The sequence below is a fragment of the Mus musculus genome, chromosome 2, assembly GCF_000001635.26.
Source record: "Mus musculus strain C57BL/6J chromosome 2, GRCm38.p6 C57BL/6J".
NCBI lineage: Eukaryota > Metazoa > Chordata > Mammalia > Rodentia > Muridae > Mus > Mus musculus.
In genome coordinates, this window is record NC_000068.7 from 162,644,904 (window position 1) to 162,716,992 (window position 72,089).

General features: G+C 46.2%; 1 protein-coding gene and 2 long non-coding RNA genes across 21 annotated transcripts in view; 2 read left to right on the forward strand and 1 right to left on the reverse strand.

Moving 5' to 3' along the window:
• Positions 1-16,244, reverse strand: part of Ptprt (protein tyrosine phosphatase, receptor type, T) — a 1,139,160-nt gene extending 1,122,916 nt beyond the window's left edge. For 11 of the 17 annotated variants that reach the window (XM_017316595.2, XM_017316593.2, XM_017316598.2 and 8 more), the window contains exon 1: positions 15,897-16,174. In XM_017316595.2, coding sequence (XP_017172084.1) covers positions 15,897-15,996 — 100 coding nt within the window. In that variant the 5' untranslated portion in view covers positions 15,997-16,174. Of the gene's footprint in view, positions 1,644-15,896 lie in introns of those variants that run through there. The other 6 variants (NM_021464.5, NM_001291149.1, NM_001291151.1 and 3 more) reach the window with 3 other exon arrangements.
• A 15-nt stretch (positions 16,245-16,259) lies between these two features.
• 9430021M05Rik (RIKEN cDNA 9430021M05 gene) lies at positions 16,260-30,301 on the forward strand. The gene is made up of 4 exons (NR_033569.1): positions 16,260-16,523; positions 16,818-16,893; positions 21,486-21,760; positions 28,769-30,301. It is a non-coding gene; the product is annotated as an RIKEN cDNA 9430021M05 gene (long non-coding RNA).
• Positions 30,302-31,110: 809 nt separating this feature from the next.
• Gm14246 lies at positions 31,111-39,004 on the forward strand. 3 transcript variants are annotated; one of them, XR_866923.1, is made up of 4 exons: positions 31,111-32,328; positions 33,500-35,113; positions 35,509-36,382; positions 37,660-38,962. It is a non-coding gene; the product is annotated as a predicted gene 14246 (long non-coding RNA). The 3 variants fall into 3 exon arrangements; XR_375193.4 differs by having other exon boundaries at positions 31,111-35,113; positions 38,435-39,004; XR_375194.3 differs by having other exon boundaries at positions 31,111-35,113.
• The last annotated feature ends 33,085 nt before the right edge of the window (positions 39,005-72,089 follow it).

Sequence of the window (72,089 nt, forward strand, 5' to 3'; positions counted from 1 at the left end):
GGGAAGGCAAGCCTCTTAAACAGCAGGACTCTGGATAAAGTAAGAAAGGAGATTTGAAAGGTTATCTGGTAACCACTTACCATTCCCAAAAAGAACCGGGCCCGGTGCCTACCAATTTAGACACATATCTGAATGCCAATATTTAGAAGGTCCGTAGTGAAACAGGTCTTTATCTGACAGGCAGAGAAAAGTCGCACTTAGCATGAGCACCATTTCTACACTGTCCATTCACTCTTTGACGTCTTTGCTTTCGGCTCACACTCATCCAATAGGAGAAGCACAATTATTCCCATTTCTCTGATGGAGAAATGAAGGTCTCAGAAAAAAGGATAATTTTTTCCCCAAGGACAAAGAGAGAGAAAGACAGGTGTTAAGCATTCCAGTCCAGATGGGGATTAAAATGTTTCCAGTTTCTTGTGAGGTCCAGCTCTAGCAAGTCTTCCTAGCAAAGAACAGTGAAGAGTGGAATTTCAGATCCACACATGAAATTGAGGTTCATCATACAGCTTGGGCATTAATTACCAATTTTCTATAAGATAACATAACCACCATAGCTGCTGCCCAATGCCAATGATCTTATATACATCACCACAAACCTTACCAATGCCCTGCCAGCTGGTAGAATCACTGGCACGTGGTAAACCAAGGTTCCACAAGGCACAGTAACTTGCCAGAGAACACAGAGCCGAGACTTAGTTCTGCTTTCCCCTACTCCATTGTCTATTTCACGTCCAGCATCCTGGGTGACCTTAGATAAAATATATTTAAGGTCAAACTATTCCTTTACGACGCACTTGATCTTTACAATACAGAAAACTCCTTTGAATCTTGCGCAGTGTTGAAATGAAAAGGACGCTGCCCTGGAAATAGATGCAAGCTAGGCTGAAGCCCAGGCTTGGCCAGTGAACGGTCATCTATCTGGCAGAGTAGGCCACATACCCTCAGGAATGTTGAGTGCACTTTGTTAGGGACTCCCTGAAGAGTAAATGGGACAGTGGGTGACACAGGAACATTGCACCGTGGTTTCTGGTACACATCGGGGTGCCACAGGCATTCTTACTCTAAATCAACTATTATCAGAAACACTGGTAAAGATATTTCTTAGTAGCTGTAAGCTAAACCAACTTCTACTATAAAAGACAGAACATACCATCTTCAGCTGAAGTTTGAGATCATGACTCATTCACCCACAGTAAGCTCACACTGTGTATAGAACTACGGACAGCACAAGAAATCATCCCTGACTAGGACAGAAACCCAACCCTCATGGAACAGAACTTCTAGTAAAAATAATTACAAACAAACATTATCATCATCATCATCATCAACAACAAAAATACACCAAGATAAATAAGCCAAGCATTTCCAAAGTGCCAAAGACACAATGGACCTTAGTTGTCTATTAAAAAAAAAATTAGAAAATTTCTGGGTCTGTAGGGTAAGCTATATCTTGGGAAATACCACCATTCTGGGCAAATAGTGTAGTGGTTTGAACAAGCACACCCTGCCCCCAAATATGCTCATATATTTGAATGTTTAGTCCTCAGTAAGTGGAAGTATTTGGCAATAAGGAGGAGGTGTGGCCTTCCTGGAGGAGGTGTGTTATCAAAGGTGGGCTTTGTGGTTTCAAAAACCCATGCTATTCCTGGTTCGTCTTTCTTTCTTTCTTTCTTCTTTCTTTCTTTCTTTCTTTCTTTCTTTCTTTCTCCTTCCTCCTTCTTCCTTCTTCCTTCTTCCTCCTTCTTCATCCTCCTTCTTTTTCCTCCTCCTCCTCCCCCTCCTTCTTCTTCTTCCTTCTTTCCTCCTCTTCTTCTTCTTCCTTCTTTCCTCCTCTTCTTCTTCTTCTTCCTTCTTTCCTCCTCTTCTTCTTCTTCCTTCTTTCCTCCTCTTCTTCTTCTTCCTTCTTTCCTCTTCTTCTTCTTCTTCTTCTTCTTCTTCTTCTTCTTCTTCTTCTTCTTCTTCTTCTTTCTCTCTCTCTCTCTCTCTCTCTCTCTCTCTCTCTCTCTCTCTCTCTCTCTCTCCCTCCCTCCCTCCCTCCCTCTCTCTCCCTCCCTCTCTCTCTCCATTAACATTTGGTTAAGGTCTAAGCTCTCAGTGGGTGCTGCAGCTTCATGCCTGTTTGCCTACTGGCCTGCTGGCCTGCTCTCTGCCACAATGGCCATGGACTCACTAGAAAGACTGTGAGCCCCAAATTAGATGCTTTCTTTTATAAGTTGCCTTGGTCATGATGTTGTCACAGGAATAGAAAAGGAACTAAGACAAATGGAAACTGCTGGTCAGCCCAGTAAGGTTCTTCTTGTGCTTTCAGGCACTAACAGGGCAGGGCTCTGGTGAGTTCCCAGAACTCCTAATATCAACAAGAGCATTTACTGAGCACTTGCCATGAGCCTGGCCCTTTCCTGAGACTCTGCCTGTAACACCGCAGTGATCTGTCACCACCACAACTGTCAGGACATCACCATTAGCATCATCTCAACAGATGACCAGACGGAGGTCTTCAGAGGACTCCATCAAGGTCATAATGTATGCTTGAGACAAACATTTTCTGGAGCCTACAGTCAGATATCCAAGCTGAGCCCACTCCTTACGCACCTATACATTTCTTCTTAAGAAAACAGATGGATCATCTGTAAATGACCCGATTCCACAAAGAAGACTCATCCCAAAGCCAAGAAGGGTCATGCCTTAACCCTGTGTTCATGGAGCTGACACTGAGCTGGGAGGGAATCTGCCTATTCTTTATTGCCAGTCTCACACCACAAGAGTAAGAAGGTAGGAAAGAGATTAGGTATCTTTAGAAAAATTAAAGAAAAAAATTCTCCAGGCCTCTCATCTCAAAATTTAGAGACTTACAGAAAAAAAAAAATCTGCAACACTCAACACTAGATACATCTAAACTCAAAGGTAACCCCACCCAATGGTATGAGCATCAACTTCAAACTTGTTGAATTGAAAGAGGAATCTCCTCCCCAAGCTAAAGATTCTTCTAGACTACTGAATCTGCTAGAGCCACAGAGGACCAAAGACCATAGCCTAGGGTTTGGGGGCACAGCTGCCCTCAGTCACAGGACCCTCTAATAGAACCTAGTAAAACAAAATCTGACTCAGGGTATGAGGGAATCTCTCCACAAAATCTTCTCTAGTGGCTCAGTGGTTAAGACCATTGGCTGCTCTTCCAGAGCACCTGAGTTCCATTCCCAGCTACCACATAATGGCTCATAACCATCTATAATGGGATCTGAAGCCCTCATCTGATGACCATGAAAACAGAGTACTCATGTACATAAAAAATAAATAAGTAGATCTTTAACAAGAAGAAGAGACTAGAAAAGATGAGTCTCTTGTGAGAAACAGGGCTTCCTGCACAGACAACATCCTCTCTCCCATACTTCTTACTGCCATAAAAACAGCTCCTAACATTCTGTACCACGTGGTGACTAAGAACCTAGACATTAGCATGAGCCGATTTATGTCCCAACCCTTGAATCTCCATGAAATCAAATGTCTTCCATGATATATGGGAATACCATGTCTTCTAGATGGAATTATAAGATGTAAATGGCATCCTAAATCTCTTCCCAACAATGTTCCCATGGAAGTTTCTAAAGGCAGAGTTTCTATCCAGGAATTTCAAGTAGACCTAATTTCTCCCCTAAGGATGAAATTCACACAGTGGGCGTGTAAAGTAAATGAGAAAAAGGGAACATAAATTGATAGCTAAGATTAGATATTCCAGCCTTGAGTCACTTGGGCTCAAATCCTGACGAAACCACTTGCTAGCTGTGTGACCTCAGGCTCAGTCTTAATGGCTATGTTCTTAAATTTGGTTCTTAAGTGTGCCCGCATCCTAAGACTGTTAAGGAGACTGGGTGAGTGACAATTAGCATAGCTCTTGACAACTGCCTGGCTTATTTTAAGTACCTGAAGTATGCAAGGGCGTCAGTCCTCCTGTCTGGCAGTCATTTTCCTCATGCATTCATTCTGGGGATGCTCACTTTGAATCCTTCCTGCTCTGAGACACCCAGTGCACCTGTGTTTTTCACAACTTTTGAGGCTGGTCCCTATTATTATCCCTCTGTCATCCATCATTTCACCAAATGCTTTGACATCTTGTATTTTCTACTTTCCGTTCCAACAGACGCCAACTGTTCTTCTCCTCTGTATACCTCGGGTGCTTACCAGTCTTCGTTCCAAGAGAGTCAGGACCCCTCCTGTCACATCCTAATCTAGACTGTTTTGAAGGACATACAGCTAGAAATGAGCAGCCCTGGAAAAGCTGTTTCATATCCTGGTTCTGGGACTTCACAATTCATTCTTGTTGGGGGTGGGGGGAATGGATACTGTCAAATAATAAAATAGTTCAATAGAACAAAGGCAGATATTTTTAAATATATATATATATATATATATATATATATATATATATATATATATATATATATGCTTAACCTCTACCAAAGACCTTAAGTGATTTGAGTTTCATGAAAATAAGCTTTTTCTCTAAACCCTAGTCAGAGATATACAACTCCAGCCTTTAAATACATGGAAGTTGAGGGGCTGGAGAGATGGAAGAACATGGAAGAACACTGATGCTCTTCCAGAGGAACCAGCCTGGGGTCCCAGCCTTCAATGTGGAGGCTCTCAACCATTTGTAGCTCTAGTTTCAGGGGCTCCAATACCCTCTTCTGGTCTTCACAGGCACTGCACAAAAGGGGTACACACACATCCATACAAGCAAAACCATTCACACAGAGAGAAAACAAACACCGATGGGGTTTGGGTAGGGACATGAAAACCCCGGAAGCTCCCTGGTCAGCTAGTCTAGCTAAATCTGTAAAACTCAGGTTCAAGGTGAACCCCTGTCTCAGTAAATAAGCTGGAAGGCAACTTAGGAAGACGCTCAACATTGACCACCGGCTTCCACATGTGTGCTCACCCACACAGAGCCACACACCAGAACAGAAAAACAAACAAACAAGCAAACAAACATAGAAGTCAGCAGGTTATCGACAGATACAAAAGCTGCCCAGATTTATAGCACCCTCAAACACCAAGGACGTAAGTCAAAAGGCCTTATTAGGGCCCGTATGACCCAGAGCCAAAGGCTGTTCCATCTGTTGTGTCTAAGAGGTAACATCTGTTCCATGGAAGTCCCGGGAGAAAGATAGGTGCAGGAGGAGGGCAGCTGTTACACCACATCACAAGCCCCTCCGTAGACCCTCATAAGCTCCTACTCAACTATGCCCGTGTCAGCAACAGCCTCTCCCTATCTCCTGAGTGGATCCAGCCAACCTGAGTCCCCCTGAGAAATCATCATTAGCACCCTAAAATGAGGCTTTCCACATAGAGGAAAAAAATTTCAGAATTGATTTTTGAAAAGACAAGCGGGGAAAATAGTATATGCATTCTAAGTCCTTATCAACTGCACTTCATTAACAATTTTAAACTCCACAGGCATCATTTAAGATTTATTTCTATCCCTGCACAAATATGTGTGCCTGTGTGTTAATATGCGCATGTGCATGGTGATGTCCCATAAATATGTGTGCCTGTGTGTTAATATGCGCATGTGTGTGGTAATGTCCTTGGAGGTCAGAAGAGGGCATCAGATCCCTGAAACTGAAGTTACAGGAGGTTGTCAGCTGCACCGTGTGGGCTTGGGGGAACCAAACCGGAGGTTCCACTTAGCCCCTGAGCCATCTCTCCAACCAGCTGCCCCCAGTATCTCCTCCTGAGAGACTAATTTCAGTCTAGAACTATTATAGAGAAAGGTGCCATTGACACCTGTCTTCTTCCCTATCAAAAAGTATTGACTTGTCTTTAACAAATCTATTTTGAATATATTCCCCTTATCAGAAAGAAATAGAGTATTATACACAAAGCCAAGATGCCCTTAGTTAGCATTCCACTTCCATTTCTCCCATGTCTCTTCCAAGGGGTAATACCACCCACCTGCTGCTAACACCTCGATTATTTTGATACTCTTCAATGGTTGCTACTTATCTGATTATTACACCCATAAGATCAGTTCTGTTTTCTGCCCACAGGAGAGGATATGTCCTTGTAGATACTGAGTTTAGTCCATAAACTGAAGAGTCTATTGTCTATAACATTCCTTAAGTAAATGCTCGGTTCATTGACATTAAGATCATCCATGATGCCACTGTAAAAGACAATGGCATCACAATACATGGGCTGCAGGTAGGAAAGAAGCAAGACTGGCCTGGTGTTGATGTCTCACATAGCTACACATTATAACAGTGAAGTCTGAGGCCAGAGAAGGCCAGCCCAAGGTAGGCTTCAAATGTCTCCGCTTGCATGAGCACCTTACTTTTAGGAAATTATGTTTGGAGACTTAATAAATCAAGCAACACAGAGTTGGCCATACTGCTCTGAAACCATGTCACTGGCCTCTGTAATGGGATGACAACAAGAGGCTCATGGCATTGGCCAGATGTCCATGGATAACCACAATGTTAAAGCAGGCAACAATGGGTCAAGCATGTCTGAAACATGAGAAATGTCCTAGAAGAAGCTGAGCCTCATGAAATGTATCTGCTGTCCTCCACTTAACTGCTGGGACTAACATTAAAAAAAAAAAAAATGTCTGAGCCCAAGGCAATGAGCCTAAGGCAAAATCCGTAGACTCTTCTATGTGAGATAAAGTAAGAGGTAGGAGGAAGGATCCAAAAGAGCAAAAAAAGAGATGTCTGAGGTTGGAGCCCAAAACCTCTGGGTCCTAAAAGGATGCTCCTGGATCAACATAAGGAAAGGAAGCCTTGGCCGGCGGAGGTAAGTGGGACCCTAGAGTCCCTGAAGGAGCAGGTAGCCAGTGCTGCTCCTGGGATAAATGGTAGCTGTTAAGGTTATCAAAGTGCAAGAAACCAGGAACAGAACTGAGAAATGCGTCAGCAAAAGCAATATGGTGATTATACACAAAGGAATTTAATTATTGGATAATTGTTTTTCATACAGGGAAAGGTAAAGGCAATAAAGATAAGAAACTTAAATCCATCTACTTCACTTTAAAAAATGACTCAGGATATAGTTTTAACTAATGAACATCTTAAAATATATGTACAGTTTTTATAGTTAGCGGTGACCCTGACATTCTATAATTGGCTCAACTGAGTTGCTCTTGTCTACCAAAAACGGGATGGAAAAGGCCGAGCCCAGAAATACATTTTACCACTTGGAATAGGCACCTTCTGGGGAGAAAATACAAACGTCCCGTTGGCAAGTCTATCAGAAGCAAAGGGTGGTTCCATAGTTAGGTGCCGCAGTTAAGGGGTTTTGCATGGTTACGATGCACATCTCAACAGTTAAAAGCTATAAGACCCCTCACATCCTGCAGGTTCCATAGTTCCTGAGTAAACCTAGTTAAAGTGGCCTCAAGACAGTGCAATCAAAGCACTAGAGAGGTGGCCTCTGCTTCGTTCCACGCAGTTCTGTTTAGGGGACGAGAACCGCCTTGAAGCAGAGCCAGCAGGGGTGCGTGGTGGCAGCTGGCAGCACACCTGGCTTCTTGAGGGCTTTGAAGCTTTGAGAAAGTAAATAACCAATCATCCCCCCCAGCTCCAACCCACTTCTGCCCGAGACAGTTTAGAGTCCTGGCTTGATGTCTTCGCCACATTCCCATTCCCACACTCCCTATCGCAACGGGTGGACTTGAAGAGATAGCAAGTGGTCATCAACCAGAAGAAAGGCGCAAATGAATAAATTCACAACTGCTAAGACGGTCAGAGCTTGACATGTGCAGATGGGGAAAGGGCGACACTCAACACTGATGCTGCAGAGCAGAGCAGAGCAGCACCCGTGACCCAGGCATGGCAAGTACAGCGGCACAGGCTTCGTGTAGCCACATGCACCATCCCTGATCTAGACTCCACGGAAGCCATCATGCTCCTCACCTACCACATGCATACACACACACACACATATATATTGTATACATTGCATATATATTGCATACATATGTATGCATACACACACACATATATTACATATATGTGTGTATGTGTATATATATATGTATATGTATACATATATATTTACATACATATATATATATATATATATATATATATATATACACATACACACACCATGCACAGCCAGATTTAGCAGGGCTGAAGAAAACAGGAAAGCAATGAGAAACTGCTCTAAAATTGCAGCATCAAAATTGGGAAGGCCAGCCAGTCAATTCCTGAGACACATAAAGGGTACATTCAAGGTGTCTAAAGACATTCCTCTTGAGACATTTCCTGGTATCCAGCTTGAAGATGGCAAATTATGACACCTGCCAGCCTCCATAACTATGATAGTCAATTCCTATGATAAATCTCCAAATATAACATTTGTATATGTATACATAGGATACTAGTGTAATGTATAGTAATAGCATAATTGTAATATGTGAAGTATCATTTTTGTTAATATTGATACAATTTTAATACAGTATAATGGAACAACTAATTTTTAGAAATTTTATATAAAATGGCTATATAATTGATAATGTTGATAAATATAACATGATGAATATATGTAAATAAATATATAGAAAAAAATATATATATATCTTCTAGTACATTCTATTGGTTCTTTAGTTTCTTGCCTCTTCCAAAGGGAGCACGGTAAAAGCAATGGGATGTCACTTTCGAAATCAGGTTACAAAAGGCTCACTGCCCTCTTCACTCACTCTGCTGAGCTGTGGGCTGCCCCACGCTGAGAAGGGCCCATGTGTGAAGGAATGGAGGGCAGCCTGAGGTCCCAGGGAAGAGCTGAATCCCACAGCTACCTCATGGGAAAGCAAAAGAGCAGGGCCTCAGCACAATCCTGGAAGCTCTCACAAACACCTTGACTGAATCCAGTGAGAGGCTCAGACCAGAGGACTCAGCTAAGCTTCCTGCTACAAAGAAATCCTGAGACAGCAGAAGGGCACAACAGAAGGGGGGGGGGGGGGGGAGTGGTTCCTTTTTAAGGTGAGACTTAAAATTTTTCGCCCTTCTCTTTTTCCTAAAAGTTGGCACCCAGTGAACCCTGGCAGGGGTCCCCAGCACGGAGCTTGCATGCATGGAGGGACCACTTCCTAAATGCCTAAGGAGAAGAGAAACTGTAACATCAGTTTCTAGGCTGTACTAATTTAAGCGCAAAGTGTGACAATGTGACAAACATTTTAATTAGATTAATAAGTTCTCACATTCGAACCAACTTTATTAAACCCAAGAGCTAAATGATTGTGGGTCTCTGCTGTTTAGATTTCGTTTCCATCCCTAACATTACCAGATGCCTCTGTTTTATCCCGTTCTAGGTTAATGTTCAAACAAAAGCACAAATGGACACCTCATGTGTTGATGTCCCCAGGACTCTTAAAATATCACCCAGATGTATGTTTGAGTCAGAATACCTAGTGGTTAACCTAAGATCCAGCCTACTGTCAAAAATAAATAAATAAGAACTCTCAAAGATAGTGAGAAAGGATGTGGTGTGGAGGAGATTCACAGCCCAAATTGTGATCACGCGAGCAGAAACAAGTCATTAATACTTGAGGAAGTCAAGACCATCCGATAGCAGGTACTTTTAAAACATTTTTTATGCCTGCTGATATGAGTTTGCCTATGCAGTCACTCATTCTTTCATTCATCTTTACTCAATAACAAGGAGACAGCTGAACTGCCATTTTGAGATGAAAACATGACCACCTGCCGGGCAAGGGGGATGACTCACAAAAACAGATTCTGTTTTCATGACCATTTCCAGACCCAAGAGACAAAAGGGGATACAGTGGTGTCTGGGGCATTCTGAGAAGCAGGCTGAGAGGATGCCATGAAGCAGGAGCTCAGGGACAGAGGGACATGAGCTCTGAATCCTGTCTGAGCACAAGGTACAAGATGGCAAAAAAAAAAAAAGATCAAGATGGGTAACACTGGTTTAAGATCAGCATGAAAGTCAGACATGGTGGTACATGGGGAACCACAGAGCAAGAGCCTACATCCAAAGCCAGGGGCTGGGAATATAGTTCATTGGTGCAGCACTTGCCTAGCAATGTGCAAGACCTGGGTTTGATGCCTAAAACATGTATGCACATATTACATACACACACACACACACACACACACACACACACACACACTATTCCAGAGAGTTGATGGAAGCCCCTAAAAAAGATAGACAGAAAACCAATACAGAGCTTTTTTTTTTTTTTTCCTCAACTGTGCAGCTATTTATCTTGGCTGGAAACCCAGGGCCAAAAAGCACTACACCTGTGTTTATCTGGGAAGCATAAGATGCTTCTGCTAAACTGCCACATCCTTGCTATCGTGACTTATATATGCCCAGCCCAGGGAGTGGCATGATTAGAAGGTGTGGCCCTGTTGGAGTAGGTGTGGCCTTGTTAGAGTAGGTGTGTCACTGTGGGTGTGGGCTTTAAGACTCTCATCCTAGCTGCCTGGAAGTCAATATTCTGCTAGCAGTATTCAAAGAGCCTGCTTTCAACCTCAAAAATGCATAGAGCCATCTAATTACTCGAGTTCTTTGCCAAAACTTCATAGCCTTAAATTTTATTTTAACTATTGCCAAAGCAATGAGTAAGGAGGCAACTAGTTTAGAGATTTAATTCACAGATTAAAGAGACTAAAAACCTACAGGCCTTGCAAGTATCCCATGTAAGTATTTTGGAAACTGGAGCGAGATAAGACACTCTCCTTGGATGCCTGGTGGTATTCCTGCTTTACAGATGTGGAAGCAGAGAAATGCTTCATCAAGATCATACCACACACTTCATTTGGAAGCTCACATTGAAGTAAACAGTTTAAAGATTTAATTCCACAACATTCCACCCACTCTAAGTATATCCTTCTAGCATGTCCTGCCGATTCCTGGAGTTAACCAATCAGGATCGCCTCCTTCCCAGCGGTCAAGCAATTCCATCGTCTCAAAAAAGCGATCTCACACCAGCTTGCTGAGAACCCCTGCCCGTGCCCAGCCTGGGAAGCCAATGTTCTCCATAGGTTTGCCTTTTCTGAGTCCCCCATACACTATGAAAAGCATCTAGCCGCTTTAACTTAGCATCTGATTCTTGATATATGTCTTAGCAGATATCCGAAATTCACTCTCTTTTATTAGCAGCAATATCCAATCGGATGGATACGTGGGTTCCTTTCCATTTGGGGCGACTCCAAATAATACTTCTTCGAGCATTCATGCTCCCATCTTCCTCTGGACTTGTGTGTTAATTTCTGCCAGGCAGGTTCCTAAAAGCATGAGGGCGTCGTCCTATGGCAGATGCAGGTTTCCCGTTTTAAAGAAATTGACAAACTAATCACCAAAAATGCTTTTTGCTGCTTTTTAGTCCCTCCGGCACCCAATAAAAATTTTAATATGAATATTCAAAAACCACAAAGGGTCCTATGCACACTCCACTGGTGTGCAGAGGTTGGATGTATGAGTGAGACGCGTACTTCATTCAACACTCCAGTGTGGGTCTACCACCCTGCAGACTTGGTATGTTTCTTAGTGACTTACTGAATACGGATCCCACTGGGCTTCTGAGTAGCCCTCCTGGTGTGTACATAGGAAATGCCAAGTGAATCACACTGAGATCTGGGGACCATAGAGGCCCTAAGTGTCACCATTTGCCATTCACATGTTGTCCCTCCATCTCTCTGCCTCTCATTCCTGTATTGAGATTCACTTTCAACAGGCCCAGTGGGGGTCGGTGGGCGGGGGTGGGGGTGGGAGGGGGGGTAGTATCCTGGTTCATCTGAACTGATTACCACTGTCCCTTTAACTACATCTGATTTAACAATTAAACCCTGTGGCTTCCTTCCTCTCTCACTCCATTTGAATCCATTTTCTAAGATGCCATAAAACATCCTAACTGACTTTTCCTAGCCTCGTGGTGCCGGCTCCTAAACCCATCACACCTGTTGGACACAGCTTGTTCTCATAGCGTTTTAAATTTGTTCCTTGGAATACCATAGCCTGCTATACCTTGGTCTTAGTCTTTGCTTATTTATCAACTTCATAGGTGCAGCGCACACTTTATTTCTGGGGTTCATAAGAGGCAGGAGCAGAGGTGGGGACAGAGCCTGACCAGAAAGGAGGAGCGTATGCAAAAAAGAGGAAACAGTGATAAGCCCCAAAGATTTTACCCTGATGACCTTTTTAAATCTGTGCCAGTTCAAAGGTCAAAGTGCAGTTAAAACATTCTTTCCACAAATTCTGGGACAACTAAACTGACTACTGTCACTTGCTGGGACTTTTCATTTGAAATTTCTTTCTAAAAATAGTATCAGGGAATCAAGACCCACTCCCCCCCCCCAAAAAATGAATAAAGGATGGAAAACTAAAAAGCATCATGAAAGTCCAGCCGTCTCCTGCTTAGTGCTTCACTTAGCTTGGCAGGAGCACCACGGCCCCAGCTCGGATACACGCAGGAGCACAGAGCCATGCCAAGGAGAGTAACAGTTGGCTCCCACTCTGGACAGAGTACCCCCCCCCCATGCATCTTCTGCTTTAGTCCTCACAAAATTCAGTGAGGCAGCTCTAATTATCCTCACTTTGCAGATAAGAGCTTGAGGTTGGAGAAGATAAACAGCCTGTCCAATGTGGCACAGCCAGTACCAAAGGCAGAGGTGAGATTCAAACCAAGAACATTGAGCTCCAGTGCTTTTCTCCAAGCCACGCTGCCTCCCAAACACGATACTCCTTCCCCATCCTGGTTACTGTGAGGCTCCACCATCTCTTCATCACCATCGATAAATATTTATCAAGGACCACTGCCTACATAGCAATGCTCTTGTTTCCACAGCAACACGCAGTCAGAGAGTCATGGGAGTATCCCGTGCTTAAGAGAACGATGCTGTAATATCCTCTGATCATGGCTCTGTAAGGTGACAGTTATAACACTACAAGAGAAGCCATCTCTGCTGGCAGCCTGAAGCCTGTGGAAATGTGCTTAGGATAAACAAGAAGGAACTGAAACAGAAGAGAAAGGTACAGACTGTAACCCAAGACGGAGGTCTCTATTTATTTCATGTTTGTTGTTGTTGCTGGAACAGAATCAAAGCCAGGTCTCCACATTAATTGTTCTGTTATTAGGAAACAAATCAAGCAATCCAGGACAGAAAGTAAAATGCAACTGTAGTGGGAACAGCTCCCCAGAGGTATCTGGCAGCAATTATTGAGTTAAATGACTACATTGCTTACAACTGCCACCCAGAGTCGGTCCCTGTCAAGATTTGGCTTTAACTTGTAATACTGAAACCCACTGATAAATAGACTAATTATCCCGTATCTAATTACGTAGCCATAGCCTTCCCTCATTCCCAAATCATGTGTTCTGTTTACCAACTATTATCAAAGCACTTTTTTTCTTTTACTATAATCCCTCGCCAAAAAAAAAAAAAATGTAGTGGCTCATGAAACACAGGGTAGAGTAAGGTAGGGGGAAATTGCCTTTGATGACAGCTTCTGACTCCGACTTTTGGACACTGTGACCAACAGTCACAGCAAAGCCCATCAGCCCTCAATGTCCTAGATGTAAGCTCACAAATTGAAATTGCTTCCGAGACCGGGGAATCTTCAGATCAAAGGAATATGGAGAACACACTACTGAGTTTTAAAATGCATTATTTACTCAGACTTGCAGAAAGTTTAAAATAAGCTTTTTCAAAAGAGACCCAAACTATAATCATACTTATAACAAATTTGGATTCTGACAATACCACAATGAGGAATAAAATAAGAAGAGAAGTCCGTTTTAACAAGTCAACAGTTGCAGGATTAACGCGTCGACAATTACAGATGTTCATAAGGAAAGCCCCGGAAGAATCCAGTTTAAACGATCTAGTTAGCATTAAAGTAGAGCGATAATGAGCTAGGTATAGAAAAAAAAAAGATGCCCATTTCTATAAATGAGCGGAGCTTAGAACGCACCAAGTCACCAAGACAAGCTAATCCTACTCCTTTAAGGAGCCGGGAACAACGCAGCCGCTTGCTAAATATATGCTATTGTAGCTTTGCAAAAGCTATGGGCCCAGGTAGAACCAAAGGAAACATATGGCGCCTTCGCAGTCGATTTCTTCCCAAACTGTACTCCAGGATTGCTTTTCTTCCCGGTGTGTTCCGAGCAGCAAACAAAGAAAAGGTGCTTCCTCCTCACACTTCTCTAAATGTTTTAACAAAAGGCTGCTGAATAAACACATTACTCATTTAAAAATTGAACCGAAGTTCTATCCCTGAGATGAAAGCGGCTCGATTTGCATTTAACAGCTGTGAGCGAGCGCCACCTTGCGGTAACATGCGGAACCGGCGTGCGTTTCAGCCCTGGACAGCTTTCTGGAGCAGGTTCTGGGTTTACAGCTGCTACCCAAAAAAGGTCTGTGGGACGTGTTTGATCCGGTTTCTGCTGCGGGAACGTGAGTACTATTAACGTATGAATGTCCCGCCAAGCCTTAGAAGACAGTAAAGATTAGAATCATAAGTCATACCCGGGTCCCCAGGACTGCCTCAAGCACCCTCCTGCCAGCTTCCTGACACAGCACACCTAACGCAGACCCCAAAGCGAGGGAAACAAGAGCCTTGAAGCATCTTCAGAATGATGTTGCGGCCGTCTCTTTTCTCCCCCTCTTGTCCCAGCCTTTCAGCTTCAGACACCTCAAAAAGAGTGGCCTCCTTGCTCAACTTCGCTGGCACGAAAACAAGCTGTTCCTTCCCATACATCCTGTGTCCAGTTTCCATTTTAACATCAAGTCAGGGAAGAAAACCTAAGACATTTCTAACGGAATGTCACTCCGGCGGTTCTTCCTCTCAAAAGCAGCCTGTTTAGAGACTTCCATCAGGCTCACTGCCTTTCTTTCCCTTTCTTCCTCCCCTGATTTCTTATGTGAGCACAGCTGTTGCTTAGCAATCCAAAAAGAACCCTTTCCTAAGTTCCGCTGACATGCCTCAACGTGCCCCCCGCCCCCGACCCCGACCAGCGACAGCAGCTCAGTGTGGTCACTCCTAAACCAAAGGTGCTAAGAAACTTCGAGGTGATTTTGAACTTGGAGGTATCCCTCCCCACCTCTCCTTCCCTCTTTAAGGGACTCACGGAAGGAAGCCCTACCAGTGGGGTTTTAGTGATGAGAGAGACCCTCGGTAGTGGTCTCTTCAGCTCAGTCGCCACTAAGAAGACACTAGACACACTCTGGGGAACTAGCTACCTGCCCATGGGCAAGCCGAAAGACGAGTGTCCCGAAGTTTTCAGAAGCCCACTAGCTCACTGATCAAAGCCACTGCACTTAAAGGGCCTTAGCAGGGTACCCATTACTCTGGACAGAGCCACGAGGTGAGGTGAGGGTTTAGCCGAGTGGGTCATTCACAAGAACACTCCCATGGGAAGTCCCAGCTGCTAAGGGCTCGCTAAGGGGAGCGGCGTGTTTAGAACAACACTGGATGATCTTCAGTGTCTCCCAGGAGAAAGGAAAAGCCACCGCCCTGGCAGCCTGGGCCTGCTAGGGACCTGTGCTCCCCACTCCAAGAGCGCGCAGCCCAGGAAGCTGCCCGGGTGACAGTGCTCCGCGCCGGGCGAGAAGCGGCGCCTCCTCCCTCCACCCCGAAACACTCGAGTGACAGGTTCCGACAAGTGGGAGGCAGCAAGTGGAAATATTCGCAACAGCCGCGCAAAGTTACTCCCGCCCGGGGGTGGGGGGGAAGCGGCAGGAAAGTAAGGCGACGAGGGGCCAGGGGGGGACCTGGAGCGGGACTGGGCACGCCTGGACACAGCAGCTGCGTCCGGAGGTTGGGACGGGACTCCCACCGGGCCCCGGCATCCCCTGGCCACGGGACCCAACTTTCTCCTCCCAGGGCTGGGGAGAGCGAAGGGGCCCGGGGAGCCCGGCGGGCGCACTCACCTGCGGCGCTCTGCGCTCCGGCGCCGGGCAACGGCGGCCGCTGCAGCCCCAGGAGCAGGAGCCGGAGCAGGCAGAGGGCGAGCCCGCCAAGGCTCCCCATCCGGGCGGCAAGCGGCTCAGCCCCTTCCCGAGGGCGCCGGGGCCGGGACTCGGGCGGGCGCGGGGCGGCCCCGCATCGCCAGCGCGGCTGCAGGCAGTGCGCGCCGCTGGGCTCCCGGGGCTGGCTCCTCTCCGGCTGCGGGAGCCGGCGCCGCTGCGCTCCGAGCCCAGGCGCGGCGCGAACTGAGGCGCGAGGCTGGGCGGGGGCGGGACGCGGGGGCCGGGGGGCGGTGTCCCCAGAGTCCTAACGCCGCCGCCGTCGCCGCCGCCCGCCCGGGCGCTCCGCCTCGGCCACGCACACACACCCTCGCGCGCACGCCCGCCCGCGCCTGGCACACGCCCGCGGCTGCCACTCGCGGGCTCCCCCACGCACCCTCTCCCGGGCTGGCCGGCTCGGGGCCGCTCGCGCACTCAAGCGCGTACACACATCGCTCTTGCACACACAGGATCTGCGGGGTATTCGCCTCTTCGCCCCGCGCCACACCACCCAGCTGAGCATCGCTTTCAGGCTACCCTGCGGGGGCGCAGGTACGAGGCGATGGGGGGAGGAGAGAAACCTGGAACAGCCTTTGAAGTAAGGGTGGGAGAACAGGTGACTGGGGGGGGGGGGGGCAGTGCGAGCAGGCAGGGGGAGGGAGAGGCCCGATCAACTCCGGACGCTACAGGGCTGTGAATTGCGGGAGGGGGATGCTTCGCAAAGCTGGGGACAGCTGTTGAAGGGTCTCCTGCACACCCTAAAATTCTCTCGTATATTCATATTCTCCCTTTCTCTTTCTTTCTCTCTCCCTTTCCCTCCCTCTTTCCTCATCCCCTATCATCTAGTCAGCAGTCCAGCACAGCCGACCTTAATCACAACACATCTCTTTCTCTTGTCCCTAACCCCGCCCTACACACACAGGTGTGGGAATCTCTCCCCCTTCTCTAGCTGCCTCCCCTGTTCTCCCTTTCAGAGAGAAATGGAGCTTTCCCCCTTTTGCTTCCTGGTCTGAACAAAGACCTGGCTGGGGCTGAAGGCCTAAAGACATAGATCACTGGGCAGTGCCTGCCACAGCCCACAGGCCTGCCACCAGGGGAGGGATGTGAGCCTTGTATATAAAGGCCTTCGATAAGGACACCCAAAGATGCTGAAGGGATTCCTACTTTGTAAACACTTTACTGCCTGCCCAAAGCCCTCCTTCGGTTTAACAAAGTGTTTCCCCCTCCCCATTCCACTCCCTTGTTGGAGTCCCAAAGGACTGAACCGGACAGACAGACCATTAGGAGTCATATGGAAGTCAAACACAGCCAGCATCTCCAAAAGTGGGGCACCAGGGGCTCTGGGTTGGAGTTGCTTTGGCAGAGCCTCACTGGTACCCCAGCTCTGCCGAGGTGGACGTTTTTTATTGAACACCAGCCCATTTATTTCTCTCAGCCCACACTTGTAATTCCAGGCAAATGCTTCCACCTGGCTCTGAACGACCTCCCTCCACCTCCACAGCCTCCACTTTTCTCAAGATAAACACAGGGGCCAGCCCATTGCATGGCCAAGCACCTCCCACACTTCCCTGGTCAAAGCACTCTCCCAGGGGAGAGGACCCCTCCCCCCCCCAAAAAAAAGAAAACCCTGCTGCTTAGCCCTCACTCCAGGGAATAGGGTTTGTGCTCTGGGGGGTTTTGGGGGGGGGGGGAGTGGCGGGAGCCTGGGAGTTAGACCTCTTGCAAGCTACCTTGCAGGTCCTTAAATTTTTTACTAATATTGACAGTGCACTTGACTGGGCAGTCATAGCCTTGGCTGTTCTCTGGTGACACAGGATGATTGCCCCCCTGGGAACAATAGGAATAGAAGATCCCTTCAGCTCAGAGCTAAACTGCCCAACTGTTTGATCCAGCCCATGTCTATCCAGGCCTAGCCTTAAGTTAATGAGTTAGAGTGCAGCCTCTAAGAAGAAACATGACTCCAGCCCACAGCTGTGATTGTCCTGGCTGATGGGAGACTGGGGGGGGGGGGGGGGGGGGCTCTGACCCAGGAGAGGAATAGGAGGTCTCTAAGCCACTAAGTAGTTTGGTGTAACTTGTCAGGGTTCCCCTGAGTGCCTGCCAATCCGTCCCCTCTCTCAGGCATTCTAAGGATAAAATAGCGGTTCTCGGGACATCTTCTGGGCTCTCACCATCCCTCAGCTCCTGAGCCCATGCTACAGGATGTTATTTATCACTGTAGCCAAAACTCCAAAATCCGAATGGGGATCGCATGGCCCCAAGGAAAGTCATCTTGTTTCTTGGTGAGCGACTAGCAGAATGTGACCTGATCACAGCAGCAGGTCTTGCTTGCCCAGCTGCAGGGTCTCAAACCAGCACCCTCTTGGGTTTGGTCTGGAGCTGTAGTTCCCAGGCCCTGTGCTCCACCTACTGACTGGTAAGCTTTGGCATCTGGCCTCACTGTCACACTGCACCAGACCAGCTCCCTCTGCCTGGAAGGGCCATCTCACATCCCTTCCCGGGTAAACTCACTTAAGTTTCTCTTTGAGGCATTTGGTCAGCAAACCTGTTGTCCTGGTCCCCTAGGTGCATCACCTAGGAGATGCTATCTCTCCACTTGTCTGTCCTAGGAGACAGTTCCCACAATGCATCTGGACGCTTCACCCAGGGCTGAGGGCAGAGGAGCTTTAAGGAAGGAGGAGGGTGGGTCCCACAAGATCAGTAATGCCCTAAAGATCTTCTCAGAACCAGCTAAAACCACCCTCTCAGAAGGCCAGGGTTCCGAGAGCTCCAGGGTCAATTCCTTACTTCCTGCATTAGCAGCTGGAGGGGGGGGGGGGGATATCTGGTTAGAGAAGAGAAACAGCCATTTGACTCCATCCACCTGCCCAGTGGGAGGGTGCTTTCCTCTTGGCTCCTAGTGCAGGGCAGGCTTTGCATCAGTGCTGAATGAAGGTAGAGCCCAGGGGGTGTCCTGTGATAGCTAGAGGGAGTGAGTACTCCACCAAGCAACCTCCAGTGCTGCTGGACCAGCAGGCCTCTCTCTCTCTCCCCCCCCCCTCTCCCTTCCCCTCCCCCTCCCTCTCATCCTCTGGGCCAGTATTCCATTTACCCTGTGGGATGCTTGGCAAACCTTTAGAAGCCTTAGTTTTCCTATCTGCATGGTGACTTCCCTTCCAACCCTAGTAGGGGTCGAAACAGGAGAATTCAGATGTTGTCTCTTTATCTGGGCAGTTTTCAAGGAAGTGGAAAATGGGATGTACCCTCTCCACAGTGAGCGACACCTGCTGTGCTCACAGTGAGCATGAGTCCAAGAGGCTGAGACTGCAGCCTGAGCAACAGGTGTGACCTATGCCCTCTGGGAGGAAGCATGTACAAAGAGAGGACAGAAAAACACACAGAGACAGGCCTCGTCTCCAGACTCCTTCTGTCCCAGTGTTTCCCAACCTGTCAGCAACCAGGAAAAGACACTCAAGGGCAAAGTGCCTCATCTACCTGTGTAGAAAGGCCAGTGGTGTGGTCCTTGATTTACCCCCATCTTATATATAAGGAGAAGGAGACTCAGGGAAAACAAAGGCCTGTGTGAAGAGATGCTGTGTCCCCTCACTTGCTGTGGGTAGCTGCACTCTTCTTTCTGGGACCCAAGAATACACTTGCTACGTTGCTTATAATTCATCATTTCAGTCTGTATCTAGCAATACTTCAAGTGTTCAGAGGCCACAAATGGTGAGTAGCAGCCGAATGCCACAGCTATAGAAACTTCTACTAACACTGCTATGGCCACGGTTGCCACGCCTCTCCAAAGTCTGACCCATTGTCTGTATTATAAAGTTTTATTGTGCCACAGACATACATAGACCTTGACACATGGATACTTTTTCATATAAACATCTGTTAACACTTTTGTACAGCAGAGGTGACCAAACCATAGGCCATGACTCACATCCAGCCCACTGCTTGATTTTGTTAATAAAGCTTTATTAGCATACAGATTCATTTATTTGGCATGTTATCTTTGCCTGCTCCTAATCTGCATAGGCAGCCACAATATTAATGTCTTTAGTTCATGGACAAAGTGTGACCTCTTTTTAGGTAAAAGTCTCATAGGACAGTCTGACAACCAACCACTGACCTAAAACTCACTTGCAAATGGGGTATCTGGACCAGGAGAATTTCTCTCCCTTCCCCTCCCCCACCTCCTCTCCCTCTCTCCTGTGAACATATCTCAATACAAGTTTTCAGGCCCCACCCTAACCCTATGGAAACACTGGAGGTAGAACCCGGAAATCTTCGAGTTAGACAGCCTTGCCAGGTGATTCCGATAGGAGCTTGAGTTTGGAACCCACGTTATAACACATTCCTGAAGGAAGTTCCAGGAACTGGCACAGCTAGGATGCTTGTGGGCTTTCATGGGTGATGGAAGACTTTGAAACAATGTCAGAGGCAGCGAGGCCATACGCTGCTTGCTCTTTCTGTAGTGAAACCTCTGACAGCCCTAACACAGAGCCGTGCCAACCAAGAGATGCCCACGTGGATGCCCAGGCTCCACCCTCCTGAGGAGCTGTCAGCGTATTTGGAGCTGCCTCCACACATAAATTCATGGACCAGCTGTCTCTTTTAATCTGGTTGCAAGATGAAACCATTAATAGATGTCAGACACATTGGCAATGATCTCTTCATTAATAATTTCCTCCTTTCTGAGGAAAAAAAATTAGTAACAAGCAACCATCAATAATTCAGAAATACAAGTTAACCTTTCTATTAGCAGAGTCACCGTGCGCACAGTGCAAACTCAGAGCCAGGAGTTCTGACTTGAGTCGTGTTTTGATGGTAGGGATATTAATATGCATTAATGCTGTCTGTCAAGACCAAATATAAATAACCCAACTGCAACTCAGAACTCATAAGTATGCTTCAAGTGTGACCTTCTGACCCAGCCTTTTGGTTCTTTAAAGGCTTGGATCAGCCAATCACCTTGCTGTCTACGAAAAGGCCTTTATGAAGAAATCCATCTTTAGCTGGAGGCCCCTGTGACTAGAAAGATTTCTCCTATGCCCATCTAACCCTGCTGCTGCAGTGTGACCTTCTCCTACCTAGATTTCTTCTCCTTGAGAACAGGCAACCTTAACTAAAACCATTGAGACTTCTTCCCCAGGTTGGATGGGCTCCAGGTGAGCTATTCCCAAGTCTATACACCCCCTCCCTTTGTCCCCAGCCCCAGGCCTGCCCACCTGGCTCCTTGGTGCATTTCAGTGACCCCCCCTCAACCAGGAGGTCTCAGCATCTGCCCTTCCTCACACCTCCATTCACTATCCAAGCCACCACAAGGCAGGCCCTTTCCCTCTCCAAATCTGTTTCCCCATCTGTGAAATTGGAGTGGTTATCCTCGCCTCACTGAGCTGATGTGAGAATTAAGTAAGTAATGGATGTAAACACACCTAGCATAGGGTCTGGCCCACTCAAGAGCTCATTCCCCGGCCTTTCTTCCTTTTCCAAGTCTAAGATTCACTATCCTACCCCAAACTTGACTCCTAGGCCAGATCTCCTAGACACCTGGATGGCAGCTTAGCATAAAGAGCCAGCTGCCTTCTCGTAGAGCCAAAACATCAGTGTGTGGTCCAGACCGTTGGCAAGTAGACCTGGGCATCCTGAATCTACAGCTCGGACCGCATCTCTGCATCTTGCCCAAGGGGAGTCTATGAAGCAGTTGCCTTTCTTAATTAAAAGGGAAACGAAGAGATGAGCCTGGAGGCTCGCCACTCACATTCGCCTGGACACTGCTGGACAATGGAGCATGTCCCCACCCACAGGTGACCCCATCCTCAGCTCGGGCTGAGAGACCATACAACACACTGGGGGCAGGGTAGTGTTCATGCCTGGGTCTTGCTTCCAACCAAGTGGCTTTCCTGATAGAATTGGGGTGGGGGGAGGGGAGCGAAGCACAGTTCACACGGCAGCCTGTTTATTGATTGACTATTGGTTGATTGGTTTTTTTCAAGACAGTCTCTGGGAAGCCCTGGATATCCTGGAACTCACTCTGTAGACCAGGCTGGCCTTGAACTCAAAAGGTCTGCCTGCCTCTGCCTCCCGAGTTCTGGAATTAGAGGTGTGTTCCACCACTACCTGGTTAAGTACTTTTTAGAGCCCTAAAGTCTCTCAGGATTCTCAGCCCTTCTACAAAACCCTTACTACAAATGTGGATCCCAGAAGATTTCAGGTACTGATAGAGCTCATTGCAATAAAAACCTGAACCTGTTACTCCTGTCTGTCCACTAAACTCCAACTGTAGCTCCTGGTTGCTTCTGTTTGTATCCTGCCCAACCCTTCTCACAACCATGATGGAAGTGTAGAAGATGCTCCACAAGTGGTCACTCACCAGCTGAGAACCCACACTACTGCCCTGCTGCCTACAGCATGAAGTCCACAACCCTAACTACAGCCAACTGGACCCTCCAGTGGCTGGGCAGCCTGCCTGAGCCCTCCCCTCTCTAATAGCCTCCCCCCCAGGGAAGTCTTTGTCAAGTAGAGAAGGGAGAACATTCAGGGTACTGGAATAGCCTAGGCAAATGCTCAGAGACCTGAAAGAGTATGTGTTCAATGTTCCAGGATGTACTGAAGGCTTTTTCTGATGCTTGCCTATGCCTCGGTTTTATTTGCTCTATCCCTTGCTCAAACATGTCCTTTAGTCCAAGCTGCTCCAGACAAATTCCCATCACCTCCCTCTGGGCTTTTGCCTGTGCAGCCCACTCTTTCTGGCATGCCAGAGTCAAATTCCTTATCTGGGCATACAACCCCTTCAAGGATTAATTTGGGGCATTGTCCATGGGCTAAGCTGTCTGAATTTCCCTTCATTTCATTTGTAGGTCTCTCATTTCTACAGTATTGAGAATGCTAGAGTGTGTCTCTCACACCCTCGAGTCTCCAAAGCCAAGCCCCAACTAACACTCGATAAATGTTGCTATGACCACAGCCAAGTTTACCAGCCAAGTTCATATACATTTAGGATGTTATTCCCAAACAAGAGTATCCATGACCGTTTATAGATCAGCAAGGAAGCCAACTCACCATAAAAGACCCATAGTCAGGGTCTCGAGTGTGCACACTGAGAAGGTCCAGGGCAACACCGTCCAGATGTCCCAAATCTTACCTCATGGTCACAAACCCAGGACTTCAGGGAAAAGTCTAGATGTTTGTCCTATGTGTCAGGCTAGGCCCAGGAAACTCTCATTAAAGGACATGGGAGGATGGCTCTGCTCTTCAGGTTGACAGAGACCAAGCAAAGATTTTACTGCAGTCATACTGCCAGAAGCACCTCTCAGAGAGCAGCCATGATGAAGGGCTCAGAGCCTTTGGTAGCCTGCCTTCCCTGGATGCGGAGTCTTCTCCCAGTGTGGCGTTTTCCTCTCCCTTCTCCCCACCCTCCCTTTTATTTCTCACCTTTCCTCTCTGTGTCTTAGCTCTCCTTCTCTGTGTGAGTAGTTAGAGAACCTGGACAATGGCCTTTGTGAATACAGTCTTTACCGATTGGTACCCTCATCACTAAATGAGACCTCCCAGAGATGGAAAGATGACTCCGGTGGTGGGAACCTGAGTTCCATGTGCAGAATCCACACTTAGAAAAACAAAGCCAGGTGTTGGGGCTGGCACAAAGGCTCAGAGGCTAAAGGCACTTTGCCTTGCAAGCCCAGAGACCCGAATCTGAAGAACCCATAGAAAGGTGGAAAGAACTGACTGTACACAAATTTGTCCTCATGTGTCATGATATGTGTTCAAATGTGTTCAAGGACACACACATGTGCATTTACGCAATACACACTAACAAAATAATAATAATAATAATAATAATAATAATAATAACTAAAAATGAAATGAAAAGGCAGAAGCGATGGCACACTCTTGTAATCCCAACACTAAAGGCAAAAGCATGGATCACTAAAGTTTATTGACCAGCCAGCCTAGCCTCCTTGATGAGTTCTCAGGACAATGAGAGACTCTAACAATAACAACGAAATGGTAGCATCAGAAGATCAACACATAAACACACACACACACACACACACACACACACACAGTGAAACTTCCTGTACTATTATCTCAAACTCTATCCAATAAACAGACCCAATGAAGACACTAATTGGCTGATTCGGTTCACTCTCTACTTCCCAAACAGATGAATTTGCCAAAAGAGGGAGAAGGGCACACGATAGCAAGCCAACCTAAGTAATTACCCACCTCTGGATACCGTAGACAGCCTCTATAATGACTAAGTCCACAAGACTGACCGCAGCAGGGAGGATATTTTTCTCCAAGACAATCCGGTACTGTCGATTTATCTCACTTACAAGTCGTAAGCCCCTGTAGTATGTGGTCAAAACATGTAGTCAGCTAGCCAAGGTCTGCACCCTCTTTCTCCTCTTCTCCATTTAACATTCACCCCAAACTCCATGCCCGCAAAGACCATAGGATTTTTCCACAGCCTCCTTTTCCTCTCTACCTAAACCATGGATGCTCTCTTTTTAAAAATGTTTTCAACCAGCCAGTGATTCCACAGCGAACTCAAAAGAATAAATACGATTCTTACGTTCCAGGAAACAATTTTTTTCCTTAAGAACTATTTTATTGTGCTATGTAGAAATACATTTCACCCAGAGAGCTGGCAGTGAATCTATCACCTGACCACGTAGCCCAGCTCGGAGAAAGGTGGAGAACTCTCAAGCACATAGAAAAGGCTAACTAGTGTCACAGGTCAGGCTCCACACATTCAGACAAGCCATTCTCCTGTCACATAAGCTGGTGACAAATCATTATTCAAAAAGCTTTTTAAAAATGGTAATAACTAAAGGCAACTGGTTAAAACGGATGTGAAAAACTGAGGTTGTAAACTTGGCATATAAAACTGCCACCTGGAAACACAGAGATGAGATGCCTTATCTGCAAGCCTGTCCCCAGAGTGGCATACTCAGTGTCCAGCTTGAAGACAAGGGACTCTGTGCTCTGAGTGAACTTTTCAAGGATGCGTAATATTCCTTTACTGAAAACACTATGATCACTCTCTGCCGCTGAAGCCTGAAGATGGATCATCTCCTGGCTCTTCATGTTGGTTCTGCTTCCCCTCCTGAGCTGTTGGTAGTTAGGAGTTCCTGTGTCCTTCTGAGCTATGTGCTCTTCCCATAATTCACCTGCTGGGGAACTGAGGCACAAGGCATTCAATGGCTAGGGGCTGATGCCAGTTTTAGTTCAGCAGATTCTGTCCCTTTAAGTCACTGGGATTGCATATCCCAATCATGGGCCAGGCATGTCTTATCAGAAGGGATCTCAGAGCTCATCCATCTCAACCTCTTTTTCATTTTACAGACATTTCTAGAGAACCCAGAAATATGTAAAAAAACAAATAGTATCCAACTTAGACAGCAACCAGAACCTCTGCACTAAGTGGTGGGCGCGCTTTTTCCCAGAGCAGGAGAATGTGCCGCCATAGCTTGGACTGATTTTATTTTTCCTAAGTCCTTGCTTTCTGGATGTCTCTGCCCTCAGTGATGCACAGTACTGTCCTCTGACCCAGTTAACCATCATCTTTATAAGAACAGCAGTGTCTGCTTGCAGAGATTCCCCAGCCCTGGGCTTGTGGACTGCTGACATTCTCACTGAAGGAGGAGAGGGCAGAGTGACTGGACTCTCACCGGAGCTTCCGGCCCCTTCCAACCATTTGTGTGCAGTTGAGCCTTAAGTACATGAGACCTCAGAGCAGAGACCAGGGCAAGGGGCTCTATCTGCAGCCTTGGGGATCTATATCTATTCTTGGTTTAAACTTCCTGATCTATCTGCTCTGGGATCACCCACATTCCTGTGCATAACCCCTTCTCTACAGAAGCCCAATAAGTTTGTTTGCCGTGGGGCGAAATTTGGTGGAACCATGCCCTGGGTTATTGTCGAGACTTTAGGAGAAGAAGGTGGCTGCAGTTTGCCTTTCCCCTGGGGAAAGAATTTTAGCAATACTCACCTGCCCCACAGACAACCGAGATGTACTCATGATCACAGAAAGCACCCAGTACCAAAAGAAGGTCCCCAAATGGACAAGGGTCAATGCCACCCCAGGGCCTGGTGAGGTCAGTCTCTCCTTCTGCAGCCTGGATTGTCCATCTGTCTAATTCTCATTTTCTGTGAGAAAGCCAGCAGTGCCCTAACCCATGTCTTAAAATGAAATGCATGAAACTGTGTAACCTCTTCACAGTCTGTCCTGATAGGATTCCAAACACAATCAGCAATCGAGAAATGTTAAATATTTCCTCACAGCTAATCATGCGCCCCGCCCCACCCCCTTCCCTTCCCTCCTCTAACTCTTTGCAACGGAATTTATTTCCTATTTGAAAGCCAATCTCACTGGTTATTAGATATTCTCCCTGCTGTCACTATCAGTAAATTATTAAACAGCTGACCAAGCTTTGTTTTAAAATGATTCTCTTATGAAGCTCAGTGATATATTTGCCATGAATACTGAATGGTGCCTGGGTCTCTAAGGACATGGGAATTATCCCTATTTACCACCTTTAGCAAAATGTGGTGCAATTAGCAGTGAGGGCTAGACTTGGACCACAGTCAGAGAGATGCCTGTAGCTCATCTCCATGGCTTGCTTCCTTCGTGACAAGTCTGACTAGGAGATCCATACTCGCCATGGAGGCCATGTCGCAGGGCTGTCATGTTGCAGGGCTGTGTGTACACAGCCTTTCTCAGTCCTCATCTCTTCTCTCCACTTGCCACCCCTGAGCCACACCTGTGAGAATCCTTGCCTGAGTCAATTTCTACTTCAAGAAAAGAAACCTGAGCTGTAGAGATGGCTCAGTGGTTAAGAGCTCTTGCTGTTCTCCCAGAGGACCCAAGTTTGGTTCTCAGCACTCTCAGCACCCAACCTTATATCCTCCTGTAACTCCAGCTCCAGGGAAATTGATGCCCTCTTCTGAGGCTCCTGGGCACAAATGAACTCAGTACACATACACACACACACACACACAAATACACTCAATCACAGACACATATACACTGATACACACATACACACGTACACAGACACACTCAATTACAGACACATATACACTCATACATACACACACAAACACACATACATACATATACACACATACACACATGTACACACATGCACACAAACAGACACACTCAATCACAGACACATATTCACTCTGATACACATATACACATACACACATGTATACACATACACAGACACATATACACTGATACACACACATACACACATATACACACATTCACAGACACGTACACAGACACAGTCACAGACACATATAAACTCAGATACACACACACACATGTATGCACATGTACACAGACACACATACTCAGACACACTCAGTAACAGACACATATACACTCATACACTTACACACACACTTTTTTCAAAGAAAAGCCTGACTCTGAGCAAGAAAAGGCCATGTCTGTCTGTCTGTTTGTCCCCCTGTGGAATGGAAGTCATCAAGGACTCTGTAATGAGGGAAACAGAGCCTGACATCAAGTCAGTGCTCAGGACTAGGGGCTTCAGGTTTCCACTGACCACTGCATTCACGCCGATTCACTGTGCTGTGAGCGACAGAGGTTTAAGCCAAGGAGGAAATAGGCTGGCTTCTCTCGCCAAACAGCGGTTAACAAGTGAAGTCATAACCATGGAAAATAGACGTGCTTCAGATCCTTACAACAGAGGCCATTCAGTGCAGGAAAGTAAGTACACGGATAAATGAGGGGGGTGAGATATGGGCGGGTAACACAGACATGCCAGGGGAAAGCAGTTAAGAAGGAAGGTCTGAGAAACCAGGAAGGTATTAAGGCATGGAAACCACACCTGGCCAGGTGTGGCCGAGAGGAACTGGAATCAGCGGGGCTACCCCTGTGCCGCAGGAGAAACCACCCAGGGCAGAAACAACAAGAGGTCATATTCTTCTCCCCTCCCTTGCCCCTCTGCATCCAGCAAGGCTCTTCCATTGGCCAAAGCACCATAAGCAGGTTGAAAAAGCAGTCTGGGAAAAGCCAGCAACCTGGGCCAGCCTCTCTGCATATGGAGCCAATCAGGAAGAGAGAGAGAGAGAGAGGAGAGAGAGAGAGAGAGAGAGAGAGAGAGAGAGAGAGAGAGAGAGAGAGAGAGAGAGAGAGAGAGAAAGCATGGAATTGAAGACAGATAGGCCTGGGACCAAGCCAAACCCAAAGGGCAGTGGGAAAGCCAGCCTTGGAAACCAGATGACCTTAATGGGGCTCTACCTCTGCTCCATTCACTAGTTGTGTCTTCCAGCTCTGCTTAACTGTCAAGGCACAGAGTGCATGGCTGAGGGCACCCATCCATCCTCCCAACTCCGTATTCCGAGAAAAACCACGCTTTCCTCCTCCACCACTACCAGGAAGAATCCCAGCTGCTCATATGGCCATCCCTTGAACCCAGACTGAGTGATGGACCACCAGGATTTTCCTACCTCGATCATGTGCTCATCTGAGTGGCCACAGAGCTTACATTTGTTCTGAGAATCAGGGGGAAATTGCAGGGAGAAGGGGGCATGAGTACTCCTCCCGAAACAGAGTGAGCCTATTCTCCCTGAGAAATACACTAGGAAATTAAGAGAGTGTGGTAGCCATTATTCCTGCACAGTGAATGGTTTCAGTTCCTCTTCCAGGGACACTTGCCTATCCCCTTGACATGACTGACCCAGGAGCTTTTTTTGACCAGCAGACCCTTCCAGATGGAAGCTTTGTGAGCAGCAAGAGGTCATTCCTGACTTTGCTTTTGCCATGTTTCACACAGGAGATGTCCCATCAGCCTCGGCTCCGGAATAAGAAAGACGTTGTGGGCTTCCTGCCAATCCCAAGTAGCCATGTCGTGAGATCCGATACGTAAACCTTTGTGTGTTAAGCCACAGCAATTTGGGAGTCCTTTGTTACTGCAGCGTAACCTGGATTATCCTGACTGGTTCTATGAGAAAGATACTCAAAACAGTGACTCTAGTGAGCTGTATACCAAGGCATCTGCCAATCAAAGCAGCCCTACACACTCATGCCAAACAGCCATATATTAGTGGAAGCCAGAGGAAGAAATTACATATTGCTTGTTATTCCCGGTGTCATCGATGGCTAAGTCACCATCCCCTATCTTCCTCACAACAGTGTTTCTTCCCAGCTTGATAATGATAGCTGTAGTTAAAAACTACCATTCATTGATCATTTGTCATATGTCGCACACCATATAAAGTATTTACAAGTCTACGTGAGAGTCATTCTTAGCCTCAGATTTCAGACGTGAAAACCAAAACCCAAAGCACCAATCTTAACATTGCCTAAAGCCACATAGCATCCTATTCCAGAGCAAATGTTCGTAACTACTCTCCTTCAGACCATCCCACAAACATCTTCCCCAAAAGACAATCTGCCTCCACTGGGTCACACTGGCTCCATTCTTTTCTCAGATACCATGGTCAGCCCTGCCCTTGGTCACAATGGATTTAAGAGGCCTTGGTTGAAGGATACTGTGACAGCTATTAGATCAATCTGATCAATGGCCCCATGAAAGAGCTGAATATCTAAACACTGTTTTCTGGGCCCTTTTTGGTCTTACTCTTAGCTAGTTTCTCAGCCTATAAATAGGACCCTGTCTCACTTTAGTGCAATGGCTCTCAACCTTCTTAATGCTGCAACTCCTTAGTATAGTTTCTCATGCTGTGGTGACCCCCAACCATAAATTAATGTCACTGCTACTTCACAATTATAACTTTGCTACTGTTCTGAACCGTAATGTAAATATTTTTGGAGATAGAGGTTTGCCAGAGGGGTCATGACCCTAGGTTGAGAACCTCTACTCTAGTGCCTGAGTTCCTGCTTCAGTGCTAGCTAATGCTGGGCTTCATCCTGTAGTAGACTTCTGGGTCTGACTTACCACCTCCACTCCAGCTGTTGCTACTTCAGCCCCTACCACAGCCAACCAGATTTACCTCTGATGGATTTCCTGTGAACCTGGTAGTGTTTCATCAACTTGCTACAAGCTAGAGTCATTTCAGAAGAGGGAAGCTCAACTGAGTAAATGCCACCAGCCGATTGGACTGTGAACTGGAGCCTTTAATTGGTTTATGATTGAAGTAGGAGAGCCAGATCACTGTGGGTGGTACCGCCCCTGGGCTGGTGGTCCTGGGTTACATAAGAAAACAGTCTGAGCAAGCCATAGGGAGCAAGAGCCTAAGCAGCCTTTCTCCATGGCTTCTGCTTCAGTGCCTGCCTCCAGACTTTTGCTCTGACTTTCTTCATTGTTGAACTATGATGTAAGCGAAAATAAACCCTTTCCTCCCCCATGTTATTTTTGATCATGGTGCTTTATTATAGCAATAGAGACCTAACTAAGACTCCAATGACAATTTTTGTTTATTTATTTATTTACTAACTTTGGTGGGTCTTGCTGTATAGCCCAAGCTTAGCTGAAATTGAGAATACTCCTGCCTGTTTCCCAAGTGTTGAAATTATAGGCTATCATACTAGTTCCCCATACCACTTAACACACACCATGCTCTTTTCCTTGTCGGTATCAAAGGATAGGAACAGACTGTAAGGAGTATGCCATATAGCTCTTGAACTCTGTAAGAAACTGATATTCTATGTGCACACACATGTGTGTGAGCATGAGTGCATGCTAGTGCCCAAAAAGGCTGATGTTGTAGGTGTTTGTGAGCTGCCAGACGTGGGTGCTAGAACTCAGGTCCCTTGGAGAAATAGCATGTGCTCTTAACTCCAGAATTTGACATCCTCGGCATGAAGATGCTGATCATCTTCAAATGAGCACAGAGGACAGGCAATGAGAAGACAGAATACAGCGAGTCTTAGACACTATTCTAGTGCTGCTAAGCGACACCACAGCCAAGGCAATTCTTATAAAAGAAAGCATTTCATCGGTGCTGGCTTACAGTTTCAGAGGCTTAGTCCGTTATCATCATGGCAGAGAACATGGCTCCACAGGAGTAGCTGAGAGCTACATCCTGAACCACTGGCCAAGAGAGAGAGACTGGGCCTGGCATGGGCCTTTGAAACCTCAAAGCCCACCCCTAGTTGGATACACTTCCTCCAACAAGGCCACTCCTCCTAATCATTTTCAAAGAGTGTCACTCCCTGATGACTAGGCATTCAAATATATGAGCCTATGGGGGCCATTCTTATTTAAACCACCATACATAGTATTATAGAACTTTCTCAGTTGCCCTGTTCCTACACTCACGCTCCAAGAACTCTGCTTTCCTGGCCTTACTCTGTCCTGAGCATTTACTATTTGATAGTAGAGATGGGCTGTACTCCCACATTGTGCCAGTCAATGTATGTTGCTACCTAACAGTACCCAAGCACAAGAGTAAGGTTCTTTCTTCATCATACCTTGTTCTTCATTTAGGGATAAGTAAAGGATGCTGGCACAAAGACAATGGAGTCCCAGCCATACTTAAAAGGTAGGATAAATAGGGTATGCAAATGGAAGAGGACCACTTGAGAGCACAGTAGTCACGACAACTGCATGGTTAATACAGATAGACATCTGGGCATGGTAGTGCCTGCTTTTGATCCCAACACTTGGGAGGCAGAGACAGGGAGATCTCTGTGAGTTCAAGCCTAGCCTGGTCTACAGAGGGAGTTTCAGGACAGCCAGGAGGATGTAGTGAGACTTTCTCTCAAAAGGAAAAGATGAGGAAGCCCAGATCAAGTGGAGAGCCACACAGCTGAGATCACTAGCTAGCCAATGTATTTGCTGTTCCATCTGTATAAAGTCTATTTAGAAGTAAACCGGCCCTTATTTGATTGACAGTGGTTTGGATTGTCTTTAACAAACTCACAACTACAAGCTATTAATTCACATGATCAAGTCCCACCATAGAATTTGATTGCTTAGTACCTGGCAGAGGACGGAGAGAAGTCCTTCTGAAAGAAGGCCTGTGAACACCCACACACATACTTCAAGTTACATGGGTAGCTTCCTTACTTTCCTAGCTTTGCAACTCTGTGTTAGAATGTTACACACACACACACACACACACACACACACACACACACACACACACAAAAGCTAGGACATAGGAAATCTGAGTGACATTGTCATGCTGGAACTAGACCCACCCCCACCCCACCGCCATGATCCTTCTGTTGCATGTTGCTTCCTGGGACTATCCACCAGGATTCCACAAAACCATGTGACTCCCACATGAAGTCACAGCTAGGGTTCCTGGAGCCAGAAGAAACAAGTGGCACTTGGAAAATGCAAACACTGTCATTGCCTCTGCTCCTCAGGGTACATCTGTGATCCCAGGACTTGGGAAGCTGACGCAGCAAGATTGTGAGTTGGAGGTAAATCTAGACAACATAGTGAGAGCATGCCTTACCCAAACTAAGAAAGCCGGGTGACCAATGGGGGAGATGGCCCCCAAAAGGCCAAAGAGCGCACTCCAGTTCCAAGAAATCAATCCGATATTCTAATGACTGAGAAACCATGGCTCTGGAAGCCAGGAATAAAACCCAATATATCCACCCATTAGAAAAGAGAAGATTTGATAAAGATTTGGGGCTATTCAACTTCAAAGGTCCTGGCTGCATAACAATCACTCCATCCTCAACTTCTGCGCCAGGAGAGCCTCGAGTGGAAATATTTTCTATCATCGGGAAAGGATTCTGTTCGGTGGAATCAGTTTCTCGATAAGGCGGTAATTACTGGAGCAATTTTAGTAGGTACAAAAGCATTTTTAACAGTTTTAATTATTCAAAAGCCTGACTAATTATCTAGTCCATGGATCAGAGGCCAAAGGGGGATAAACCGTATGAAAATGGTTACCATGGCAGGGAGAAGGGAGAACTCAGCCAGCTTCAAATGGAAAGCTACCCTGTGACTTTGTAGTGAGAACTGTGCCCTGATGCGTTTGCTGAGGGTGGACACTGGCCTGGGTCTTAGGAGACATGGATTCTGATGCATCATTGACCTTCATCCTATATGGACGGACTTTCCCTCATCAGTATTAAAGGATAGGAATGGACTGTAGTGGGGGGAAACATACGGCTCTAAAACTCTGTCAGGAGCTGACGATCTATAGTTCTGTAGTACTCTGTGTGTGTGTGTGTGTGTGTGTGTGTGCGTGCATGTGTGTGAGTGTATCTATGTACACACATATATGCATGCCAAAGAGACTGAAGTTACAGGTGTGTGTGAGCTGCCAGACCTGGGTGCTAGAACTCAGGTGCTTTGGATAAATAAAATAAGCTTTCTCCAGCCCAAGGACTATCTTAAACTACAAATTTCATTGCTTTTACCCTCCTGGGGCAATGAAAACCAGACGTTGTTCCTGATGTTACAAGAGCCTTGCTCATATCTGAAGTACAAAAAGGAGTTGGACAGGCATGTTGGGTGGGCTAACATGAGGGGTGACTGGCAGAGTGTGACAGGGCTCCTCTGATAATGAGTGTGTTCCTTTACAAATGTCAACTTCGGGGTGAAGAAAAGCCATTCTCATTCCTTGGGCATTTACAGACCACCTGCTGTAACTGAGTGACTTTCTCATACTGGAACTAACCTCTGCCCTCCCAACTCACACCCAAAGACCCACAGCCCTTCAGTTGCATTTTGCTTCCCAGGACGGAAGAGAGTTATCTTGTGTGTTTCGGAGCCACCACGGGATTTGAGGAAGAATGATTGAATCTGACATGGGCGTAATTAGCCATAATACAGGGCAGACTGTGGCCCACCATGGAGGAACACAAAGCATTCAGGAAGTTATACAAAAACGATTGTTTTAGACTTGAGAGAACAAGAAAAATCTGGAGGCAGGAGAAACTTGAAAGGAGGAAGTCTGTTTCAAGTGAAGAGGAACTCGGAAGCTGAAGCCGCCGGGATTTGCTTAACGATGCTGTCTCTGTACTGTGTCCTGTGCCAGACACTAAGGACAAAGCCATGACTCCATCTTCCCCTGACCAGACTGTCCTCAGTGAGTACAAAGGCAGGGCTAAGTGAAGAGAAGAGATGGTGTTGATTCCTGTTTATTCACAAAGACCCCGCGCCTGTTTGTTACAACAACTTAGCATAACCAGGCTGACCTCCAGCACTGAATGGCTTGTCTAAACAATAAGCAGGTATTTGTCACATCAGCCACAAGGTGACATTTCCTCTGATGGAAGCTATCAATACATCTGATTCACATTGATGGAATTATCTTCCACGAAACCACTCAGGCTCCTAGCTACCAGATGGTACCAAGGTCTCAATGAGTTTCCATTGTCTCAAAGAAAAGAATTAGAAAATCCAGCCTAGAATAAGTTATTGCAAAGAACAGTGGTCTTACCTCAATGCTGGTCCTGCTTTTTAAGGCGTTCTCCTTCTGTGCCAGGGAATGTTCTGAGTGTAGCGGAGTAACAAGCTCACTCAATCTTAGCTGCCCAGAGATGCCCTCTGTGTGGCCCTTCCCCCAGTCAGCCACTGCTTTGCCTTGCCGATGGGTTTTCTCTGCCTTCCAGCATCCACCTTGGATGGCAACTCCTAAGTACCAGGCACTGAAACACCCCCTCTCTGCATAGCCCTGCTCTGTTGCATAGGCACAGATGTGCACTCACACATCAATTTCTAATGAAGGAAGCAGTCTTCGGCTAAGGATGGATGGGGTCTCATGAGCAAACAACCCACTCCAGTGTTGCGTGTCATTGAGAGGCAACACAGAATCTCACAATGTCCTTAGCAAGAGTATGTACTAGTCGCTCAAGGCATTACCTTGCTGACTGCTGCACCATTTAATGACTGTTCTCTTTCTGGTCTCCTTTGATGAGCCCACTGTTCTGTCTTCATCTCCAAGATGACCATTTGCCTTTAAACCCATGCTTCAAGGTCTTTGCCCCAAGGGAATCCAGAGCCAGATACTGCCCTGTGAGGGAGAAAGATTTTTATTGACTCCCTTAGTTTAGACCAAAAAAGAAATGGAACCAGAGAAAGGTTGGCTAACTTGTGGAAGATGAAATGGCTGGAAAGAGACAAACCTTGGCATCAAACTCAGGCTCAAAGTCTGTGTGGCAAACCCACCACTCCTGGGAGAACCACACAATCACAGAGCGCTCTAGCTGCATTGCCCTGGCTCTTGGAAACAGACGACAGGGCTAGGTGAGTGAATACACGCTTTCCCTGATTCATCTCCAGCCCTGTCTTAGAGATTCCAGCGCATAATTCCAAAGAGTGCTTGAGCAGACATTTGATGTGATTTTCAATGCAGTGGCAGCCACAAGGTGATCCATCAGCCAGGGCTTTGACAGAGAATTGATCTCCAGGGTCAGGAAGTAAACCTCCTGTTTATGTAGGATGCACTTGGCATGCACCCTCTGAGTAGCACACAGAAGACAAAGTGCAGTCAATGGCAGTCTCTGTCAATGAGTTTGTTGTGGCAAGAGGGGCATGTGAGGTGTCCTACTAGCACTGAGGATATTTGCCCTGTCTTTTCTGTTCTTTCTTTCTTTTATTCCATATTATAAACACTTTGCCTTTTCTTTCACATCTCCCAGGCCTCTTCTAATCCAAGCATCTCGACCAACATCACAGAAGCAGAACGAATATTACATGGTTCTCTGACCGTCCACCATGTTTTATTTCCAACTGATCTCTCTCTGAATTTCCTACTCCATCATGTCTGTCTGAGTAATTTCAGAACCAGAGATTGGTGAAGACTGAATTTCTCTGGGCTTTCTTTCCTCTGCACTAAGAGAAAAGTCTATTGTAGGAAACCGTCTGTGAGATTCGTTGACTGTTGGCACTAATGAAAAGAAAAAGAAAAGAAAAAAAAGAAAACTTTCTTCCCTTAAAGCTATTTCAAAGATCTTAGATAATGATAGTAGAAAATAACCCCCAAAATAAGAAGAGCAAGATGCAAAAGTTTAATATCAGGCCTATTTTGTCATCCTGAAATCTAACCCACTTTGCTTTGGTAGTGAAATTTGAGCTGTTATGATGGGAAACGACGGGAAGTGTCTGTGTTTACCTAAAGAGTACAGTGTTTTCTCAACCCACTTTTTCACCATGGCAAAGTTTGCCGTTCTTTGTTCATACCTCAAACAAGTCAAAATCATGCTTCTGTTTTCTTCCTGCCTTTCATGTTGACAAACAGACACAACTGGGTTTTTAAAAGCTAGAATGGAAGAAAGAAAAAGGGAGGAAGGGAGAGAGATGGAGGAGAAGAAGGAAAGAATAAAAGAGGAACAAGTGCCCACAGAGGAGGGTCTCTGGGATCCCCAACTGGAACTGTATCATTGACCACCGGTGATTAAAATATGCTACAGTCATCCAATGCCTCAAAGGCATCTGAGTCCATCACTCCTGTAAGGATGTATCCTAAGCCACGCCCCTCTTCCTCTTCCCAGCATTCCAGCCAGCAGAGCACTGGTGAGTGTACTTCATCCATCAATATATCCTAGAGTTCTGATGCATGAAACCTAGATTCTCAGAGACACAGAGGTGAGTCCTGTACTATAATCTCCAAAAGTGACTGACTGGTCTGTGCTGTATAACAACAGCAGAAATGCATGCCCTGCTCATGCCACTTGTCTGGTATAAAAATACTAAAACCTCTGCTTCAAGGTGTCCTCACTCAGGGACTGTAGCTACCAGAAGCTCTATCTCTGCTCTCCCATGACCACTAAAACAGGAATTGGGGGCTCTGAAGAGTCTCACATTGGCCATTAAAGATTTCCCCTGGAAGTGACACAGGTCACTTAAGTCTCATTAGCCAAACAAGCCCCAGCGTTAACTTAGTTCAAAGAGGGAGGGAATCACTTGTGGTTCAGAAGAGGGGACCATCAAAATGTTGAGTGGTCAGAGGTGCCAGCCATCATATTCCTTGACAGGGAGGAGCATGCCACCTTTCAAAGATGCCAACGGCAAATGAATAAGAACTTAGTAGTCCCCTTGCAGAAGAAGAAATTAAATGGCACAGACTTGAAGAAGTAAAACACCTCACCCAGGGAGCTAAACCTTTTAGAATGAGCACAGTTTGTCAGATGAGAACATTGAGGAGAGCAGAGACTCAAACACTGAATAAGGCCCGCCCTAGCATTTGGTGTATACACTTGAAAAATGGCAATTAAGGTCAAGAAGACGTGAGTTAGGTTGAGGAGATGGCTCACATAAGCCTGCTAGCCTGTACTCAGCATCCCAGAACTCAGGCACCAGTAGTCCTAGCACCCCTATAGGAGACTGGAACAGAGGCCGGAGACTCCTAAAGCTCATAGACCAGGTAGCCTGGCTTACACAGAGGCAAAGTGACTCTCAAACAAGGTAGAAAAGTGAGAACTGGCATCTAATTGTTGCCCTATGACCTCCACATGTGTGCACTGACATGTGCATCACACACACACACACACACACACACACATACATGCACACACACACACACACACACACACCAACATTTGAGAAAAGGAGGAGTTCTCAAGGAGAAAGAGAGAAGGAGGTGATGGTGGTAGCGGCAGCAAAGAAAACAAAAGACAACACAAGTCAAGCATAGAGGCTTACAGCTTTGATCCAGCACTCAGAAGTAGAGGCAGGTGGATCTCTGTAAGTTCAAGGCCAGGCTAGCCTAGTCTACATAGTAAGATCCAGGCCAGTGTGAGCAACATAGTGAGACCCTGTTTCTGTTGTTGTCTTTCTCTTTTTTTTTTCAGAGAGAGAGAGAAGAGAGAGAAAGAGAGAGAGAGAGAGAGATCAAATCAATGAGTAGTGATCCCTCCATAGCCTTCCATGTATTTCTAGGATTCCCAAAGACAGCACACATACAAGTGCTCAAGTCCTGTGTATAAAATGGTACAGAGCTTGCCCAGAACCCAGAACATACTCCCACGTGATTCAAATGATGGGAACCTTTGAGATTAGCCTGGTTGAGCAGTCAAGGCAAGGCCACCACCCTGTCCTGAAGTCCACCTCTGCAGGGTTTCAGTGCGGGTTGTCCAGTTGTCAGGTGTATAGTGAGCCCTCTAGTGGATGCAGTTGGAACTCATCCTGAGCCTCTCAGCCCGTTAGTTACCATTGTGGGTGCTCACAGCTGCTTTCTAAAGATGGAACGTGTCCCCCGACCTTGGCCTCCAGCAGCTCACGCCTTAGACTGTCTCTGCCAGGTGGCTTTGGGCTTTGGAGCTACTCTGCTCCCACAGAGATGTGAAAATCACAGGATCTATGTGTCCCTAGAGCAGCTTTCCACCAGAGCCATGGACAGTGCACCCAGGGTCAGTGCACCCAGGGTCTAAAGACGCTGCTTGCCTGCTGAAGGGCACCCTGCAGAGATGCACTTGAGCACCCCCTGTGGGACTTTGTCCTGAAGTCACACCCGGCCCCCTCCCATTCTACAGCCATCCCCACCTCTGTCTGTCCCCCCACCCCCACCCCCACCTGGGTGTACTTTCCACTTACAGACGTATGCCCATTCCATGTTGTGTTTCTCAGGAAGACCTCAGACAGCTGCGTGTAAGCCTGGACCTGTAAAGGACTCTGGGGATTCAAGCAGGGAGTAAGATACAGCCTGTTTTCCAAGGACTTTATGGTGTTGTGGACAGAAAGAAAAATGCATACATGAACTATTCCAGGTTGTATGTGATCGTGCTGGAGTGGAAATGAAAATAACAGCAATCTGAGGTGGGGAGGGAGGATGTGCCAGCTAGTCTTTATGTCAACTTGACACAGGCCAGAGTGCTCTTAGAGGAAGAAACCCCAATTGAGAAAATGTCTCCATAAGATCAGGCTATAGGCAAGCCTATAGGACATTTTGTTAGTGATTGATGTGGGAGGGTCCAGCCACATTGTGGATGAGAATTCTCCTAGCTTGATGGTCCTGGGCTCTCTATGAAAGCAGGCTAAAGAAGCCATGAGGAGCAAGCCAGAAAGTAGCATCCCTCTGTGGTGTCTGCAACAACTCCTGCCTCCAGATTTCTGCCTTGTCTGAGTGCCTGTCCTGACTTCTTTCAATGATGAACAACGATGTGGAAGTGTAAGCCAAATAAACTCTTTGATCCCCCAGTTGTGTTTGGTCATGGTGTTTCATCACAGCAACAGTAACCCTGACTAAGACAGAGAAGGCTTCATACAAGAGCTTAACCTTGGACTGGCTCCTTAAGGATTAACAGGATTTAGCTGATGGAAAGGCAAGGAAGAGTACTGTAAGCAGGGGAACAGAGCACAGAGTCAAAAGGCACAAAGGGAATGGGAAATGGGCATGGAGAGACAGCTGGTGTATAATGGTGGAAGAGACCATAGTAAGTAATCCATAGGTGACTGTAAGACATCAAACGGTAGCCAAGAAGGAGGAGAGAAGAGGGCTCCCGAGGAAATGGTCCTACAACTGCTTATCAAGAGAAGACAAACACCATCAACTTGTGCTCCCAGCCCACCATGATCTCCCAAGGGCAGCTTTTGCAACCCTCAAGACCAGCAGCATCTGAAAGCTGTAGTTACTCTCACTCCTGAATCTCTAACACACACACACACACACACACACACACACACACACACACACACACACACAAGTGGCTTCCAGGAACGGATCAGGGATCAGAAGACCATGGACAGTAAGGTCTAGGAAATAGTTTAGTTTGATTCTCCCCAAAGCAGAATCTATTACAAGGATTTAGGCACCTGAAATTTCCTGAAGATCAACAACAACAGCAGCAAAATATATGAGCTGAGAGGTAGGTACATGAGAAAGAAGAAAGATAACCTAGATTTGGGGTGTCCCTGCGCATGTTGCCATTGCAGGCAACAGGAATGTAAAACTAAGAGCTGTGAAGAACAATGTCTCGCATATACACTTCCAAGCTGCACCAGAAGGCAAGAGTGGCCCAAATGCTTCTCTCAGCCTCATCAGCTGCTGGCTGAAGGAGGCTCCCAGGGGGTGTTGATTCTCTGGGAGGTGAAAAGGGCCAACAGGTACAGAGAGAAAGTACCAGGTCCGAAGGCTACTGTACCCCAAAACAGGATAAGCACATTCAAATGAAGCACCCATGAGCATACCCCTGACATCCTGATTCTCCCTCTCTCCTCCATGGAAAGGTTAGAAGAAGCGTCAGAAAAAAATATCACCCGTCAAAGTGGAGTTGACACCCATCCCCAAACCACTCAAGCATCCTTCTCCCTAACTGCTTTGAGGCCAGTGTACCTGCCAGTTGGCATGGGTTCATTTCCTTATGCCATAGGGCAAATGCGCTAAAGATCGAGCTCACAATAGCCCTTGGAGAAAGTCGAAGTATAATCTCACTTTCAGTTTGTAAAGAATCACCAACTCTGTCCACCTGAGCACAACGGTGGAATGTAGCATTTACTCTTCCATAAGACTCTCTGAGCTCCATCTAATGTTTGGGTGTGAGTCTCTGCTTCTCTTTCTATTGGCTCCTAGGTGGAGCTTCTCAGAGGACAGTTATGCTAGGTTCCTATCTAGAAGCATAGTGAAGTATCATTAATAGTGTCGAGAATTGGTTCTTGTCTGTGGGGTGGATCTACATTTGGGGCAGTCATTGGTTAGCGGTACCCTATGTCTCTGTCTTTGCCCCTACATATCTGGTAGGCAGGACTCATTTGGGTCAAAGGTTTTGTGGGTGGGTTTGCTGCCCTTGTCCCTCCATTGGGAAGTAGCCATTTCTGGTTCCATATCCCCCATTTCTTGGAGTCTCAGATAGAGTCACCCCCATAGACTCTCTGGGACCTCCCTCCATCCCAGAGCTCAGGCACATCCTAGAGATTGCCCCCCCCCACCAATCTCTCTTCTCTACCCCCTGCTCTCCCTATATATGATCTCCCCCACCACTCTGCCCTGCTTTCTTCCCCATCCCCTCTTCTACCTATCAACCTCCAATATCTATTTTATTTTCCCTTCTGAGAACTATTCAACCATTCTCCTTTGGGTCCTCCTTGTTATTTGGCTTCTTTGGGTCTGTTGATTACAGCATAATTATCCGGTACTTTATGGCTAATATCCACTTATAAGTGAGTACATTCCATGCATGCCTAGATTACCTCACTCAAGATATTTTCTAGTTCCATCCATTTGCCTGCAAAAAATCGTGATGTCCTTGTTTATGGTGGCTAAGTAGTATTGTATAAATTATCCACATTTTCTTTATCCATTCTTCAGTTGAGGAACATCTAAGTTGTTTCCAGTTTCTGGCTATTATGAATAAAGCTGCTATAAACATCATTGAACAAGTGTCCTTGTAGGATGGTGGAACATCTTTTGGGTATATACCCAGGAGTGGTATAACTGGATCTTAAGGTAGAACTATTCCCAATCTTCTGAGAAACTGCCAAATTGATTTCCAGAGTGGTTGTACAAGTTTCCACTCCGACCAGCAGTAGAGGAGTGTTTCCCTTGCTCTATAACCTCACCAACATGTGCTGTCCTTTAAGTTTTTTTATCTTAGCCATTCTGATGGGTGTAAGATGGAATCTCAGAGTCATTTTGGTTTGTATTTCCCTGATGACTAAGGATTTTGGAAATTTCTTTTAAATATTATATTTAGCCCTCTGTCAGATGTAGAGTTGATAAAGATCCTTTCCCAATCTGTAGGTTGCCATTTTGTCCTAATGACCATGTCTTTTGACTTACAGAAGCTTTCCAGTTTTATGAGGATCCATTTATTAATTCTTGGCCTTAGTGCCTTAACCAATGGTGTTCTGTTCAGGAAGTTGTCTCCTGTACTGACAACTTCAAGGCTATTCCTTACTTTCTGTTCTATTAGATTTAGTGTATCTGGTTTTATGTTGAGATCTTTGATCCACTTGGACTTGAGTTTTGTGCAGGGTAATAGATAATGATCTATTTGCATTCTTCTACATGCAAACATCTAGTTAGTCCAGCACTATTTGTTGAAGATTCTTTCTTTTTTCCATTATATGGTTTTGGCGTCTTTGTTAAAAAAAAAAATCAAGTGTTCATAGGTGTGTGGGTTTATTTCTGGGTCATTGATTCAATTCTATTGACCAACTTGTCTGTTTCTATATCAATACAATGCAGTTTTAATTACTATTGCCATTTAGTACAGCTTGAAGCCAGGAATAATGATACCTCCAGAAGTTCTTTGGTTGTTCAGGACTGTTTTGACTATCCTGGGTTTTTTCGTTTTTCCATATTACATTGAGAATTGTTCTTTCAAGATCTGTGAAGAATTGTGTTGGAATTTTGATGGGGATTGCATTGAATCTGTAGATTGCTTTTGGTGAGATGGCCATTTTCTCTAGGTTAATCCTACTGCTCTGTGAGCATAGGAGATCTTTCCATCTTCTGATATCTTCCTCAATTTCTTTCTTCAGAGACTTGAAGTTCTTGTTGTACAGGTCTTTCACTTGCTTGCTAGATTTACATGGAGATATTTTATATTATTTGTGGCTATTGTGAAGAGTTCAGAGAAGGACTGAGAGACCCAAAGAGGATAGGGACTCCACAGGTAGACTAATAGAGACAACTAACTTGAACTCTTGTGGGTCCTCAGAGCCTAAATTACCAACCAAAGAGTGAGCTCAGGCTGGACCTAAGCTCCCTGCACATATGTTGCACATGGGCAGCTTGGTCTTCATGTGGGCCCCACAACAACTGGAGCAGGAGCTGACAGTGATCATGTTGCCTGCCTTTCATGTGAGTCCTGTGCCTTGTCTGGCCCCTCAGTGGGAGAGGGAGTGCCTAGTCTTGAAACTACTTGATGGGGGGCAGGGGGGGTCTGAAAGGGTTGACATGCAGAGGGGGCTCCGAAGGGGAGGGTGGAATGTACTTATGAGAGCAGGTACCGGGAGGAAAGGAGGGCTGATACCAGGTTGTAAAGTGAATAAATAAATTAATTTTAAAAAGTAAACCCAAAGAGAAAGAAAAATGGAATTTAGTGTGCTGCATTCAAAAGCAGAGTCATGAGAAACTTCAGGATGCTGTGACCATAAGGGAACATGGAGATCTTTTTTTTCCTAGTCCATTGGTTTGCAAACTGCCTTGGGGCCTGGGAGTTCTGCAGAGGTGAGGTGAGGTGAGGAATGGGGGAGGAGAAAGCTTTCTGCTCAGAGTGGCTCTCTTCATTTGGGTCCCCAGAGGAGAAGAGATAATCTGGTAACAAAGACCCAACTGCAGTGCAAGTCATATTTGGAGAATGAGCCCAGGAACCAGTAGGGAAGTAAGAAAGGAGAGAGAAGAAACCATTTGATATGTTATGGAGATGATGAAATGGCTCAGCATGCATAGGCACTTGCCATATAAATCCTGAGTTTGAGGCTAGAAACTCACAGAAAGGTGGAAGGGGAGAACCAGCTGTCAACCATCTCCTATGGGTTCTAGAAATTGAGTTCATATCCTCTGGGAGGATAGGAAATGCTCCCAACCCCTGAGCATCCCTCCAGCCCCTAAAAAGATAAATAAATCATTTTAAAGGTGTGTTGTCAGCATATCAAGCACTGTGGGCAACTAGAGCTGGAACCTTCCTGTGAACCTGTTCAACTAGTGGAGTCCCCTCCTCTGGGACATGCCACCAGACAGCCTGAAGTTCCTGGGCACTGCTGTGTAAATGCCTCCAGCAACTATCTGTTATTGGTTGAAGGCAGCTGTAGGGGCTGTGTTTAACCCTCTGCCAAGATGGCAAGATGGACTCAGGCTTTTGATGGAATCAGTTGAAATTTTGCAGAGCTGGCAAACACAGAGGTTTGCATGAGAATTGAGGCTCAAATCTTATCTGTTTTACATATCTGGGGGTTTGGTCTGAGGATTCTCTATGATAGAGATACACTAATAACAAACCTGGACCACTGTAGAACCACTAGGGTGATCAGATGCACGTATTTTAGAAAGTCATGGAACTCAGGAAATGTGGCTCCCTGTAGCAGCGTGGGGATCAAGGCTAATACCTCCTGAGCCTCGGACAGGGCTGTTCTCAAATGACACTAATTTCAGCCACAGCTCATTTTCTCTATTTCACTTTTTCCCAGTTCCATTTCTCCATATTATCCTTACTCTCCACATATGCCCTGACGACCTTAGTGGACTATCTCCAGCACCAACCACCCTAAGAGCTTCACGAGTTATAGATATTACCATCCATTCCCCCATCTTCATCCAGCTCCTTCGACAAAACCTTTTATACATTGGCAAACAGTGACCAAGCGCATGAAAGCTGAGGGAGGGGTGATATTGGCCCAGGCACTGGGGAATGAAATGTAAATACGACACTCCACATGGGCAACCTGCTGGGCTGATAAAACAACTTCTGCAAACTCAATACCAAGGGGTCTGTTTCTAAGGCAGCTGCCTATTGTCATTGGTGTTTGAAGATTATTCAAAAGGCACCAGGCTGCCTTAGACGCTAATGCGTGGATGTCTTAATTTATAAAAGCCACTGTGCATCCTGCTAAGCTCTGTGTCCTCAGAATCTGGCACTCTTTCCAGTACATAATAAGTGTTCAATAAATGGTTACTTAATGAATGAAAGGAGGGAAATCAAGAGCTCTTTACCCCACATCTTATCTTCCAACTCAAACAGAAAGGCTGGCTTGCAAGAGCCCCACATACCAAAATGCAACGACATTCTAAAAACTGATTATGACTCTTGCCAATGATTTTTTTCCTCTTGAATTGTGCTGACAAGGAATATGAAGATCATTTTCTCATTAAGTAGGTATTTATTCAGTGCTAACTCTATGTTGGGTGCTGAGATGCGATGTGAGAAGAGGGAGAAGAAAAAAAAGAGACTCTTCCTTTTTGAAGACTACAGTCAAAGCCCGTAGGAATCCATCATCGCATGAGGTAGAGGTCAAGATGCAGCAGGAAGAAGGAATGCTAGGGTTTTAAAGGGACAGAGCCAACATCCATGATGCTCTTTCCTTCAAGAAAACCCAGTTCCCCTTCCTGTGAGCCTGAGTTGGGCAGCGCACTTCCTGTGAGTGCAGGCGGGAAGGTGCACTTCCTGTGAGTGCTGGCTGAGCAGTGCACTTCCTGTGAGTACGGGTTGATCAGTACGAGCATCTAAGGATGCATGACAACAGAATGACGTGGCCAAGGTTTAGTCTATGAACAACAACAAAAAAACCTTGAGTCTGTTTGCCTGTGTCCTCTCTTCTCCCTCTGCCTCCCGAATCACCTGCTTCAGTGAGTTCTTGTTGAGAGGATACTCCGTCAGGTGGGAAGGAAGGGAGACAAGCTGGAGGAGGAACTAAAACCTTCCCAGACCTGTGCACAAGACCTGAGAAGCACTTCCAAGCTTGTTTTATGCTGCCAAGTTGGGGGGCATTTGTTCTGCAACACCAAGTAACCAGCTGGAAGAAGTGCAAGTGCGTCTGCCTTTGATGTGGTGTCAGGTGCACCATTCTGATCTAAAAAGTGAGAAACCACTTCTCTGAGGATGAAGTCCAGTCACAGAGGATCAAGAAGGCTAGAAAGGGCAGTGCAGGAACAGGAAGTGGCTTGTGCAAAGGCCCTGAGCGAAGAAGTCACATTCTCAGATATACTCAGCACTTACCAAGGTGGCTACCTAAGGGATCTCAAATGAGGTTAGTTTATAGTGAAGCCGACGTGAGAGCAGACCCAGGGGGAGGGGTCTTTGGGTCATGGGAAATTAATGAGATGTCTTTGAAGGGTTCTAAACAGGAAAATTACTTGATCACACTTAATGTTTCTTTGTGTCTTGCCAGCTACTGTTTTTAATCATGACATTCAGTTGACAGCTTCTTCTCACTGGTCTGGTTTTGATTTCTACACAGGCTCAAATAACAGTGGAAATTAAATGGACAAAGACCTCATAATTTGCAGGGCTAACTTCTTGCTAGCATTCATCCCATTCCAAGGGTTGCCTGTCTCTGGCTACAAGCTCTGAGAGTGTTAGACAGACAAGGTTTGGGGAACCTCAAAATGAATTCCAAAAACTACTTTCTAATGCAGCTGTATAGCTGTGTCTCGTTCCCTTGGGGAAAAGGCCTAGAATTTTAACACATTCCCAAGAGATTCTTGGGACCTTAGACACCTGAGCCTGAGGCATAGATTCAGAGGCATGTGAATTCTTGAGGAAGGAAACATCAAAGGAGAGGGTAGAGAATGGGGACAAGGATGTAGCTAAATTGGGAGAGTCCTTGCCTAACATACACAAAGCCTTGTGTGCCATCCTCAGCACCAAACAAAAACACACATGGTCACACACACCTGAGCCCCTGCGCTCATTCGGGAGGTAGAGGCAAAAGTTCAAGACCATGCATAGCTATACATAGCAGGTTTCAAACCAAAGTGGGTTATGTAAGACCCTATCTCAAAAGAGGAGGAGGAGGAAAAGAAGGAGGAAGGGTTCTGTAGGGCCCCAGCTTGTACCAATGGGAGATACTGGAGTGTGAACCATGGAGCTATTCTCCTCCTGTGGCAAGAGCCAACTCTCCTGCTTCCCATCTGTCAGTCAGTGACTATGAATTGCTGCCATCAGTCAGACAGTTCTCAGGAGAAGTGGGGTTTCCAGACAGATTAAACGTTTTTTATCTGCTAAGTACAGCAATGTAAGAGAGAGAGAGAGAGAGAGAGAGAGAGAGAGAGAGAGAGAGAGAGAGCTAGCTACTGGCAGCCGATGCCCACAGCAGCTGAGAAGGTAGAGGGAATATCAAGGATGGGGAAGCCCCAAACGCTGTCTGTCATCTGTAATCCATAAAAAGTTCAAAACCATCTTTAGCAGGGAAATACAGATTACCAGTGACACCCCGTGCACGCAGGATAGACTCCTTCCACGTGGACGCCACTGTAGATCCTCACCATCTTGACTAAAATCCCCCTGCCACCCACCCAAAGCCAAAGCTCTCCAGTCAACACAATTCAGTATGGAGCCACAAGAGTAAATCACCATGAATATTATTAACTCAAGTTATTCAAAAATATCCCTAGTGGGGCCCCTGAAAGTCCAAATAGATGATCAGAAGCCCTTTGGAATCTGAGTGTGGGGTAGCATGGGAAGTGAGTGTGGAGTAGCATGGGAAGTGAGTGTGAGGTAGCATGGGAAGTGAGTGTGAGGTAGCATGGGAAGTGAGTGTGGGGTAGCATGGGAAGTGAGTGTGGGGTAGCATGGGAAGTGAGTGTGGGGTAGCATGGGAAGCGATTAACATCAAGCTCTCAGACCCTGACTAATTTTAAATCCCAATATGCCTACCAACTGTAACTTTGGGCAAGCTGCATCCTATGTCCCAGACTCAGTTTCCCACCTGAAAATGGGAGTAATTATGCTGGTCCTTGCTCGAAGGGTTCATACCAGCGTGAGCTCCACTGCATTAATCCACCTATTCTGTGCCTGCCTCAGAGTAAGTATCCAGATATATTAATAATTAAAACAGTTATCTTGAAACTTGGGAGGAAAAAAAATGCTTATCTCAAAAGCGTGAGGATCAGAGGTCAGATCCCTAGCACGAGTGTAAAAAGCTGGGCAGGTGCGGCAAATCTATCTATAATTTCAGAATTACAGAGACCGAGAATGGGATCCCCAAGGCTATCCAGCTGGCTAGCCTAGCTGAATCAGTGAATTCTGGGACCAGTGAGAGATCCTTCCTTAATGTACAAGGTACACAGAGAGAGGAAGATAACTAATGCCAATTTACACATGCACTCCCCTGCGCGCGCGCACGCGCGCGCACACACACACACACACACACACACACACACACACACACACACACACAAAGAAAAGCTATATGTTATTGAACTATCAACAAGAGAAGGCAGGGCCTTTTGACCTGAAGCTCCCAAATCAGCCTCCCCCACGCCCTAGTCCTGTATGCATCCTCCATTCCGTCCATATTCCGCTGTGCAGCATCCTCTGGCCGTGAGCTTCCTGAGCTCCAGATGTGTGCCTGTTTTCATCTTTGCCCAGTGCTGTGAGCACATCATTGGTCTGATAAATAATTGATCCGTGGTTTCTACCACTGCCAGAAACTTCTCAGGGAAGCTGGCTGGGAAAGCAAAGGTCCAGGGGAGACCCTCTTCACTCCACCTGTCAGAACGTTTTGACAAGTCTGTTTCCAAGCTTTGGGTCTTCAGGCTGTTTATTGGCTCCTTTCTCAGACCCAGATACCAGGGTTTCCATAGGCAGTGCCTTGTTTAATCACTTAGGTGACCCTGTTGTTCTTTCAGAGGTTGCCCCGAATGGGGGACTGAGGCTCTGCCCCCATCCTCAGAAGCATGCAGTAGAGAATTCTCTTGCTCTCAGGCATTAGCCACATCCAGCAGGAAGGCCACTCTCTTACCATTTCTGCCTGGGTTCCTGAGATTTCAGGAATCACTGGGAGGCAAGTTGAGAACCCAGAGGTCAGGAGGGAAATCCCCTTGACTAGGCTTCCTCTACCGTACACTCTCCAAAGCAGGAAGACTGCATGTTACATACCTGTCACCAGCATGAAGAACCCAGGAGGAAGAGCTGACACTACAAAAATACAGTCATAAATACTGTTTGCTGAGCACTTACCATATGCCGTGCCCGATGCTAAGCCCCATCTCAGTTGGGATTCTACAAACCAGATCTTGGAACAAAGTTGTGACAGCAGGGAGTTTGTGTGTGATGTGATCCTAGGATGTACACTGGGAGATGAGACAGGAGAGGAAAGAAAGCACCAACAAAGGGGCCAGTAGTCATCCCAGTGGAAAACTGGGGACCCTTTGAAGCTCTATGCTCACGCTGAGAATTATCCTGCAGATTGTGGGGGAGCTGGAAGTGTACTCACCAGCTCCCAATTCTATTGGCTGGGAATCACACAGATGACGTGGAACTTGTAAATGCCCCCAAGTCAGAAGAATGCTTGGGCAGAGAGAATTACAGTTGCTCCAGGGGAAGGGCCAGGGCATTCATGGATGTCCTGGAAAGCCTGCAAATGACAGGTGAACAAGGGATCTCAAAAGAGCTAGAACAAAGCCAGGACGGCCCCTCCCTTGACAGTTTCATCAGCTACATGGGGTAGTGACCACCACTGTGTCTATGTTATGGTTGAGTAAATGAAGACAAATACGATCAAGGTCACCAAGCTGGGAAGGCAGTGTGGGATCTAGGCAGCCAAACCCAGAGCCAGGAGCTGAGGCAGTGCCCTGCCTGGCCTCCTCCCTGGGGCTCTTTTCAGCCCACCGAGCAGGACACAACCACACAGAATCTGTGGCGTTCCAGCCTACTTTATTCGTTTTCTTGCTGGGTTTAAGGTATGCACCACAATGTTTGTGGCTACACAGAGTGAAGTGGCTGGCTGATAAAGGTAACAACCTAACCATCACTTCCTATGGCTGTCCTTTTCTTATAGGGGACGAGAACATCTAAAATTGACTGTTTTAGCCAACATCTCAAATCAATCCAGCATTTTCGAGCATTGTCCTCTTCCAGTTACACATCACTTGCAAACTTGTCTATCCTGCATAGCTACACCTTTGGGGAGCTCTATCCCCCAATTCCCTCCTCCTCGTGCCCTGATGGCTGTCAGTTTATTCTCTAACTCAGTGCATTTGGCTCCCTTAACTCAAATCCTCGTGTATTTCCCACATCCTCTCAGTCTACAGACTAATCTTAGGTTAACATCTGGGGCTCCCTGAAATGGAGATAAACAAACAGGGGTTGGCAGTTCTGTCCTGACCAACAGATGCCAGCTCTGCCTTTCTTTGAAAAGGCTACCTGGTGAGACTGGGAGGAAGCCTCCTCCACGACTCAAATATGACCCTCATGTGTCATCTTAGGCAGCAGACAGTGGTATTTCTAGCTCCTCTCCGTCAGGGTCAAGGTCACCCTTTCCCCTAAGACACCATCCCAGCTCTCTGATGGTTATAGTCAGCCTTGAGGCCTCCACATGAGGGAAAAATTGTCGCCCACATTGAATAGATGTTTGTCATGCATTCTTATTTCGTATCATGTTTGCTATATCCAAGGAGTCTAGGAAGTAGGCAGGAAAGGAATCCTCTCTGCCTTTTCAGGCAAAGAAATTGGGGCTCACCCTTTTTCATAACTACAGGGCTAGCAAACAAAGAATTAACTGACTTACATATAGTAAGCCACTGGGTTCAGATCCAGTGCTGTGACCACACAGTCACTGAGCTGGAACGTCAGGAAGACACAACAAAGCCAAACATGGCATTAGGCACCTTGAAGCCAGGTTGGAACCCCCATTTCTATTCTAGTAGAACTGATGAAGAAGTCAAGCTTAACCTTCATGCTTTGTCGAATCTCAGTGTTGGCCAGCAAAGTTAACACTCCTGCCTCGAGCATCTTTCTCCTCCCCTCTACATTTCTCTGTTTTCTTTCCCTAGAACCCTCTGCCAATAGGCCTTCATTTCCTTGATTGGTATATTGTAATAGACCAACTCTTATCGAATGCCGTCCTTGAGCTAGATACTTATCAACCTTGCTAAGCACAACCACCTTAGAGAGCTGCAGCAGAAGAAAAGTTGAAAGGATTAAAGCATCCATAGAACTAAGGGGTCCTCCAGGGCCATCAAAGGCCAGCCCCCAGCTGACAGCCCATGAGGACAGCGACCTCAGTGCTCCCCTTGCAAGGGCTGAATTCTGAGGACAAGCTGCAGGGACTTAGAAGCAGATTCACCCTGACCCCTACCATCACCGCTCCAGAGCCCCCTAGAAGGGATCACGGTCCCCTATTGACTGACACCTTGACTTCAGCCTCAAGAAGTTCTCTGTGGAGCTTCAGCAGAGCCATGTTGTCTGCAGACATCAGATCCTGAGAACTATGAGGTGCTGTGTGTGTGTGTGCATGTGTCATTTTTAAGCTGCTACATGTGTGGGATTTTGTTATGACAGCAATAAATTGATGCAGACAGTCGTTCCAAATGCTGGCACACACTGGCTGTATAATGAATGTTTGGGTGGACAGGATAGTTCTCAGGGGTGGAACTAAGATTCTTTCTATGTGCTTTGGGGTTATGCTCCTTGCATTCGTCAGCCTTGGGTGCATAACAAATATGCATAAGAGCATACAACAGTTAAGCATCGTCTTCTTGTCCACTCGACTGCAGTATCCCCTGGGACCAGATGATTTGGATTCTACCAGGCTTGGCTCCCAGTTTGAGTTGGATCCAGGTCCACTTTAAGTGTCTCTCATCCTCCTTAGACCTGCAGCTGCTAATGTATGTCTATTTTTCTTATATTGAGGGGTGGGAACCCAGGAAGGCAAGCTGCATTGAACTCACACCTCAGGTCTTAGCTCATCCATCGCACCGATCAAGGCAAATTATATCCGTATACCTAGGTCGGGGGAGGGGCGGAAAGAAATGCCTGCCTCCCACGCAGGCAGGTAAACAGTGGGAATGTGCTTGGTACTGGTCACACTCTTTAGCGGACTGTACACTCGTTGTTAGGATGTTGAGGGAAGTGGTGAGAGCCAAGGAATGGCACTATGGCAATGAGTTCCTCCAGGAATCTTTGTTATAACCAACGAATCACTGAGAGGCACAATCACCGCAGGAAACGACAACAGTTTGAATCCCTTCTCCCGTACATAGATGGTCTGTGATAGCGGCCAAATGACCTTGCCTCTCTGAGCTTCAGAAGTTCTCTCATTTGTCAAATGGGGATAGCGATGGTCCTTACCTCAAGGGCCTGTTGTAGGTACACAGTGATTTCGTGCAGGGGGAGTTGTCGACCTCGTGCCTGGAACACAGCCTAACTTCTGAGAATAGGCATGCCTCACCTCTCACAGCGATCCTTGCTGCTGCAAGAATGGGGGAGCCTTGAAACCATATGGAGACAGGCCCAAGTAGACAATGGTTACCTGTTTAGCGTGACTGTGGGGTGGGGTGGAGGGTTGGAGTGGAGGTGGGATGGTGGTTGTATTGCACTACACACGCAAGCAAGCCCACCCCCACTGGCTCTCAACAATGATTACAGGTGATTTCGAAGCATTCACTGAAACATGCCATAAGCCTTGATTACAAAGAAAAAGTGCTTTTCCTAAAGTGGACCCTCCATCCGCTGGAGGTAGCCAGACCCCATTGACATGGAAAGTAAGCAAGGCTGCAGAGAAACCCCTAGAACGCTGCAGGCTTCAAATCTGCAGCCCAAGGCCTGATGTTTACCCAGCATGCCCTATTGTCAGATGGGGCCCCACAAAACCCGAGAAAACCCATCTAGCTGTTCCCACCTTGCCTGGGCTTGGCTCTCACTGCTGCAGCCCACGGAGGAGCCTTGGAAATGGGCGATAAACAGTGTGCCTTTTTATTTATGAGCACTTTCCACTCGGAGCATAATACTCCCATTCTTTCCCCAGTTTGTATATAAACATCTCGAATAGGATTATTTTTAAAGGACCTTGGGACACAATGCTTCTGTCGGAGTGCACACTGGCGTGTGCCGCCTCTTACTCGTCCGCTTTTCAAGAGACTATGTTGTCGGCAGTAATTCAGAGCAAAGGAAAAAAAAACGTACGCTGAGAGCTCTAGAAGTCCACAGCATGGTGACAATCCAACAGATGGCCCAAGGGTTAGGCCACATTGTGATTAAGCAGTTTGGAGCACCTGGAACCACTTGGCACCATGATCGTCATTCACAGTTGAAGAAGGCACCCACTCCAAGTCATCCAATTGAAGCTCAGTTAAGCTTCCCCTGGTCTGAGCTGTTTGTGTTAATTCCTCAGGTGAGAAAACGTCCCCCAACCCCACCCCCTGGCACTAAATGCCTGAATCTCCTTGCCAGTAGAAGCAGCAGGGCTATGCTGGAGTCAGGTCCTCAGATGTCAAACCCAGAACTACTTCTCAGTCATTTCCCAGGAGGGACGTGCCATTCAGAGGACAGTTATGGTCCATGTCCTGTTTCTGCTACTGCCTGGGAAGTTCCTCCCCATCTCTGGGCCTCTGTTTCTTTGAGTGTTTTCTTACTGTGAGCTTCCCAAGGAAACAGACCTTGAGCCAAGTGCAAATGGTGGAGATGGCAAATGAAGATGCCAGGGAGAAAGCGGGGAAGACAAATGGAACTGGAACAATCTGTTGCTGTGGGATAAAGATCCCCCAAAAGTCACCGACTTAAAAATAACACACACATTTTTATCTCACAGTTCCTGCGGATCAGAAGTCTGGGCAGAGAATAGCTGGGTGCCCGTGGCTTACAAGGTGGCAGCCAAGCGGGCATCCCCGGCTGCAGTGTCACAGGCTCAGCTGGGAGGAGAAACACTTCCAAGCTCACTTAAAAGTTGTCACTAGATTCCATGCCTCTCTGGCTATCGGCCAGAGGGCCCCCTCACGTCCGTATCCCTCTGTGGGGTAGCTGACAGCCACTTCTCTCAGAATGACTGGCTGAGGAAACAAAAGAGAACATGTCCAAGATGAGAGCCACTGTCTTCTTACAGTGGAGACTTGCAAGTAAAATCGCATTCTTCCCGGAATGTTTTATTCATCAAAAATGATTCAGTAGCCCCACCCCCTCCCCCTCGGTTAAGGGAAGGATATCACACAGGAGTGTCGGAGGCCATTGGGATACATCCTGATGAAGAATTAATGCCAATTCTCCAGCGCTTTGCCTTCCTGGGGAATAAGGCTTTGGAGGAAGCCCCCAGGAAAAGAGATGCCTTGCTGGAGTGCCTGATTGGGCTAACAGAATCATTATGGCTCAGCTCTCTCCTTCGCAGAGAACTGTAAATTGGCCAAAACTCCTGGCTAGTTTCCCTTCCCATGATCCTCTCCTCTCCCGGGGTTTAAGTCTCACTTCCCTTTTTGGTGATAGGCTGCCTGCCATGTGGCTATAAGCACTGTTGTAGAACAGCTGTAGAACACGGAGGTAGTTACACGCCCGTTCCCACCATGCACTGCTTCTGTCAGGAAGATTTTTCAGCCACAACAAACTTAACTATTCTCTAAGTTCTAGTCATTGCCTCTTCTCCCTCCTCGGGCCTGGGGGTGAGGGCAGAGAACTGCCCAGCTGCTGCCCACAGGTTCCACACTGACCCTTGTTGGGTGTCCCAAAACAACCCCATTCTTGTGATCAGTTTTTTTCCCTTCCCCAGCCACATGTGTCTCATGGGAGGTGACAAGCCCTCTGTTCTCTAGCACACCTCCAGAGTCCCTGTGTTCATAAGCAACGCTTCTTCAAAGATTCATTTCTTGCTGCTTCTGCCCTTTCTCTTTACATCAGAAGCTCCGGTTCCTAACTCCATTTTCTGCATTGCCTTCATTACACTCCTCACGTTCTCAGCCGGGAAATCCAATCTAGGTATATGTGGTTTGAAAGGTTTAATTCATGATTTTTTCAGAGAGGAATACTATGATGTCCTTATCACTTCAGACAATTCCCAGGTAACACAGGAACTAAATTAAATACCTACCCAACACCTGAATAAACCATGCAAACAACAGGGAAAGGTTACATAATGGCTACTGGTGTAGGTCAAAGTTCAAACACTAGTGGTTGCTTGGCAACCTATGCTGTGTGGAGGGTACCTGACAAGGCAAATAGATTTTACCTATGGTGTGTTTAAGGCTTCAACTACTTATCTCCCACTGCATGGAGATAATCTCATTATGGCAGAGTTGCCACCATGGTCCCAAACAGAAGTTATATTTTCAAGTATTAAATAGCTAATATGGTCTAGACAGGAACAATCAGAACAGACTCCAGGAGGCTGACTGCACAGGGAACACGGGCTGAATATCAACCTTGGGTCTGGATCTCGTGTGTGTCCTGTTGTTCCCTAAAGCTTCCCAGGAACTTTCCCGCTGCCGGCCAATTTCTCCTCACCACAGGAAAGCAATCTGGTGGCATCCTTGTGAAACACTTTGTGAACTATGGGGAATTGTTTTCTTGCCACAGAGGGGTAGCCTTCTGCTCCCATCCTAGTTACCAGCAAGTCTGTGTTATTTAACCCAACATGATTTATTCTGTAGCTATAATGTCAAGGGGTTAAGGTTAATAATTCATTGGCAAATCCATCTGAAATCACTGTCCTTGGATTTGCTACAATTCTAAAGCAGCTGTAGAGCCTTCCCTTTCTCCTCCAGCACCACTGCGCCAGCATCACCCCCACCAGCTCTTGCTCACTCTGCTGTATTTTTCTTATGAATCTGACTTTTGATCTCTAGGCCCAGGGCCAAAGGCACGGGCTGAGTCCCAGGGGTTGACCCGGCCTTTGCAGAGCTGAAAATGAGTGTGCCATTTCCCAGTCTCAGAGCAGAAAGCAAAAAAGTGCTTTTTTTTGTTCTCATAATCTATTTTGAAAGGCCAGTATGATTTGTATTCTATTTCACAACCCTCTATATGGTACTGAATGTGTGCCAGGCTTCGTCTCCCGTGCATTCCAAATCTAAACTCATTTAATCTTCATAATCCCAGATGAGGCCGTCCCTATTATTGTCCCCACTTTGAGGTAGGAAAATAAAACACAGACTGCTTGAGTAACAGCCCCAGAGTCACACAGTGAGTGCTGAAAAGCACAGAAAGGCCGAGAAGGTAGCTCAATACGTAGGGTGCCCATCCACAAGCATGAGGACCCAAGTTCAATACCCAGAACCCACGTGAGAAAGCCATGACTGCTGTGTTCTTGAAATCCCAACCCTGGGGAGGCAGTAACAGGCCTGAGAACTAGCTAGCTAGCCAACTAGCTTCCCTAATTGGAAAGCCCAAAGCCAGCTGACCTATCTCAAAGAAAACATACAAGGTATGAGTGTTTGAGGAAGAGCAATACTTGGATTGCACATTGGCCTTCATACACAAAATTAAGTGGATAAAATGTCAACCTGACTATACACATAAAAGGTTTTTAAAATTATTATTCAAGTAATTTTGTATGGCCAATCACAAGGGAACAAGTACCTAACTTATGGAAATAAGAAACACCAAATTAAATGAGTACCCACAATGCACCTTCTCACAGAGTTTCCACTAGGCCATTGTGCTGTCTCCCAATCATTTTGAGAGGCAGACCTTGCAGACTCCAGCTTACAACTGGACAGACAGAGATAAAAAGCATAGAAGAATAGAAATCTTAGTACCGCCGATGGAGGTCACCCAAGAAATATTCATCCAGTTAATTAATACATTAATTACTTTTCTGTTGCTGTGATAAAACTCCATAACCATGACAACTTCCAGAAGAGTCTATTTGGATTTGCAGTTCCAGGGGGATGGGAGTCCACTGCCAGCAGAGTGGGGATGCTGGCAGCAGGTAGCCATGGAGACAGGAACAGGAAGTTGGGAGCTCACATCTTAAGCCACAATTAAGAAACAGAGAGTGAACTGGGAATGGCTGGAAGTTTTGAAACCCCAAAGCCCTCCCCCAGTGACATACTTCCTCCAGCAAGACCATGCCTCCTACATCACCCAAACAGAACCACTAACTGGCTACCAAATATTCAAATATCCAAGACAGTGAGGGAATATCTCATCTAAACCTCCACAGTTAATTATGTCTAAAGAGACACAAGCTAATTTCAGTGGTGCCAAAATTTGAGCCTATACCTCCCTGACCATCACCTTGCAAACTGATAAGGATATCCTCAAGGAAGACCAGCTAGGAGAATACAGACAATGGCTCATTCATGAAAATATAATTAACAGAAATATAAACGTGTTAAGCTTTAAATGTAAACATTGGTTAAAACGGTAGCATAGACATTGACTTGTAATTACTGAGATTAATAAAAGATTCATTTCCAAACACTGCACGTTTCAACCTTGATACCTCGTGTTTGGTTTTGAAGAGTGTACATAACATTCTTTCTGTCATTCGTGCTTAGGGAGATTTAATCCCAGGCAATTGACTTTGGTATGTGGTAAAAATTATGCCTTTAAAAGTATAATAAAATCACATTTCTCCAAACGGTTAACTAACTGTCCCTCTCTCATTGACTGAATAACGCAGTATTTCCTCAACCACAGTCTTCATATGTGTATGTATAAATGTGTGCTTGTATGTGCAGGTGTATGTATATATGCAGGTGTGTGTGTGTGTGTGTGCAGGTATGCATGCATGCGTGTGACTGCCTGTGTGAAAGCCAGAGGGCAATTTCAGGTTTCATTTCTCAGTTGCCATCTAGCTTGCTTTTTGAAGACAAGGCCTCTCCTGGGCCCAGAACTTGCCAAGAAGGCCAGGCTGACTGGCCAACAAGTTCCTAGATCCCACCAGACTTCACCTCCCAGCACTGGAATTACAAGCGCAGACTGTAATGTCTGGCTTCTAGAGAAATGAGTTCTGAAGGCTCAAACTCAGGTCCACATGGCTGCAAAGCGAGCACCGTACTGACGGGACCGTCTTCCTATGCCGATTTCCCACATTGCCCTCCCCTTAAAGCAAAGTACTTTTCAGCTTTTAATTTGAAAGAATGTTTTGGTGTCCAGAAAACCAGCAAAGAAATAGAGAAAAAGAGAATTACTATATACTTTTTACTTCTTTAAATCATATAATTAATAAAAATACAAAATTGACATTGATACAATACTATTTGAAACTATGGGCTTGTTTGATTTTTGCCAACTTTCTCAATGACATCCTTTCTCTGGTCCAGGATCCCATCCAAGATCTTGCACTGTGTTGGCTTGCCATGGCTAATCCTACCTGTCCAGACCATGACACCGGAGAGGATACCGGCCAACTGTTCTGTAGAACATGTGTCACTTTGGTTTTGCTTAGTGTTTTCTCTGGATTTGCGTTTTGCATTTGAGACAAGAAAATCATACAAGTGATATTCTACCTTCCTGGTGCACTGTGTGTGTGTGTGTGTGTGTGTGTGTGTGTGTGTGTGTGTGTGGTGCTTTTTAAGTACCTCATTCCTTCCTGGTGCTGGGTGTGTGTGTGTGTGTGTGTGTGTGTATGTGTGTGTGTGGTGCCTAAGCAACTCATTCATGCGGTATTAACCTTGACCACTGGGTAAAGGTGTTGGCTGCTAAGTTCCATCATTGTACCCTTATCCTTCTTCTACTAGCAATCAGTGAACATCTTGTTGGGAAATTTGAGGGTACCATGCAAATACCCTGCTACCCAATGCACTCCCCATTGTTAATCTTGATTTCTATTTGTAGACAATAAAAATCATTATTAGCATGGTGATATTTGCCAGATGTGAGGTCCTGTTTCCACATTCCTCCACACTCACTGGCTGGCATTCCTCTGCAAAGAAATGCTATCCTTACCCTCCCAATAAACATAATTATTTATTTATAACTATAGGTTTGTGAATATTTCTTTTACTCCAGGGATTATAATCCAATTCTTATGGTAAATTCTGATACGCCATTTTCTCTCTTTCTAAATTTACTCTTCTATTTCATTGATATTTTTGTATACTCCTGTCCTGGCAATAACACTGTCTTAATCATTACAGCTTCATAATACATATCAGAGTCTAGACGTTGAAGTTTTCTCGCTATTATTCTTGCAGAAAGTCCTTGGTGTGTTTCTCCCATTTGTCTTTCCAGATGAGTTTTTGAATAATTTTTGTCAATTTACAGGATAAATTCCTAAGGGCATTTGGTTGAAATTGCATTCAATTTATGAACTAACTTAGGGAAAATTGTTTTCTTTAAAATATTAAATCTCTCCATCTGAAAACATGATATGCCTTTCCATTCATGTGTGAGCCTCCGCGTGCCTCTGTGAAGGCTTGCTGTTGATATTGTGTAGGCACTGTACCCTGTGGATGGAAAAATCCTCAGAATCTTTTGCCCCACGATTGTTTTAGTAATCAGATATCTTAGAAAAGCTGTCCTGCTAGCTTTACAGTCTTAATGTATTTGTTTATTTAGTAGTTATTCACTGAGTGACTACCATGAGCTGAACACCACTGTTTTAAAAGATGGGGAGTTTTGTCCTGTATCCCCCCCCCCCCACACACACACCATGGAACTTCATTTTGTGTAGGAAAAGAAGATGGAGATGGGGCAAGTAAGAGAGGATGAACCTGTGGATGCTATTGCCCCAGAACACAATGGCTTCCCAGGTCTCTGCACCAACACTGTGGGAAGATTAACTGAGCTAACACCTAGAGACTCTTAGGTCAGAACTGAAACATTAGACTTCCCCCCATGAGAACTGTCACCCCTTTGCCAGATATGAGAGTCAAACAAATATTTATAAACAGGGATAATTCTCATAAGGTAAACTATATACTCTGTTCAGTATCAAAGTGGAATAAGGAAGTATGAAAGGAACCATGAGAGAGTAATTTAGCTGTGTCATCTGGGTTTGGGTGATATTTGATCCAAGAGCAAAGAGAAAGAAAGAAAGAAAGAAAGAAAGAAAGAGAGAGAGAGAGAGAGAGAGAGAGAGAGAGAGAGAGAGAGAGAGAGGGAGAGAGGGAGGAAGGGAGGGAGGGAGGGAGGGAGGGAGGGAGGGAGGGAGGGAGGGAAACAAAGTAGAGAGAGAAAAAGAAAGTGTAAGGAAGAAAGGAAGGAAGGAAAAGGAAAGCAAAGAGAAAAGAAGGAAAAATGAACCAAGAAACCATGCAGGCAAAACAGGAAGTATCCACACAGGAAGAACAGCCTATGAAAGACCCTTTGCAGGAATGTTTGGCAGGCTCCGGTAAAGATGCTGTAGCTATCTGTCAGTGAGAAAAAATGGTGGCTTGGACAGAGGTAGAAAGAACTGTGTGAGATGGTCAGAAGCAACCAGATTAGGGGTCTGTTTCTTTAAGTCCAGGGTCAGGATAGCTGACACTGAAAGCAAAGGAAGACAAGAATGATGGAATGAACTCCATCACACAGGTAGAAGTCCTCAAGGCCCCAAACCCAGCCAACCTGTTTCCACCAACTCTTAGATTGATCTGCACATAATCAACTCACAGACTGCTATCGAGCATCAGAGAAAGACAGGGAGTGTCTTCTGAGCGGCTGGCTGGCAGAGCTCCCTCTGAAGACTACAGCCGTCTCACCTCCAGTTAGCCAAGAGTTAACAGGTACATAGGATTCCTTGATGTTAAACTCTATTATTCTTGTCAACTGAAACTCTCCTGAACACATTATATTTTATGGATGACTCAAGTACCCTTCAGGCTCGAGAAGGAGCCTGAAGGTCAGGATTATAATCTCTAATTAGCTCTGCTCTCGAGCTGGGAGGAAGAGCTAGCTACCCAGCGTCTCCGGGATGCGAGTTTTGGATAAGGAATTGCTGCCTCGGTGGATGAAGAACAGATCCTGCTCATTTGCAGAAGCGCCTGTTAATTGTGAATAATTACCAGAGGGTGTACTTTAGCCATCACTGACACATATAAATAACCGTTGGTACCTTGACTCCAGGCTATTAATACACTCCCAGGGCTGCTCTGATAATGCCAGCAGAAGTGTGGATCTCAAATCTTCCATGCAGATTTCTGTTTGGCCTGACATCAGAGGATGCCGGCAAAGAAAAAGAAAAAAAGAAGAAGAAGAAAAAAAGAAAAAAAACTCCTCTGGGGTCTAAGTGAGCGTGAATTAGTTAAGATTTGAGCACCTCACATCCATAATGAAAACTGCTTAAGGATAAAGTATTTTTGGAAGCCCCTCTCGCAAAGGATTATGAAAGACTCAAACTCTGATGTCACAGAGTCAAAGCAGAGCCCCCTGCTGTCTTCAAAGAATTCTGTCTCATCAGTAAGGAAAGAAACACACTGGTGTTTACTGACTATCCTGGACCAGCCTAGGCCTGCTTTTTGGCAAAGGCTCTGCTCAAAGGGATAAGAGGAAGAAAGTGGCACAGAGAAAGGGCACACAAGCAGGGGACAGCCATTCAGACCAAGCCATCCCTTCAGAGAGCATCTTACACATGTCTCCCAACAGTTACCTCAGCCCCACCCTCTCCAACCTTGGATCTTTCTCCTCATCTCCCGCCCCTGTGGCCACTCCCTGAACCTCTCTATCTATGGCCTGCTGGCTCTGCCTGAATTGCCCTGTTCTGTCCCTAGGAGTTCTTGCCCTCATGCTGCTGAACAGCTATGTATCATGTTGCCTTTCAATATGAGGCCCTGAAAAAGTTGCCAAAGTTCTGGCCCCATATCCTCCCTGCCACTGTGAGCTCATCTGGGAATAGTCTTTGAAGATGTAGTGAGTGAAGGTGACGTCACACTTGGGACCAGGGTTTGATATGACTGATGGCCTTATGAGAAAGAGAAATTAATACACATGAGGAAGACCACCATGGAACAACAGAGGCAGGTACTATATTAACACATCTACAACTCAGTGAACAACAAGAACTTCAGGCCACCCCAAAAGAAGGACTCTTCTTCGTCTACTTTCCTTCTGTTTCTGTGAAAAAAACACCAAGAGCAAAATCAACTTAGGGAGAAAAGAGTTAAAAGAGTTTACTCCATCTTATGTCTTATAGCCAACCGTGAAGGGAAGTTAGGGCAGTAACTCAAGGCAGGAACCTAGAGGCAGGAACTGAAGCAGAGGCAGTGAGGGACTGTTGCCTACAGAACTTTCTTCTCTTAGCTTGCTCAGCCTACTTTCTTATACTTCCCAGGACTACCTGTCTACAGTTGTTGGCTCCATCCTCCAACATCAGTCATCAATCAAGAAATTTCCCCCCCACCGAGTTGCCTAAAGAGCATTCTGATGGGGGCATTTTCTCAATTAAAATTCTTTCCCATATGACTCTAGTTTGTGTCAAGAGGACAAAAACCCAGCAGGTTTCCCTTCAAGATAAAGTGGTCCTATAAACAGGTTGGTTCATTGTTCTTGCCATAAGAACTGTGACAGAATGATGCAGCTTTTTAAAATATCTGTGTATGTGCTTTCATGCATGCACATGTGTGTTTGTGTGCCTGTGCACATGTGTGTACAGGTATATGTGTGCCACATTGCATGTGCAGAGGCCAGAATACAAATTTGGGTATTGGTCCTTACCTTCTATCTTCTTTGAGACATGTCTCCTGGTGTTTCCTATCCACACCCCAGGCTATGCAGGCCCCAAAGTTTTGAGAGTCTTGTCTCTGTCTTCCATCTCATGGTGGGTGTACTGTAATGACCCACCTTTACATGGGTTCTAGGGATTGAACTCAAATCCTCATACAGAAAGCACCTTACATGCCGAGCCATCTCCCCACTACCTCAAAATGATGCTTTAAGCCATCCTGGTTCATGGCATTGATGCATCGGAGCTTGGAAATTAACACAGCAGTATAACACGGGTGTGCTCAGCCTTTCCTGCTCAGCCATCATTCAAATAATAGTTTGCAAGGAGCCTGGAGAAGATCTGAGAATGACTGTAACATGGACAGAGGAGGATGGGCAAGAAGCTAGGTCGTCTCGCTTCCCTCTTCCAACCCTGAAGCTCAGGGCAAGAGTATAAATATGCCTGACAGCCCACTGGTTTCATAAAGCATAGCTCAGCCCAAGAAATTCACCGAATGACGACAGCAAGACATTTCTTCCCTAAAGTTCAAATGCATCTCTTCACTGCTAGCTGGAAAATCTGATCCATAACTTTGCCTGTTGGATTCTGTCACCTATATCTATTGAGGCCACTTTTGGTGGAAATGAGACTCTTTTTGCAGAGCACCTATGTCATGGCCCCGAATCCCCCCACTGTCCAGATTCCCACATTGAAGTTCTAACCCTTCAGGATTTTACTGTTTGAAGGTGAGATCCTTAAGGAGGTAATTAAATGAAATGTGGTTATTGGGGCAGGACACTAATCCAAGAAAGTGTCCTCAGAAGAAAAGGAGATTGAGACACAGACACACCTAGAAGTGAGCCACAGGAGAACAGAGCCAAAAGGCGCCCATCTGCAAGCCAAAATCAACGGGCCTCTAGAGCTGGGAAATGGTAACATTGTTACCGAAACCTCTGAACCTGCAGCGGCTACTGCAGACTTCCCAAATACCTCCCATTTCCGTTCTGGCTGTCATCAAGAAAAGAAATAATAACAAAGCTAGAGAGGATGTGGGGAAAGAGGACCATCTCTCTGTGGTGGAGATGGAAACTGGTACAGCCACCACAGAAATCCGTGTAGAACCCTAAAAAGAGAACTACTGTATTACCCAGATACACTATTCCCAAGTGTGTACCAAAGCACTCTAAATCCCCCAGAGATACCCACAACTCCTTATTTGTGACTACACTGTGCATGATAGCCAGGAAATGGAACCAGCCTACATGTCCACCAACAGATGAGTAAGAGAAGTGTCACATATGCACAAGGGAATTTTATGGAGTCCTGAAGGAAAATAAAGGCACTCATTTTATAGAAAAGTTGATTCAAGTCTGGAAATTGCTATGTAAGTAAGGTAACACAGATACCAAATATAAATAGCTCATGTTCTCTCTCCTATGTGCACCGTGTGTGTGTGTGTGTATGTGTGTGTGTGTGTGTGTGTGTGTGTGTGTGTGTGTGTGTGTGTGTGTGTGTGTGATATATAACAAAACCAGGAAGGGAACCACAGGAGAGGGAGGGGAAACAAGATTATAAGGAAGAGATGAGAAAAGATGCAACATGACAATAAGACAATAGGCCACTGCAGGTAGAACAAGCACAAGCCAGGGGGATGGGAGGGTGGAGAATCTCCAAAACTAAGGTATTAAATGAGACACACAACTTTGCACACTAATTTAAAAAACAAATTAATTAATAAACAAGCAAGAAAATAATAAACAAATAATAAATCCCTTTTCCATTTTCACATCTCAGGCTCATCTATCACATTTTTTTATTTTTCTCCAAAATGTGGGTCTGTCCGTCAGCCAGGTCAGGTAGGCACCATAGCCTGGTACCTTCACTTTATGCCCGCAAGCTTGCTGAAGGTTCCTACCGCACAAAGGCAACGCCCGTGCGGCAACCAGCAAACGACAGGCTGGCTGAGGAGAGAAACTGTGTCCTAGGTGTCTGCAAAACTTCCACGCTGACACCTGCTAAACTGGAAAGATCTCAGCATTGAAATTTGCAGAATGAGAAGTTGGCAGAAGTGTGTGTATGTGTGTGTGCGTGTGTGTGTGTGTGTGTGTGTGTGTGTGTGTGTGTGCATGGAGGGTGGGGGAGGTGTGCTAGGGAGTGAAAATTAAGAACACCTGCAAAGACGCTGGCACTGCGATTGTTCTTGGTGGCAGAAGGGCTAAGCCTGTGGAGGGAAGCATGGACATTGATGGCCAAGTCAAAGCCGAGACAGAGAACTTGAACTCTGAACCAGGAAGAAGTTTAAAAATCTTTCCGGCAATTTGTTTGTTCCTTGGAACGTATACAAATGTGTAATATGCGATGGAGTCTACATCCCCATGAATTTAAAGGGCTCTTCTAACAAGCATAAAATAAAAATCCCAAGTGATAAAAAGCCAGGGCTAGCATCCACAGGCGCATTTCTTGCTTCCTAGTGCTACATCAACTGAAAGTGCTTCTTCCTTAGTGGCCAGTCACTTTGTCATGGAGGAAGCATGGAATGGGTTTCATTACAATACAGCCGTGGGCAAGAAGCAAGAGTGTCCCATTTCAGAGGTGAGAAACTGAGGCTATGTGGGGCTTGGTGGCTTTTACAGTCACACAGGCTCAGCTTTGTACCTTGGGACTGACACAACCTGGCTGTGGTTCCACTCCTGTCAAGATCACCTCTACTGCTCCTGCCTACACCTGAATTCCAGTCCTGGATCTAGCCTCCAGTGGGGACTTCCTGCCAAGGAGTTAAATTAGTTGGGTTTTCATGCATATATAATGAACCCAAAGCAATAAATAAGGCTTTATGGGTGGCAGATTTATCCATTTTTATGGTGCAAAAGTAAAATTCGCTGAGTGTTTACGTCAGACAGGAGCTGCCCCTCACCCCCACAGGTATAAATCACAGTGGCCTGGGATGGTGGCATGGAGGATCAGGGGCCTGGCTTATAAGACTGTCAATAATTACAGCCTTGGAAAGCTCACATGACTCACAGGCAGAATCTACTAGGAGCATAGGTGGAAAAACAATTTACTAGGCACACCTCAGCTACTGCTAAACCCATAAAGATGTTGTTTCAAAGGATTAGTGTGCTCACCAGGACCCAGGCATGCAGTGTCTAGACATGCATGGAGGATGGCCAATCTAAAGAGGAACTCTGGGTCCTTCCAGCCCAGTGCTTTGTACCAGAACCATCTGGAAGGCTGGTCAAAATACAGACTGTGGCTATAGAGATAGCTCAGGTACTAAAATGATTGTTAGGCAAGCATGGGACTCTGAGTTCCATCCCCACTGAGGCATGACTACAAGCCAATGCTGGGGAGGCAGAGACGGGACTCTTGGGGCTCAATGGCCACTAAGCAAAGCTATAGGTCCCAATGAGAAATCTTGTCTCAAAAAATAAGGCAAGTCTATCAAGGAAGAAAGATCCCCAAGTTTTACCTCCACCCTACACACACACACACACACACACACACACACACACACACACACACACACACCTCAGACATTCTGACTCAGGAGATCCAGGCAATGGCTGCAGAGTTTGCATTTATCCCAGGAAATGTTCAAACCGTCCATCTGTGGATAATTTTTTGAATGCTGCTGTCTAGGTTATTTTTTTAAGCAACAGCACAAATATCTCTCATATTACTCAGTGTCCTGAAGTGACCCAAAGCCCTACTAGGAGTGTAAATGATGTGCTGGACCCACATGTAAGGGCTGGCCTTAACATCTTGCCATTAAAAGCAAGTACACTAGAGGTCGGCATCCCTGGGATACTGGAGCCAAGTGGCTTCATCTCCCTGGGCCTCATTTTTGCCCTCTGATGAATGGGATCATAATGGTGGTCACAGGATGAGGCCATGGTGCCTTTATAATAACTAAATGAGACTGTATGTAAGTATGTGTATATGTCTGCACTTGTTTAGTACCAAGGATCAAACCCAGGGCCCCACACACGCTAGATAAGCCATACTCCCAACCTTTATTTGAACTGTTACAGAGCAAAGTTACTTAGTAACTGTGAAATTTCCTAGTACATTTATGAGGGCTGATTATACTGTCATTTTATAGACTGCATACATTTTTCCATAATAAAAGGTTTCCTTGCAGGTATTAAATATGTGCAATTCAGAGAGTGCTGGGTTCTATTGCTTGGCCCCCTCCGGCCACCCAGTGCCTACCAAGATAGTAGTGTGGAGAGCACTTCTCCAGACAGTGTGCAGGAGGAGACTTGGGGATGGGAATGGGCAGCTGGAGTGACTGCTGTTTCTATTTGTGTGTTACTCTCTGTGCTTAAAAATAAGCAGGAGAGGGAGGTGCGGGTCGACAATGGGCAGATCCTGTCCTGCGGAGCCCTCTCTGCCTCCTCATCTCTTGATCTGTGCCTGTTTGTCCTGGCACCACCCTCCCCCTTCTCTATCCCTCCCCCACCCCCCTTTCCTTTCCTTCTCCCGGCTCTCCCTCCACACACCTCTCTTACCACATATATGACTGTGGAAAGGAACAAGCAATCTCAGGAAAGCTGTTTCAGCTTCTACCTCAAGGGCTAGAACGTTCCTCAGAATCTTCTCAAGCTTCCTTACTCTTCCTGTGGACCGGGCCCCTGAGGTGGTGAGCGGGATCCAGATCTGAATCAGACACCCCTGTGTTTGGATCCTGGCTCAGCCTCTGGCTCAGATATCCCTATGGCTCTGGGTCAGTAGCTCCCAAGTACCTACCTATCTCCTTACCTACAGAAGATATAGCTAGGGGTCTGCCTGTTGAGCAGTAACTATAACCTAAACCTTCTCTGTCTACACCGACCTCCTGGCTATTAAGACAGATGAGATGGTGGCTGACACATCTTCAGAGAAGGGGTGACTTACAGGAACTTCAGACCCTGGAAGAGAGTCCTCACAGTGATACTAGGGAGTCCACACCAAGTAACACAACCACGAATATCTGTGTGTTCACCACACTTCTACTTCCCAGCTGCTACCGCCATACCTACCCCTCAATTCTACCTTCCCACCCCCATCTGCTGACTTGAGGCAGGATTCATAAAGGAGTGCGTATCATTGCTGAGTCTCTAAGGGTGGGGAGGAGTCACCTCCTGGAGATGAAAAGACTCTGTAGGTAGACAAAACTGACAGGACAAAGGCATGCCCAGAGCAGCAGTGTGGGCTAAGGATTTGCTAAGCTTGGTGGGTACACTGGCTGGCTTGAACCTTTTCTCAGAGAAGTACCATGAGTATTTCATTTCCTAAGTGAGGTTGAGAGATGCAGAGACCTGTGTGTGCTGACCAAGTGAGATGTCAGAAAGTAGTGAGGATAGGAATTCAGGCAATCTTGCTCCGGAGCCTGTACATCAACCCCCCTTCTCCCCACCCCGCCCCGCCCCGTTACCTTGCCCATGATTGTAATGTTGGAATAATACTTTATGGGTTATTACAAAATCTTTCTGGCTGTTTTCGCCCTGTTGAGAGCAGTTGTACCCATTTTATTGATGATACAACATTGCTGAGGGTTTTATGACCCATCAGGATCACACAGGGAAGAAGTGGAAGAACCAAAACTCGAACCCCATCTCCTGCCATGGATGAAGGATGCTGCACCAAGAGTCAGCAAGGGACCGTCTTCCCTTGCCCCACCCCAGGCTCTGCCCTGGTGGGGAGGCTTCTATATTTCGATGCTCACAGGGAGCTACTTTGAGAATGTCCTCAGGCTAGGGATTCAGCCTCACACACAGATTCGCTGCAGATCCAGGGAAGCCAGGAATAAATGGGTTGGAGAAGGTTCTTGATTCCAAACAGAAACCGAGCTGATCAAACACAGCCACGCACAGACAGAGGCTGCCAGAGGGAAGCCAGATTTATCTCAAACCCTGTGTACTCAGGAGCCTTTCCCAGAATCCATGTCCCACTGGCAGGACATTGTCATTTCGAGTGTTTGTTTGGTTGGTTGGTTTTCCTGTGCACTGTGCCAGGCTCCGTGCCCTTGCCTCTCTGTCCAGTTCCACAGACTGTTCGGCTGGAAACAACCTCAAGTCCGCTCAGACCGTGTCAGAGGCTGAGCAGTATCAGGCAGACTGTTGAGCATCCCCAGGCAAAGAACAACAGGATTTGTTCCTCAGCTGTTTTCGCCTCAAGAATCTGAGACCCCACCCCCCCCCCCGCCCCAGCAGTAGCAAGACTCCCCCATCTCTGAGCAGCTCAGCACAGAGATTACATGCCCTAACTACTCTTGAGGCTAAGTGAGGTCATGGGACCAGTTCTCCCCCATAAGATGGGAGCAGACCTGTAGACATCACAGTGAAGAAACAAATGTACTTTTTTTTTTCATATTCCTTTTTTTCTACTTGGATGTATATATACCAGAGAGAAATGGTAGAGCCATGAGCTGGGAGGAACCTGGTACTTATATGGAGAAAATACCCACACTGGGTTATTAACATTATGTGGATTATTTATTATAGCAGCATACACAACTCTAGCCAATATGGCCCCCTTCCCTTCCCTTCAGCTCCCTCTAGGGGCAAGAGCTGGAAATCTACTTGTATTTTGAGGAGAGCTCTGATTTTTGGCATTGCAGCTGTTATATCCCTGTAGTATTCCTGCCACGCCCTCACATCTGGATTCTTCTATCAGTTTTCTCTTATAGATGAACAGATTCCCTTCAAGACAGGACTGACTCTGATCTCACTCCATCCTAGTCTGCCTGCCCAGGCTCTGTCATCACTAAGAGACCTAAAAGAGACTGTTACGGTGGCATCCCAATATCACTTTGGGTCATGTGGTCATTCTCCAATATATCAGTTACATTTCTATTGCTGTGATAAAGCACCATGACTAAGGCAACATATAAAATAAAGCGTTCAGTTGAGCTTAGGATTCTAGAAGGTTAGAGTCCACAATGGCAGAGAAGAGGGGTGCTGGCAAAGACAGCTGAGAGCTTGCACCCTACATGGCAAGCAGGAGGCAGAAAGCTCATTGGGCATAGCATGTATCTTTTAAACCCTCAGAGTCTGACCCCAGTGACATGCCCCTTCAAATACCACCTAACCTCTTCGAGACAACTCCATCAACTGGGGACCAAGTATTCAAATATATGAGCCTTGGGGGGGGGGGCATTCTCATTCAAACCACCATACCTACTACTGTATTTTTGTCCCTGGAACAGGTACTGTGTATCAGCACTGAGTGGGTTTAAAGACATACTCTCTACCGTTACTGAGAGCTTGAGAGCAATCCCTTGAGGGAAGTTCTAAGGCAGAAGACCATGCTGTGAAATCAGGAGACCCTCAAATCAAACTTACACTGTTCAGAATGGAAGGTGTCCATCCCACGGTCCCCTCCCACCTCTTGGTCTCTCGACCTACTCACTTTCCATCTCTTCCTCCCATTAGCATGCACACTGTGCATCCTGTATATAAGTGTATCCTGCATCCAGAATGCCCTCTGGGCTTAAAATAGGAATTCAGAGCCCATCAGAAGCTCACCCGCTGGTTTTGCCTGCTCAGTATTCCTTTTCTTTTCTGGAAACAGAAGGATCTCCTTTGGGGAGAAGCTTATTTATGGGGCTTAACCAGGGCCCACACCACCATCTTTTATACCAGAGAGGTGGTCATAAGCATACGGGACCTGGTCTAGCAAACCCAACATGTGGGCATCTCTCTCTTCTTCCACACGCTGAATGGGAAGCTCAGGTTTAAGCTTTCAGTACTCATCTTGCTCCACTCTGAGAGTAGAAGAGCGCTCAGGAGCGAGGCAAGCGATGAAGTCCTGAGTCACTGCTTGCATTACTTAATGGAGATAATGTCAGTGCTCCACCCAGATCCCAGCTATGAGGCCAGCACAGCCACCCGTAAGTGTCTCCTGGAACTGTTGACTTCAAACCCTCTCTTTAGAGACTTGCCTTGGCCAGAGAAACACTTGGGTCTAATAATCCCCAAGAGGTCGCATCTCTACTTGAAAGGAAGTCCACAGCCAGTGCCTGACTAATTTGGGGCATAAGAGTCCATTCCTTTTGCTTCATGGTGGATTACTCCAGAGTAGGCCACCGAAGCAGACCAAAACCAAATTCTAGCCGCAATGACTTTCTTCATCTGATTCTCTTCCTGGTACTTCTTAGCCACAGAACCATACTCTTGAAGCTTCTTTCAAGAACGCTCCCTGAATATAAAGGCTTGCATCAAAGCCACTATGGAAAATTCCACTTAGAGTGTCCAGTCTGAGGGACCCCTTGAACAGCACATGCCTGCAACAAGAACCATGGGCTTTCCATCCCTAAGAACCCACGTTTTTCTCTTTCAGTGAAGTTCCTTGAGACTGTGTATCTAGCTGTTCTATTTGACCTTGAATACCTTGTGTTTAGAGAAAATAAAGCTTCATACACCGCTGATTTTTCTTAACCTCATCTTCGTCATCATCACGGAGCGATGTGAGCCAACAGGCTGCTGGCTCCCTGGGGAACCATGTGCCTGGCCCATGCAAGCAAGCACATTGCCATACCCAGCACCACCTCGCTGCAAACAGAAACTGTCACACCTCCCCACACTTTGAAATTCAGAGTGTGATTCTAAAAAAGGTTGCCAGGTCGGAGCAGATTTCAGCTGCAATAAAGAGGACCAACTGCTTAGTCTCTCCTCTTTCTGTGCTGAATACAAATAATACTTGAATTTGTAATAAAATGTTTAGAGAAAATCAGCTTCGAGTCCTTGGCTCGGAGAATCGCGTGCTTTTCAAGGAGTCTCGCATCTGACTGTTATAATGCAGAGATTACTGGCTATTAAGATCTGCCCTGAAATCCTCCAAGATGCCCACACTGTATGGTATTAGGAAATTATGGTGTTTTGCTGTGTCGCCAGAAAAAAAAAAAGATTAAACAGAAAGCAGGCATGAATAAAGCTGAAAGTTGCTGAGCAGAGCAGCAGAGATGACTCTTCATCCTTGTGGCCAGTACCTTGAGATGCTCAGAATGAGTTATTCCCATCCCACACTCCAGACCCACTCCTCCCCATAGTTCAGTACTCGTCTGTCTACAATGAACTGTTATGAGTGATGGGATTGTTGTGGTCTAGGGGTTTAGATGTGTATGTACAGGTTCTCATGTGTGTGTGTGCATGCAAGTGCTTGTGACAGTGCAAAGTAATTGCTAGGAGTCTTCCCCAATTACTCCTGTCTTTTATTTATTGAAGCAAGGTCTCTCGGTGGACCCAGAGCTTGAAGAGTCTGGCTAGTGTCGCTAGCCAGCTTGTCCAAGGAAATCACTTAGCTTTGCCTCCAGAAATTTTATCTGGAATCTAGGGTCCAAAATCTAGACTTTACTGCCCCATCCATTGTCCCAGTCCCTGAATATGCTTCTAACATGTACAGTGGGTTTCAGATGACGTTGTTTCAGATGATGTTTCAGATGTTGGGATGTATGACATTTCTGGCAGATGCTATGGGCCAGAAATTTGAGGGTAAAACTTTGGTCATTGGAAGCAGGTCTCAGGAGACCTGGGTCTTTCTTGTTCAGTCTTTTGTGTATGTTCATGAATATGGTGTGTGTGTGTGTGTGTGTGTGTGTGTGTGTATGTGTATGTGCATGTGTGCATGCTCTTGTGAAAGTGCAAATGTATGCACCATGTGTGAAGGTCAAAAGCCAACCTCGGGTGTTGATCCTAGTCCTCCAGTTTTTAAGATAGGGTCTTTTGTTGCATAAGCGTTTCCAGGGATTCTCCTGCCCCTATGGCCCATCTGGAATTAGAAGCACCTGCATTGTTGTAGTTTGAATACGGTTGGCCAATGAGAAGTGGCACTATTAGGAGGTGTGGCCTTATTGGAAGAAATGTAACCTTGTTAAAGAAATGTGACACTGTGGAGGTGGGGCTTTAAGGTCTCACTATATGCTTAAGTCTGCCAGTGTGATCCAGGTCTTCTCCTGGCTGTCTTTGGGTTAAGATGCAGAACTCACAGCTCCTTCTCCAGCATGTCTGCGTGCACACTGCCATGCTATTTGCCATGATGATAATGGACTAAAGCTCTGAAACCGTAAGTAAGCCCCAATTAAATGCTGTCCTTTATAAGAGCTGCCTTGGACATGGTGTCTCTTCACAGCAATAAAACCCAAACTAAGACAGGCATTACATATGCACCCCAGCTTGTAGTGGGTTTGGGGCCTCTGAACTCAGGTCTGCCCTTGTGTGACAAGCACCTTACCCTCTGAGTCATCTCCCCAGCATCTGTTTCTCATAGGTGTGGGATCACCACTGGAGCATGGATGACCATCATGGGTCACACCCTTAAAGATAACTGACCCTCTCTCCCTCAAAGCAATCAGCTGTCAATAGCTCATCAGCTC